This window comes from Hemisphaericaspora subhashii (assembly GCF_019202705.1).
Source record: "Hemisphaericaspora subhashii strain CBS 10753 chromosome Unknown scaffold87, whole genome shotgun sequence".
Taxonomy (NCBI): Eukaryota; Fungi; Ascomycota; class Pichiomycetes; order Serinales; family Debaryomycetaceae; genus Hemisphaericaspora; species Hemisphaericaspora subhashii.
In genome coordinates this window covers 1-59014 of record NW_026057220.1, presented here as the reverse complement: position 1 = coordinate 59014, position 59014 = coordinate 1, and the positions used below count along the sequence as shown (strand labels likewise).

General features: G+C 34.5%; 25 protein-coding genes across 25 annotated transcripts; 9 read left to right on the top strand and 16 right to left on the bottom strand. All coding sequences in view use genetic code 12, as the record gives it.

Annotated features, from left to right (window-relative positions):
* Positions 1–1147: 1147 nt before the first annotated feature.
* Positions 1148–2560, bottom strand: J8A68_001540 (mRNA splicing protein; the record flags this gene model as incomplete). The annotated part of the gene is made up of 1 exon (XM_049405203.1): positions 1148–2560. The coding sequence occupies one exon, from the start codon at positions 2558–2560 to the stop codon at positions 1148–1150; it is 1413 nt and encodes a 470-aa protein (XP_049265186.1).
* Positions 2561–2719: 159 nt separating this feature from the next.
* On the bottom strand, positions 2720–3394 carry J8A68_001539 (S-adenosylmethionine-dependent methyltransferase; the record flags this gene model as incomplete). The annotated part of the gene is made up of 1 exon (XM_049405202.1): positions 2720–3394. The coding sequence occupies one exon, from the start codon at positions 3392–3394 to the stop codon at positions 2720–2722; it is 675 nt and encodes a 224-aa protein (XP_049265185.1).
* Positions 3395–3569: 175 nt separating this feature from the next.
* Positions 3570–3803, top strand: RUB1 (NEDD8 family protein; the record flags this gene model as incomplete). Its single annotated transcript, XM_049405201.1, has 1 exon — positions 3570–3803. The coding sequence occupies one exon, from the start codon at positions 3570–3572 to the stop codon at positions 3801–3803; it is 234 nt and encodes a 77-aa protein (XP_049265184.1).
* A 163-nt stretch (positions 3804–3966) lies between these two features.
* Positions 3967–6093, bottom strand: J8A68_001537 (uncharacterized protein; the record flags this gene model as incomplete). Its single annotated transcript, XM_049405200.1, has 1 exon — positions 3967–6093. One exon carries the CDS (start codon positions 6091–6093, stop codon positions 3967–3969), a length of 2127 nt encoding a protein of 708 aa, XP_049265183.1.
* A 552-nt stretch (positions 6094–6645) lies between these two features.
* J8A68_001536 (uncharacterized protein) lies at positions 6646–6930 on the bottom strand (the record flags this gene model as incomplete). The annotated part of the gene is made up of 1 exon (XM_049405198.1): positions 6646–6930. One exon carries the CDS (start codon positions 6928–6930, stop codon positions 6646–6648), a length of 285 nt encoding a protein of 94 aa, XP_049265182.1.
* Positions 6931–7211: 281 nt separating this feature from the next.
* J8A68_001535 (cleavage polyadenylation factor subunit) lies at positions 7212–10046 on the bottom strand (the record flags this gene model as incomplete). Its single annotated transcript, XM_049405197.1, has 1 exon — positions 7212–10046. One exon carries the CDS (start codon positions 10044–10046, stop codon positions 7212–7214), a length of 2835 nt encoding a protein of 944 aa, XP_049265181.1.
* Positions 10047–10408: 362 nt separating this feature from the next.
* Positions 10409–14953, bottom strand: J8A68_001534 (uncharacterized protein; the record flags this gene model as incomplete). The annotated part of the gene is made up of 1 exon (XM_049405196.1): positions 10409–14953. The coding sequence occupies one exon, from the start codon at positions 14951–14953 to the stop codon at positions 10409–10411; it is 4545 nt and encodes a 1514-aa protein (XP_049265180.1).
* Positions 14954–16812: 1859 nt separating this feature from the next.
* On the top strand, positions 16813–17346 carry EGD2 (Egd2p; the record flags this gene model as incomplete). Its single annotated transcript, XM_049405195.1, has 1 exon — positions 16813–17346. The coding sequence occupies one exon, from the start codon at positions 16813–16815 to the stop codon at positions 17344–17346; it is 534 nt and encodes a 177-aa protein (XP_049265179.1).
* A 90-nt stretch (positions 17347–17436) lies between these two features.
* J8A68_001532 (uncharacterized protein) lies at positions 17437–18528 on the bottom strand (the record flags this gene model as incomplete). The annotated part of the gene is made up of 1 exon (XM_049405194.1): positions 17437–18528. One exon carries the CDS (start codon positions 18526–18528, stop codon positions 17437–17439), a length of 1092 nt encoding a protein of 363 aa, XP_049265178.1.
* Positions 18529–19245: 717 nt separating this feature from the next.
* Positions 19246–19956, top strand: J8A68_001531 (uncharacterized protein; the record flags this gene model as incomplete). Its single annotated transcript, XM_049405193.1, has 1 exon — positions 19246–19956. One exon carries the CDS (start codon positions 19246–19248, stop codon positions 19954–19956), a length of 711 nt encoding a protein of 236 aa, XP_049265177.1.
* Positions 19957–20514: 558 nt separating this feature from the next.
* On the top strand, positions 20515–23190 carry MBP1 (transcription factor; the record flags this gene model as incomplete). The annotated part of the gene is made up of 1 exon (XM_049405192.1): positions 20515–23190. The coding sequence occupies one exon, from the start codon at positions 20515–20517 to the stop codon at positions 23188–23190; it is 2676 nt and encodes an 891-aa protein (XP_049265176.1).
* A 1948-nt stretch (positions 23191–25138) lies between these two features.
* BMT7 (Bmt7p) lies at positions 25139–27139 on the top strand (the record flags this gene model as incomplete). Its single annotated transcript, XM_049405191.1, has 2 exons — positions 25139–25166; positions 25242–27139. 2 exons carry the CDS (start codon positions 25139–25141, stop codon positions 27137–27139), a joined length of 1926 nt encoding a protein of 641 aa, XP_049265175.1.
* A 608-nt stretch (positions 27140–27747) lies between these two features.
* J8A68_001528 (uncharacterized protein) lies at positions 27748–29670 on the top strand (the record flags this gene model as incomplete). Its single annotated transcript, XM_049405190.1, has 1 exon — positions 27748–29670. One exon carries the CDS (start codon positions 27748–27750, stop codon positions 29668–29670), a length of 1923 nt encoding a protein of 640 aa, XP_049265174.1.
* Positions 29671–29889: 219 nt separating this feature from the next.
* On the top strand, positions 29890–30495 carry J8A68_001527 (ESCRT-I subunit protein; the record flags this gene model as incomplete). Its single annotated transcript, XM_049405189.1, has 1 exon — positions 29890–30495. The coding sequence occupies one exon, from the start codon at positions 29890–29892 to the stop codon at positions 30493–30495; it is 606 nt and encodes a 201-aa protein (XP_049265173.1).
* Positions 30496–31602: 1107 nt separating this feature from the next.
* Positions 31603–33276, top strand: NDE1 (NADH-ubiquinone reductase (H(+)-translocating); the record flags this gene model as incomplete). Its single annotated transcript, XM_049405187.1, has 1 exon — positions 31603–33276. The coding sequence occupies one exon, from the start codon at positions 31603–31605 to the stop codon at positions 33274–33276; it is 1674 nt and encodes a 557-aa protein (XP_049265172.1).
* Positions 33277–33711: 435 nt separating this feature from the next.
* Positions 33712–34633, top strand: J8A68_001525 (uncharacterized protein; the record flags this gene model as incomplete). Its single annotated transcript, XM_049405186.1, has 2 exons — positions 33712–33879; positions 33932–34633. 2 exons carry the CDS (start codon positions 33712–33714, stop codon positions 34631–34633), a joined length of 870 nt encoding a protein of 289 aa, XP_049265171.1.
* A 13-nt stretch (positions 34634–34646) lies between these two features.
* J8A68_001524 (uncharacterized protein) lies at positions 34647–36374 on the bottom strand (the record flags this gene model as incomplete). The annotated part of the gene is made up of 1 exon (XM_049405185.1): positions 34647–36374. One exon carries the CDS (start codon positions 36372–36374, stop codon positions 34647–34649), a length of 1728 nt encoding a protein of 575 aa, XP_049265170.1.
* Positions 36375–36886: 512 nt separating this feature from the next.
* On the bottom strand, positions 36887–41800 carry J8A68_001523 (YBT1; the record flags this gene model as incomplete). The annotated part of the gene is made up of 1 exon (XM_049405184.1): positions 36887–41800. One exon carries the CDS (start codon positions 41798–41800, stop codon positions 36887–36889), a length of 4914 nt encoding a protein of 1637 aa, XP_049265169.1.
* Positions 41801–43287: 1487 nt separating this feature from the next.
* SBP1 (Sbp1p) lies at positions 43288–44321 on the bottom strand (the record flags this gene model as incomplete). Its single annotated transcript, XM_049405183.1, has 2 exons — positions 43288–43978; positions 44203–44321. 2 exons carry the CDS (start codon positions 44319–44321, stop codon positions 43288–43290), a joined length of 810 nt encoding a protein of 269 aa, XP_049265168.1.
* Positions 44322–45500: 1179 nt separating this feature from the next.
* On the bottom strand, positions 45501–45926 carry J8A68_001521 (ubiquinol--cytochrome-c reductase subunit 6; the record flags this gene model as incomplete). The annotated part of the gene is made up of 2 exons (XM_049405182.1): positions 45501–45794; positions 45870–45926. 2 exons carry the CDS (start codon positions 45924–45926, stop codon positions 45501–45503), a joined length of 351 nt encoding a protein of 116 aa, XP_049265167.1.
* A 383-nt stretch (positions 45927–46309) lies between these two features.
* Positions 46310–47095, bottom strand: RPL8B (60S ribosomal protein eL8; the record flags this gene model as incomplete). The annotated part of the gene is made up of 1 exon (XM_049405181.1): positions 46310–47095. One exon carries the CDS (start codon positions 47093–47095, stop codon positions 46310–46312), a length of 786 nt encoding a protein of 261 aa, XP_049265166.1.
* Positions 47096–47636: 541 nt separating this feature from the next.
* Positions 47637–49229, bottom strand: J8A68_001519 (uncharacterized protein; the record flags this gene model as incomplete). The annotated part of the gene is made up of 1 exon (XM_049405180.1): positions 47637–49229. One exon carries the CDS (start codon positions 49227–49229, stop codon positions 47637–47639), a length of 1593 nt encoding a protein of 530 aa, XP_049265165.1.
* Positions 49230–50992: 1763 nt separating this feature from the next.
* On the bottom strand, positions 50993–52804 carry HGT5 (Hgt5p; the record flags this gene model as incomplete). Its single annotated transcript, XM_049405179.1, has 1 exon — positions 50993–52804. One exon carries the CDS (start codon positions 52802–52804, stop codon positions 50993–50995), a length of 1812 nt encoding a protein of 603 aa, XP_049265164.1.
* A 796-nt stretch (positions 52805–53600) lies between these two features.
* On the bottom strand, positions 53601–54659 carry J8A68_001517 (uncharacterized protein; the record flags this gene model as incomplete). The annotated part of the gene is made up of 1 exon (XM_049405178.1): positions 53601–54659. The coding sequence occupies one exon, from the start codon at positions 54657–54659 to the stop codon at positions 53601–53603; it is 1059 nt and encodes a 352-aa protein (XP_049265163.1).
* A 941-nt stretch (positions 54660–55600) lies between these two features.
* J8A68_001516 (uncharacterized protein) lies at positions 55601–58099 on the bottom strand (the record flags this gene model as incomplete). Its single annotated transcript, XM_049405176.1, has 1 exon — positions 55601–58099. One exon carries the CDS (start codon positions 58097–58099, stop codon positions 55601–55603), a length of 2499 nt encoding a protein of 832 aa, XP_049265162.1.
* Between the last annotated feature and the right edge of the window lie 915 nt (positions 58100–59014).

Below are 59014 nucleotides of genomic sequence, written 5' to 3'. Positions count from 1 at the left end.
GCATCATTGCCTAAAACCTTATTTCAGCAGCATCCTATAGATTAAGTGTGTAGGAGTAGTTGTTAAGACTCTTCGATGTGTACGATACCCATTTGCGAATGAATTGGACCGTGAGCTCAACGTTCCGGCCCCCTCCACGTCGAAATTTTTGAAACTTATAAAGGAGGGCGAGGTATCGATTTAGCTGCATTAATTGAAATGGTTGAAGGGAGGAATTGCAAATAAAGAGGCGTAGCCTCCTTGGTAGTGAGCGTGGACGGCAGAGTTGCCAAAGAATCTTAGTGACCCGACACTTTGTGTAGACATGATGGGTGTAATAGCGACCCCAGACATAACGACCACAGAATTCACATTCACGGTCAGAATGATGCGTAAAATGACCCAAATTGAGTCGGTGAACAGCGTCCATACCATCTGGGTAGCAACGTTTGCCATGAGCCAAGATCTTAAAAAATTTTACCCAATCAGCGGGATCCAAATCATAAAGATTAGACCAACCCTCCGGGATAACACATGGCTTTGCTTCAATATTAAATTTCTTTGAACGACTATTGAAAAAGTCCCCCGGTAAATCTGCGAATAGTGGTGGGAGAATAGTAGAAGGGGGTGACCCGAAGAAGTCCCTATATTCATCATGTGAAAAATGACTCGGCTGTGCCGTATATGTTTTGCGAAGTGAACCAATTAAATCAAACCATGCTTCCAAATACACCTTCTCGGTGTTCGTAAAAATATCACTTTGATCAACCATAGTAGAAATATCCCTACCCTGATAATTTAGAGTCAACCCAGTGAGGAACTTGTACCAAGGGATTGCTAGAATAGAGTCTGTAGAAGCTTGATAGGAGTCAGCCAGCTTATTCACAAATTCCTGGAGCTTATAAAAATTGGTCAACACAAGGAACGCGTATAGAGTTCAAATGAGATTAAATCTTTAGAATATAAGTGCAGAAGAAACTTTTAAGAAATAATAATAATTCTTTACAGCAAATATGTAAATCTATTCCCTTTATTCTTAATCATTTAGAACTACTAAATTTAATAATTATATATTAGCTATCCTAACTTTTAACTATACCTCCACTAGGGTTAAAACTTAAGCTCACAGACTTTGATAAAATATTCATTTTCCATCTTCTTTATTACATCAAGCTGGAGGTGGAGGAGGAGGAACACTTGAAGCAGGAGGAGGAGGGGGATGTACTCTGGAAGCAGGTGGCGGTGGTGGAGGAGGATGCACTTTTAAACCCGGAGGAGGAGGAGGTGGAGGTTTAGCCTTCGACAATCCCGGTGGTGGAGGTGGTGGTGCATGAGAAGTAGTCCCAGGAGGAGGAGGTGGAGGAGGAGGAGCATGATTAGACGACCTCGGTATTGGTGGAAGATGTTTTGATTCCACGTGTTGTGAATGAGACGAAGGAATACTTGAAGAAGGCGGAGGAGGATATGAAGGTTGCAGGGATGCGGTCTGCCAAGGTGGTAATTGTGGTTCTGGTCTAGGCTTTTTCCATGGAGGTAAACTCTCTTCTGGTCTTGACTGTGAGTAAGAACTTCTTGGTTCATATGAATCTCCTTGAGTTCTGACATCTCTTCTTCCGAATCCAGTATTTTGTTTACAATCTCTTGCAAAATGTCCAATGTTACCACATATACGACAAACAATGTGGGATATATCATTTGTTTGTCTTTGTCTCCTTTGATAAGCTTCAGGATCAAATGGTTTTGTTTCTCTTAAAGTACCATTTAAAACAGCAAGCTCTTTTAATTGTTCCCTTTTAAGTTCATTCTGCCCTTCTGGTGAAAAGATTAATTTCTCTATAACCTCATTGGCTAACTTAACAGCCTTTGCAATCTTCTGCTGAGAGTCCGAAGTGATCAAAACGTGTAGCTCATCCTCTGTAGTATCAGCACCATGTGAAGCTTTGTCTTCAATGGCTAATGTAGACTTCCCTTCCTTTACAGACCCTTTTCCACGAATCTGCAATCTTGCTCCACTTTCATCTTGTAATCGCTTCAAAGTTCTACCTCTTGGTCCTATCAAGAACCCAACAAAATTGATTTCAGGATAATCTTTAATTGGTATATACAATTTTTCAAAAGTCTTTGCTGGTTTTCGATAATCAGAAGGTGGCATGTAATTCTTAATACTACTAGCAGCCATCTCAACTAACGAATGTCTTTCCTTTTCAAGCAGATCTTTTATTCTTTGGTCCCGGGTATTTGTTCTATTTCCCGCATTGTCATACTTTGGAGGTGGGGATGGATCTCTTCTATATTTCACTCTAGCATCTAATTTATAAGACGGAAGGAAATCAGTGATTGGTGTATGTTGCTGATGAGACAGACGTAAGAAGTGGGAAATTTCTTCAATACGGAAGTATCGTTGGTAGGCATCAAGTTGTTCTTGTGTTAAATGTCCAGTTATAATTGTGTCAAATTTATGTCCACCAATTTCTTTATATCTGGTTGCCTGTCCTGACCATCGAGTACCACTATTGGTGTGGGTATTTTCATTACTCGGTAATGAAGCTCCGATCTGTTTTTCTAGTTCTACAGGTAACATTTAGTTTGGAGTTTATTTAAATAAAGTGATGAACACTAAATTGAAAACTTGAGATGACGATTTTTTTCTTTGCCCCAAATTAACACAGAGCTACCAAATAAATATTTGCACTTACTTAATTGACTATTCTATACTAAAGAGAGTTAACTACTTAAATTGTTAGTGATTTCTTATCTTCATGAATCTTAAAATGCTAAGAACTTCCCAACCTGCCTTTCTATTAATCACTGTATCTACTTGCCAACCTCTTGATCTCATTACATTAGCAACGTGATCTGGTTTATTTCGCGCACAAAATAAGATATAAGCGATGCCATCTGGTTGTGCTAGAATATTGTCTAAATCATTTAAAACCCTCCAAGTAGTTACCATGCCATCTAATCCTCCCAATAATGCCAAATCTAACCAAGTAGGATCTTCGCTATTTTCCGGTATTTCAGGCAATTCGGAAGCCGGAACATAAGGGGGATTAAAGATGAGCAAATCAATAGCTTGTGATTTTATAGCTGTCGTTAGATCCATTTGTGTGGAATCTACAACACTCAATTCTTGATCTATATTAGCTTTGACTGTTTCTAGAACAGTTTGACATGCATGTGGATTGATATCAGTAGTTAGAAATATTGAATTTGGAATTATATTCTTCATGACAAAAGTTGTTACTATTCCTGAACCAGTACCAATTTCAGTAACCAAGGGTAATGTCTTTTGTTTAAACCTATTTCGTATAAAATCTGCTTCTTGTTCAAAACAATCAAGAAATAAGAAAGAATCCTCTGATGGTTCATATACTTTATCATAATCAATATCTTTCGTTATGGGAGTCGGTAACATCGTTTCTAACTCATTCCCATCCATTCCATCTCTTCACCCCCCCGCCAGCTTTCTAAGTGAAAAAAAAATCCACACCAAAAAGTTAAACTAGAGACGGCGAGAGACGGAAACAGAAAAATTTAAGTAAATATTCAATTTGTTGATTTAAGTTAGTACCCGCCATCATCAAATACCAATGCAAGTTAAAGTGAAGACATTGACTGGAAGAGATATCTTAGTTGATATTGAACCAACTGATAAGATTATTAGAATTAAAGAGATGATGGAAGAAAAAGAAGGTATTTCCCCAGCTCAACAACGTTTAATTTTTAATGGTTCACAATTAGATGATGATAAGACTGTTCAAGAATCAGGCATCCTGGCAGGTGCTTCCTTACATTTGGTGTTAACTTTAAGAGGTGGATTTTAGAATAAAAACTACAATTAGATTTATCCCAAAAAATATTCTTACCAAGATTGCCATGCAATATATATCAAATCTCCAGTATATACAAATCCCATATTTATTTCTATAAATAACATACCATTCAATACAATTACAAGAGTTCCAATTTTTAACATATACATTTGATTTAATCCTGAGTTTTGGCCCATTTCCTCGCATTTTCCAAGAATTTATTAAAAGTAGCAGGCGCTTTTGCAATTTCATCTTGTGGAAACACATAATCCATATATTCTTCTTCAATCCCACCAATATTCCGTCTTTTCTTCACTACCGTTGGGAGTTTCTTCATAACCTTTTCAATAGATTCGGAGGTGCCATGAACTTCTTCATATTCTTTCCATGCGTCAAGGACCTCCAAACGTTCTTGTTTAGCGTCTTTATTTTTAAAATAATCTTCTGCTTCTTCAAATATCTTTCTTGTACTTTCAATCTGTACTTGGTCGATTGTAAGTTCAAATTCTTCTGATTCGCTATTTAAATATGCCTCAAGTTGCGATTTTGAAGGAATTGTTGATTCGAATAATGCAAATGAAATCCAATCTGAGGAACTAGGCGATTGCTCCAATAAGTCTCTATACATGTCTCTAATATGATCATACTTCATTTCATCCCTATAGAATTCCACACAAGTTTCAAATAATTCATCGACAGGTTCAAATGATTTTGAAGTAGTTTCATCTCTTGATAAACTTAACGCCAACTGCAATATTGCTTCACAACGATCATATTCTTCCAATGACTGTTCAAATTCAACATATTGCGCAATTATAGGGAGCACTCTTGTTCCGCTTAGTAATGCAAGTTCTATCCATTTCTCAAATAACAGACGTACTCTATCCCATTCCCCTAACCTCTTCTCAAAAGCTATATAGTATTTGAAAATACTGGATTTCGGTCCATTGCCCCCAGTTTGTCCAATTGACCTTCCGAGTATTTTACGAGCCTTTGAAAGACCCTCGTCTCCGCTATTTCTTAGTTCAAATTCAGCATATCCTTTCCATACTTTTCCAAAACTGAACAACTTGTGAGGTATCTTCTTTAGACAATTGCTCCAAATAATTCTAGCAGAGTCTATATCATTATTAGTTAACTCTTCCCATAGGGCATATCTTACCCATAGCATGATATACCTCCTCCACCTAATTGTCTTTGTCCTATCATTTGGTGCATGAGAAATAGAACTCTTAAAGGCTTTCGCAACATCCGATTCCTTAGAATGATTCTGTAGAATGGTGATTAATGCCCACCATGTGTCATAGTCTTGAGGATCATCTTTCAAATCAGACTCATACTTTGCCTTTCGCTTTAAAGTAACACTAGATTGAATAGAGCCTTTGCTCCCATATGTTTTTTCAAATGTACTGAAATGTTTGTATATTGAATCACGAAAGCTCGACGGTATTGCTACTTTTGATTCCGCTTTATCTAGTAATATATCATAAATCTGTCTAGCTCGTTCAATTTCCTCACATGAAACTTCCCAATCAGCCCATTTGGCAATTATATCTGATAATCCAAGGTCATCCATTTCCGTTATTCTTGGAAGTAATTCATCAACTGCTGCTTCAAATACTGCTCGTACGGTAGAAATTTGTTCAGGTGAATTTTCCAATGCGTACTCAATCCATTTATTCCAAGTTTCTCCAGCTGGGAACTCCTGTACATATCTAGTAAATATCTCCACTACATTATTTTCTTCTTCATACCTAGTTTCAAATCCAATGTATGCATCCCAAGCATTTGATTCTGGATGCCAAGTCAACCATTTCTCAAAAACACTCCTTACCATCTGATAATTCTTTAATGTTTCTTCCGTCTGAACATACAAGAACCATAACTTACTAACACGAGGAAGAATAGTTATGGCTCTCTCTAATAAGTTTCTTGCATGATTGATATTCTTGCCTGCTAATTCCATTTGAATATATTGGATCCAAAATGGAATATGTTGGACATTGACGTCTAATGCTCGTTCCATTATAGATCGTGCTCTGGGATAATCATGATTATGTTCGATCTCCCACCTGGCATAACGTAGCCATTGACCAAAGTTCAATCTATTCTTATTTAATTGTTGTTCATATTCTTTTCGTTTCGTTTGTTGATAAGATCGTAATTCTCCTAGATCTTGGATCGTTTGTTGAGGTCGATTGAATCTCGAGTCTTTGGAGGTGAATGCTTCTTGAAGGATCTGCTTGCTTGTTATCTGAGCAGGTGTTGCTTGAGCTTCCTGCTTATCCATCTGCGTATCCATCTTCAATTAATGAAGGTTGTTGTAGGTGAAGGAAATTTGGCAACAGTTTTTCGCACTTACTTAAATAAGATGAGATGGACACCAAACTATTTGGTACGACTTTATAGAAAGGAATATCAAAATCTGAATTGTTTAAGAGAACTGGGAATGCTTAAAGAAATGAACGTATCTGCTTCAAGAATTACAAGGAGACTTCCTCTGATGAGAAATATAAAAAGTACACCAGCTTACTACAAATGATACAACCATCAGCTACAAAGTAAAATGGTCTAAAATCCTACAGGGATACTCCCATTTCGGTAAAGAACCGTTCCAAACAATAAAAATGTGTATATTCGTTAAAACTCGAGTCAAAAAAATCGATATAGTTTACATGAGTTGGTTCCTTGTGGAACATGGGATGACAAAATATAAGTTTGTCTATGAAATGAAAATGGACAATAAAATTGATCAAATAAATACGGAGGAAGCATCAATATTTCAAAACCTCGTTCACAATTGAATGCAATTGGGGACAGTGTATATGTGGTAATGGAAATGCCGAGTTTTGGCTTAATCCTTGGAAATCAAATTTAAAGGTTGATAGACACGACCAGAGCTTTTATATAAGTCAGCAGCAGTGATACCATTTTGGGTTCTTTCATTTTCCTTCAATTGTTGCATCATTAATCTAGCTCTTTCTCTTTCTTTAGTACCATGGAGACATTCCATATAATCTTCATAATTAGGAGTACATTGCTTACTGTTAACGGTGTCAGCTGAAGTGACACAAGCTAAAAAAGTTTGGAACTCATAGAAGCATCTTCTAGTCCCTCCATTTCTTCCCTGTGGATGCATATTGTGTGGTTTTCTTTTATGTCTTTTAAAACGCTTGGAGTAACAACAACAAACACACTCTGTTTTCCAATATGAGAAATATTTCAAGCTTATTTTTTCATTAACCTAATTGGTTCAATGTCAATTTTTTTTTTTTACAACCACCGGAAAAAAAATGAGATTGAATTTGATCACAAATACACGACCAATTGGTATTTGCAACAACTGTCTTGATGATTACCAAAGGATGTTACGAAGATGTCAGTAATATTCTTTATACATTATATAGGCTACAAAAGTCATTATACGTAAGCCAACATTTCTCTAATGCAGGATTTAACTTCATAATACAAGGGCCCAACATTACCATCTATAATAATATCACCTGAATCATCACTTTCAATGGCACCGTAAGCAACTTTTCTAATGGCCAATTGATCATTCACGACTAAAGTCCCTTCACTTTTGAATTCAGCATTTAGATTCTTACTTTGAAGCTTCTTCCTTAGGTCAGGTAATCTGATATTACCAATTGCCAATTTTGGAGCATTCGATACAAGAGATTTCAATTTTGGATCCCTTAAACGTTGGTTGATTAGATGTCTTCTTTTTGCAACATTTGCTTTGTCTACTTTCTTTAACCGGAATAAAGTTTGTGGATTCACATAATCATTTACGGTCTTTGCTTTCTTTTCTACTGGAAGTTGATTCTGTACTTCCAACTCTCCATATAACTTGGCAACACGATAACTTCCATCAATAGTTTGCCATTCCAAGTCTTTGAGAATTGAATCGTCCAAATTAATCTCAAAATTGTTCAAACCTATACCTCCCGATTCCGTCTCCGTACCTATCCTAATGGGCTTATCGGGAGTGATTTCCAACACATTCATCTTAGAATTACTATAGGATAAGGAACCCGAGAGCCCACTTCTGATTGAAGATATCGATAGAAACCTAGAAGATTGAAACAAATTCTTCTTGCTCTGCTCTTGTGCTTGTTCAGATTGCTGCTGCGAAAAGTATTCTTGAACCTCAGTTAATCCACTTACTTCAGAATCTTTACCACATGTATAGTCAGGAAGTAATAACAAATTATACGGCTTAAGTGCTTGAACAATAATCCCCAATGATCTTAAATCCACCAATCCAGAAAGATCCACAAATGATAACCCACACCTAACTTGAATCTTTTCCCCTTGGGACGCATAGGCGGATGCAGCGGTGAGAGGAACTCTCTTTCTTGGTCTGAACAAGGTATCTAGATTTTTCTGAAGTAATTGTTGATTCACTTGTTCTTGCGGAGTCATTTTATTTTGCTGTTTCTTTTGAACCTTTTTAGGTTGATTCTTCCCCTTCGCCTTTTCTTCATTCCATTTTCGCTTTTCATCAAATTTCTTTTTACCTTCCATAATAATCTTTGCATTCGATGCTTCATCAGACTTTTGGAAGTCCTTGACATCTATAATTTGACCGTAATCATCGAATTTCTCTCTATGTGCAGTAATAAAATATGGAAACATCGCATGCCTAGGTCTTAACTTATGCGTGATTCTGAGATCGATTGGTAAATTGTTTTCAATGCTTTGTTTCACATGATCCATAACAAATGCCTCATGGGCAGCAAGTTCATCCACCACACTCTGATTATCAGTCATAATATTCGATGATTGCACGATAGCGTCAACGGCAGCTTTCGTTTCCTTCTCTTCTTCATCTGATGATTCGCCTTCTTCTTCATCTGAGGAGTCCTCAGCATCAATAGTATCGGCATTTAAAAGGTTCTGATTCTTTTTATCTCGAACTTTGGCAAGCAATTTATCTTTTCTTTGCTTTGTTATCTTCTCTTGGAAATCCGTTAATTCAGATCCTTCAAGATCTTCTTCTCGATTCCAATTTTCTATAGAAACTATTTTTTGTAATGGTACTGCTGTTCCATCTTCAACTTTCCCACCTAACTTTTTCTTCGTCAATTTATACCATTCATTATAAAGCATAGAGTTCAAACCGTCATTAGTACTTGTAAATGTAGATTTTTCTGTTAGAATTATTGTAGTATTTTCATTGTTACATAAATATTGAAAGGCATCTCCAGATATATCCCCATTCCTAATATCGATACCAGCACAAAATACAATTTTAGGTCCACTCAATTGAAGCAATTCATTTGGGTCTAATAAAAGGTCAACTTTTGACGGGTTAAACGGGATCTTTTGAGACTGACCACCATCTCCAGAAGATTCTTCCCATTGTTTAATAAAACTACTACTCATCCAGTCAAGTAAATTAGAAGCATAACTCAATACTTTTGTACCAGAGTAAGAAAGGAAGTATACAGGTATAGGTGCACCTTGTAAATGTTCGTCAATTAAATGAAACAATTCTAAAAACCTACCCGAGAGAGAAGTGGGCATTAACACAGCTCCCCCATTTGCTAGCGTAGCATCAACTAGTTGTAAGAATTTCTCGGTTCTCTTCTTATGCGACATTGTAGATCCTAAATCAGTTGCGGTGATGAAAGCAGTTGGACGCAACAACAGAAGTATAGGATTCCCCGTGGATGAAGATATAAATGATGCACTATTTAAGAATGAATCTTTGGAATGATTCCAGGCGGGAGCATATATAACTTTATCTATTCTCTTTGTAATTAACCAAAATGCACCTCCTAATGAATGCCCGGCGTTATAAGGAGTTATTATAACTTTATTATCCATCAAATTTGTTGACTGTTGATATTTCAATAACGTCACTTTATCGAACCAATTATCCACTTCATCAATTTCGAGAATGGACAGGGATAAAGGACCTAGTATTGCATTAGCACGATAATATTCCACCGTAGAAATCCTTCCTAATTGATTGACTGGCATTGTTGAATAAATTGGAATTGTGGACATTAAACTTGGAAACTTTATACATAATAATACAAAACCACTAATGAAATCAGGAGTTGAATGAGAAAGCAATATAGCATTTATTTCCATAAGATGCTTTTCCATAAATAATACACTGTTGGGATCTTTGCCATCCCATGCTGGGTCAGCTAATATTTTGAATTCATTATCAAAGGATAACAATGCTGCCTTGAACGTCAAATCATTTTCTGATGGCGTTAGCAATGAAAATGAAAACATCTGATCTCTATGCACAATTCAATTGCGAGTTTAGCTGTTAATATAATGTTTATTATCTAGGTTGGCTGCTGATATTCAGTGATGATTGGAAATTGAAATTTGTGTTCTTCGCATCATTGAAAATCTCATTCCCAGAATGAGACATTTCCAAACGACATTCAGAGAACGACATTTTTGTTTCCCAGAGAAGTTGCGTTCAGGTCTCCAAGGTAGAAGCAAAGAGATGGATACAAACTACAAGTCACATTGAAATAAAAAGTTTATTATATAACGGCCCAATAAGAAAGGGATACAAAATAACGAAATAATGCAGATTCTAAATACATATCTATGGTACAAAATCGTAAGGACATGGTAATAAATTAACGATTCAAACTGATACTATTTCTGGTATGATAAGACATCAAGGTTTCAGCTTGTGTTAAACCTGGCAATTCATGAGTAGTGTTAATTCTTTCCAAAGACGTTCTTGCAGTCTTATATTCTCCACTTAAAATCATTTGTTGTCTTAACGTTTCAATATCTATAGGTTTATGGAATTGATCATTCAAAGTATTTCTTCTCGATCTCCGGATGGTATTCTTTCTAGATCTAGGGATTTGAGTATGTCTCTTGATAGTTTTAAATGTCTTTGTTAAAGCATTGTCATCATGATGAGATTTAGTTTCATGTTCCAAAGATGACTGTTCTTCTTGTAAGTGGGACAATAAATCTGGGTCTTTTTCCATAATTTCGGTTAATAATCTATGCTTTTCTACATCTTCAGCATCAGTAGGATCAAATCCTTCAGGGTAATCATCATATTCTCCCATACGAGCTCTTTCTCTAACAATATCAATATCTCTAGGTCTGAAATTGGACATCAAGAAATCATAAACAAATCTAGGCAACAAGCAACAAACAATACCAATGAAAATACAACACCAAACTGCCAAAGTACCTAAAGTTTGGGCACCAGCTTTATAAAATTCTAATGCAGCTGTTGCTCTGGCACTCCAAACTCCAGTCCAGAAATAAACCACCAAAACGGATAAAACATCAATTAATAAAGTTAACCAATCCCATCTCTTTTGTTGTAATAAGACATAGAAGTTACAAGCAGTAACCGAAATACAAGCACAAACCACACCGATCCAAAATCTATGATCAATAGTTAAACCTTGAGGATTTTGGAATGAAAGATAGAATAACAAATAAGGGAAAAAGAATGAAATAACGGATTGGAAAATTCCATCCAACATATACCAACCAAATTTGTACTGGGACCATTCTTGACTAAGAATACCACTACGATACAATTCCGGAACCAATAACGAAACGGTATCGGACACATCTTGATCCAACACTGCCAAAACAATGACAGGTAAGGAAGTAAAAGCCAAGTTATAGAACATAAGGAAGGTATATTCGTAAAGGTATGAACCATCAAAATTATTATAGATACCAAACCAGAACAACGTGAAGGTAAATACCACATTCTTATAGAAAAAACATGGAATCATTTCCGATAATCTTTTATATGACCATCTTCCATGCACCAATAATAATCTTGTCAAAAATCTAAATTGTCCAAGTGCATAATCTGATGACATCACTGCTTGTCGACCTTCTTCACCGGCAATACCGACACCAACATTGGCAGCTTGAATCATAGCGACATCATTAGCACCATCACCAATTGCCAAAGTCATAACACCGAGAGAATCTTTCACCATCTTGACAACGTCTGCCTTTTGGGAAGGAGAAACACGACAACAAAGAACAGATTTACATTGTTTTCCTAATAATAAGAATTTTTCTCTAAGCAATCTCACTTCTTCATTAGGATAATCTGATAAATCTTGAAAGACCAAATGTAAAGCTGCACCATCTATAATTACTGCATAATTAGGATTTGGAGCAGAATGGTCCAACTTGGCTTCTTCTATCAATCTATCAACAGTTGTAGCATCACTAACATCCATCTTGAATTCTTCAAGTAAGTATTTAGAAATGAGTGAATCAATATATTCAACATTATGAATATCATTATCCTCAGGTCTAACAACCAACAATTTCATTTCATTTTCTAACAAATTACACGAAAATCCAATATTGATAGCAGTTTCAATTCTATCACCAGTCAAAACCCATAATTTAATACCCGCCTGACCTAAAATTGCAATCGATTGTGGAACACCAGCTTGCAATCTATCTTCAATAGCAGTACCTCCTAATAAGATCAAGTTTTGTTCAATTTCATCATCCAACTGTGCGATAAGTTCATCACGATCGTCATCAATAGATGAATTTGCTTCTTTGTAACGTTCACTCCAATTAAAGTAAAAATCACGATCCAATTCTCTTTCAGCAATACACAAAGTACGTAAACCTTCATTTGCATAATCTTCCAAATGAAGAGCAGTCTTTGAAATAACATCGTTTGAATTGTGAATAGGATCCAATCTTTGGAAAATAACATTATCTGCACCTTTGGTATATAAAATAATTCTTCCATCGGGAGTTTCAATAATACATGACATTCTCTTTCTTGCAGATGTGAATGGGATTATATCAAGAAGTTCATATTTTTCATCCCTACCATACTTTTGTAATATTAATGACTTTCTCAAACGTTCTTTGAAAACAATACCCAAATCTCTAGCAACCGAAACAAGAGCTGCTTCATCAGGAGATTCTGCTTTGAAGTCACGATAACCTGGTTCATCTTCATTTTCTTCAGTGACAACAGTATGACACAATGCCAAAGCATGCATAAATCTTTCATTGGCAACTTTTTGTTGATCTAAGTCATCATCGACAAATAAGGTATCATTAACGTATTCACTTGAAACAAATGTAACACTTTCTTCATGTAGTTGATCATTTATGAAATATTTGGATAAACCATCAATCATTGCCTCTTTATCGTTTGTAATCTTTTTCCTCCAAACATTTGCCAATTCTATAATATCTAGTCCTGCACGTTTATCTAAACCTTGCTTAGCTTCAGTATATGCCAATCCATAAGATTTTCCATTGATTGTACATTTCTTGAATTCCATGACATTTTGAGTTAATGTACCGGTCTTATCACTAAAGATATATTCAATTTGTCCTAAATCATCAGAAATATTCCAAGCTTTCGGTATACATGGGAAATCTAACTTTGGATAATACATCTTGATATCTGAATAAATGAAAAATGCTTGGAAAGATTTAATAATTTCCACCGAGATATATAAGGAAATTGGAACTAAAGATTGATAAATAATTAATGCGACCCAAAATGCGATAACACCATTAATTGCCGGAGTTGAACCATATGGTTTAAATTCAAAATAGACTCTTGAATTGTTATCCTCTGTATAAAATAAACCATTAATCAAACCAGATACAAAACACATAATAAATAACAAAAGGAAATTGATAATGACCGATAAATTTAATTGACTAGAAATACGGGATTTCTTAGTTGGAGTAACACCTGAATTAAGCATAATTTTTGATTCCGCACCAGTATATACAACTAAACCAATAACCCATTTAGTATTTCTTAATGTACACCCTCTTAATAAAATATTATCTGGAGTGATAGGTTCCTTTTCATCTGCATTTACTAGTCTTCCAACAGCATCATAGTTTTCATAATGAATAGTACCTTTGAATGTATACAAATGAGGATTTGGAGCATCACATTCAACCCAGAATTTAACATCTCCTAAATCATCTGAATGCTTTAAATTATTAGTTCCACCACACTTCAAAGCTGTTTTCATCTTTAAATTAGTTTCCCCATCCAAGTTTTTAGTTTCTACATAACAATTACCTTCTGGGTCGGAATCGGAAATGATAATGACATCAGCAGGAACTTCTTCATTTGCTCTAATTCTAATAATATCACCAACATTGACATCTTTCCAACTTCTATTCTTGAATACTGTCCTTTTGGAATCATCCAAGTTTTGATTTTCTTTCTTTAAAACTGGATTCAATAATGAATTCGGTAAAGCTACGGTTGGACGATGGTGACTTCTTCCTGATTGAATTGATTTTCTAAATCTAGCACTAACCCTACTTGTATCATTACTATATCTTGGCTCAGGTTGGGAATTATATGAATATTCGGAAACAACTGTTGAGACTCTTCTCAATGCATATTCATCTTCATTTACTTGTTGACGTATAAGCTCTTGCTTCTTCTTTTTAGTCCCACAAGTACTAATAAAGCATTTCCTAAGTACTTTATAAGTGGAGCGTAAACCTCTTGTACAAGCCTTCTTGAATCTTCTCCAAGAGCTAACATCGTCAACTTCCACATTTGGATTGTGAGTTCCGCATAATAAATGAATTGGTGAATTATTCAACTCGGAATCACTTACAACTCTTCTATAATCTTCTAAAGCATCTTTAACTGCCGTAATTGTTACAATAACAATAAGAGGAACAGCAGCCAAACCTGGAGAAGGAACACCGAATATTTGAAATGCACCTAAAATGACAAGAACAAGGAAATAAAAATTGGCAACATTTGTGAATTGAAATAATAAATTCTTGGGTATGAATGAAATTGGAGTATATTTAGTAGTTCTAATTTTATTACGTGGATATTTAACTATAGCATGACCTTGTGAGGTCGTCATATCACTTGGTAATTCATGATTGAAATATATCTTTCTGGGCATAGTATTATAAATTTCCTGTAAATAATCAGGACGTGCTGCAAGATCTCTATTATAAAAAAATCGTTGTATTCTTGCTCGTAGGTTAGGTGGTGGTGTATGCAATAAATCATGGGCTGTTTTTCTAGATGAAGTACCACTACCACCGTTACCATTAGTATTACTTCCAGATGAAGTTCCAGTGATACTGCTCTCTTGACCAACTTTTAGCTCTGGATCGGACAGTTCGGGTTTAATATCTGACATATTTATAAATAATCAACGTGGGTATAACCAGTTTATAGATCTATAATAGCAAAACTCCTATGAAATTTAACTTTAAAAGTAAAAAGAACTTTTATCAATTGGAATTAAAAAAAGATGAATGATTAGATAAAATTAAAATGAGATGATTAAAATTGACAGAATGACTGATATTTATTTATATAACCGATTTTTTCTTTTTCTTTTTGAGAGCGTAAGGGCTTATTAGGGGGCAGAGTTGGGAATGAGCTATAAAAAAAAAAAGAACAACAAAGCGGTAGAAGAGGAAGAATAGGGCTGGACAAAATATTTTTTTAAACACTTCGGCCGGATCTCCAAGTGTTTTTAAGGAAGGGCAGGAATAGGATTCTTAACCGGGTTTATACATTTCTATTTAGTCGGGGATTACTTAAAAGAGGCAAAGTAGAACTAAAATTTATAGCTAGTGAAAACTATTGTCGATTTATATTTGTAAAAAGGGAACCAGGCATCACCTGAAGAATAGTTAACGGAAGTTTCAGATTAATCTTTTTCCGAAGAAGTTCTTTTCCTTCCGTATTTCTGAATTTTGAACCCTCAATTTTTTTCTTAACTCTGTGGGAACACTTCCAAAAAACCCTGGGGAACTTTCAATAAGGTCTTTTGATGTGTCAAATATTAATAAGCAGTGACGAAATCAATACAATACAAGTTCAATACAATAATACGAATGTAAATCATTGCCACATTTCGGTATAATCGGCAATTTCATATCTATTGTCACATAAAATTTCAAATTTGACAGGGCAACAGAAAATATAAAAATTACTAATAAATTTTAAAGCCGTTTCCGTGCGAAAAAAATAAACATGTGGGCCGACGAATATATAAAGAGTTCAGCCTCACCAGATTGGAGATGGGGCCTTCTGGGCAGGGACCACAAAATGTAACCTCACTAGACGAAACCTTAAAGTTTAAAACATTTTTATACACTCTGACCCATTCTCAAGATGAATCCGTGTAGATTTATAATTTAAAGAAAAATAACAACCATCAAAGCTTATTTATCACCTGACAAATAAAGCCCTGATAATTGTAGTTCATCTTAATCAATCAATCAATGATTGACATAGAAACAACAATATCATCTAATCCGTAATGAAAAGACTTTTTGTTTTGGCCGACCCACAACATAAGGTTTGATAACTATTAATCACAAAATATTCCAAGGAATATATGTAACTTGTCAGACAGCCACTTATACCCACCCAAAACAAAGTCTTCCGAAGAAGCATAATGAAAAGGGTAAAGATCATCGCTCCTTTTAATAACAACAAATTGTCGAAACAAATGTAATAAAAAAGGCAAATATAAAAGTAGATGACCAGATTGCAAAGAATCACAGTCAAGCTAAATTGTATTCTCACTTTGAGGGTATAAGGGTAATCTCACTCATCAACCAAGTTGGATTCAGTGGCTCTTTTGAAGAGTCAAAGAGGGACGTGACCTATAGAAATGATCCTATGAAGTACGTCGACAGAGAAAAGAAAAAAAGAAGGGAAGAAAAATTGAAAAGAAATTATTGGGATCGATCTGATATTTATAGATCACAGAAAACAAAACACAAAACAAATCCGAACTGAAATTTTTTTTGTGCGATGCGATTGAATCCGGGTAACCACCCGAGTTTTTGCTAACTTTAAATTGATAGACCTAATCACATGACCAAAAAATTATATACAGGAAACCCATAATTTGGAAAATTTTTCGTCGTCGTCGACTTTTCATTCAAGGGAATTTTTCAACCTCTCCAATAGAAATTATCTTCTGTTCTATCTATTGCCCCCCCACTTGAATTCCGAATTCCAATACCAACTAAAACAATGTCTATCGAAGAAATCCCACAAGGTGCTGACATCAACGTCATTCCAAAGAACGAAAAGAAAGCTAGAGAATTAATCAAGAAATTAAACTTGAAACAAATCAAGGGTATTTCTCGTGTTACTTTCAAACAAAGAGGTAACTTAATTTACGCCATTGATGCCCCAGATGTATACAGATCTGCTGCTGGTACTTATGTTGTCTTTGGTGAAGCCAAGGTTGATGACATGAACCAAAGAATGGCTGAAGCTCAAGCTCAAGCTGCTCAACAAGAAGCTTTACAGAAGGCTGCTTCTGATGCTGCTACTGCTGACAAGTCTCCAGAATCTATCACTGCTGATTTAGAAAAGGCTTCTTTAGGTGAAAACAAGGCCGATGAAGCTGATGAAGAAGAAGGTGAAGTTGATGAATCTGGTTTAGATGCCAAGGATATTGAAATTGTTGTTGAACAAACTCAAGTTTCTAGAGCTAAGGCTGTTAAGGCTTTAAGAAAGCATGATGGTGATATGGTCAATGCTATCATGGAATTATCTTAGATTGTAAGGTTAGTTTAGTATAATAAACATTTTATTCCGATTCTCTATTCAAAAAAAACTATAAAAATCATTATCTACGTAATCTTTTTCTCATTCACTTTTCTCAACCGTCGTGTTGCTAGTTGAACCTTCTTCCTTATTAATGCTTGGCGAAGGAGATTTAGCACTAGTGCTAGCAGATGGGGATACAATAGTAGGAATAGCCCCGGCAGACTTCACCAGATTACCGGAATCAGTACGAATCATATTCACCGAATCGGGATCTCCCCCCTCAAATAACATTCCTTTTCCATTCATTTTACCACATTTCCAACATTGATATTTAATATTTACTGGATCGTCAGTATTTGGAGGAGCTAATCCATTATGAGCAAAACAATTATAACAAATCAATGCATATCTCTGTTCCACGGATTCACTATTATCAGATCCGATTAAGATATCTAGTAGTCTATCTTGAATTGTTCTATGACTTGGAGTAATTGGTCGCGCGGATACTGGGGAGATAGCCTGTGGTTGTTGTTGTATTTGGGATTGTGGAGCAAAGTTTCCTAGTTGATTTGGTTGTTTGGGAAGGTTCAATTCTCTCAATGCCTTTTGTTTAAGTGCTTCTTGACGGTTATTTATCTGTGGCTGTGCCTGTTGGATATTCTGGGTTGGTTTTTGAAACTGTGGCTGTTGTATTGATTGCTGCTGTGGAGTTCTTGGTCTAGCTGATCTATCATACTTATTAATCAATTCATTCGTTTTATTGAAATTAGTAATCTCTTTCAATTCTTCAATCTTCTTCTTGTGGTTCTTTTCTAAAGTTTTCAAATATTTGCTTCTACTATCAATGAAAAATTGAAACAAGAACCGTGTCAATCTAATTACAAGAACCGAAATAATTGGATATAATACAAGAATCAAAAGATGCCTCTTGGTTTGTCCTTTTAAGAAGCGCATAAGTCTATTACTCGCCTCAACATCTTTAGGAACAGTAGTATAACAATATGCAAAAATCAAAACATAAATAGATACAAGGTATTGAATCAACAATCGTCTCACATGATTATTTCTTGCTCGAAGTTTGACAATTTGTTGTTTTGTACTGGTGATATTTTCAGTTAAGGTAGTTAAATCCTTTTCAAATGCTTTAGGATCAAATCCTCCTTTACTACCAAAGAGTCCGAATACACCCATAGTTTGTTTTCTATTTTGGAACTGGCTAGTAATTGATGATGATGTATAAGTTATGATTTGATGTGATGTGTGTGTGAGAAATGAAATCAAACAAAAAACTACACGTCAGTAGCAAATTTATTTTTTATGCTTGCCCTTTCGTTACCTTCGCCACTTTGACTTAAAACTCTGCCTTTCCTGCAGTACCGGTTTTAAGACGATTTCCAATCGCAATCGAACGAAAATAGAACGAAGCCCTCCCTAAAAAATTTAATACGAGCCGTGGCGGTCGAACGAGCAGCCTAATCATCACCAGGGGAAAAAAAAAGATTTTCTTTTAAAACAAGTAAGAAAAGCTTAAACAATCAACCCTCCTTCCGTTAACGAGCTTATAATAGCGTTCCCTCAATCTATGTATTGAGATACATTTAAAAGAAATCGCTTAGTTAGAAAATACAAAACAATCAAACATATTCATACCGAGGAAAAGGAGGAATTTAACGAAACTGCATGCCATATACGATAGGTCATAGAAGAGTAACACTTGATTCGGTACTCTTGCTGGAATCAGATAAAGAACTAATACTTCGTCATCGAAAAGTATTTCGGTACTGTCTTAACAATGCAGCTTATAGGTTCTTCATCAACCTTAAAAAAATTATACATCTTTACGGAGATATAATAACAATCTATTCTACCTTGTTAAGAAAAGTTCCAAATTATGATGATATTACCAAGATGACAAATAAATGCAAATTAGCATTATTAAGACTAGAAGAAGATTTTAATGCAATATTTGGTGCAGAAACACGGATTGCTGTATCTGGAAGACAATGGCAAGATAAAAGCTATGAAGCTGTTCAAAGAGTAGCCATATTACTCACTAATTCCACCATTAAAGCATTCGAATATGTGATAAAGAATCTAAATTGCATTGAGATATTTTTCAAACATTATAGTAATTTAAAAAAATTGTTAATTCCTTATCTTGGAGAACAAACTGAATCAATTATGAAATCATTACAGAAATCTTCATCATTATTCCATTATGTTACAATAATTGATCAATTACCTGAAATAGATGAATTAACCGAAATAACAATAAAACAATTGAAAAAAATTGAAAAGATAACCAGTGGAGTAGAAAAGGAAACCATAATTCTCGATCGAGCATTCATTGCATTTGATCCTTCATTAAAGCAATATACAAGTATCTTATTAGGAAAAGCCATCTTAAAACAAGATGTAGCTTTGAGTAGTTGTGAGCTAATCAAACGTAGAGAAGTTTGTTTTCAAGCTGCAGAAAATGTCGTTAGCATACCATTGACAGAGGAGCAACAAGCCAGCCCAATAAAGGACTTTAGCGCATATATAATGTATTCGGTTATGTTCTTAATTGTGTTAATTGGTGTCATTATTTATAGATTATTTAAGGTATTATTTGGATAAAATGAAAAAAAAACATGAATAAAATTAATTTCTTCATACCCATTGATTATCTTCTCTAATTCTAAAATTACTGGGGGATTGAGACACCTCAATGCAAAGAGATAAAGGTCGTTTAATTAACCAACTAAAACTCTTTCATTCTAAATCCGTAGTAACCCTTGTTGACAGATTTCTGTGCATAATGTCTAGAGTTCTTGATGATCACATAGTATCACTCTCCTCCCCGCCACAACCATCAGAAATAAAAACATTGAAAACAAAATTTCATAAACAACAATTTTCTTTTTTTCCTTTCCCTTTCTTGTCTGATTTATTTCAATTCAAAAGATAATCAGCCATCGCCTTTAATCCATCGACTGACAACCTACTCCCGGGCCTAGCCATTGCATCTATAACCATCAATCACGCACTGTTCGCGAATCAATCAAAACACGTCCTAAATTCAATTGTACAGGCGTCATATTTACAAACATCTCCTCGAAACAAATAAGGAGGCCAAGAACAACAAGACACAAGTAGGAAACAGCCGCATCCAATTAAAAGAACACATATGGCAGCATGTCGAATAAACAAATATACTCAGCAACCTATTCCAATGTGCCAGTCTTTGAATTCGTCACGTCCGAAGGACCTATTATGCGTCGAAAATCGGATTCATGGATTAATGCAACTCATATACTAAAAATTGCCAAATTTCCAAAAGCAAAAAGAACAAGAATATTAGAAAAAGACGTGCAATCAAACACTCATGAGAAAGTACAAGGTGGGTATGGGAAATATCAAGGTACTTACGTGCCGTTAGAATTAGGTGAACAAATTGCAAAGAATTTTGGAGTATTTGAAATCTTAAAACCAATATTTGAATTTCAATATATTGAAGGGAAATCAGAAACTCCTCCTCCTGCACCAAAACATAATCATGCCCTGGCATTAAATATCGCAAAAAGACAAGCACAACAGAAACAACAACCACAAGCCAGTACTACCAATAAACGAATAAAGATCGCTCCTGTGCCTTCTTCAAGCACGGGAGAAGGAACAACCACAGCACCTTCAAGTGGAGATGAAAAACCAAAGAAACGTGGAAGACCAAAACGAGTGGCATTGAATCGAGCACCGGCGTCATTAAAACATTCAGATACTATTCCTTTAGAACAACCACAACAATACCGACACGCAGCCACCAAAACTTCATTTATCGGAACCATGCCGATGATTCAACGACAAGATACTGAGCAAGATGCACTTCAATTGATGACAACGAATATGAATCTTAAACAAGGAGATCTTCAAGCTGTGGGCAGTGATGAAGACGACGATGATCATAAAGGAGGAGCTGGAGCAGGGGATGATTTTTTCAGATTGAGAGGAAGGCTCGCGTCACAGAATGGAAATGGCGAATTACCTATTGATTCCCAACCTGATGATTTATTGACTAGTAGGGAGTTATTTGGAGTATCTCGAGAATCATTTGAAAAAGTTAGAAATCCGTTCGTGGTCAAGAATGAAGAGAAGTATGGAGGAATACATCAATATCGACAACCAAGTATAGGTAGTCTTCCAAGTACTTCTGTTGATGCTCTGATGTATTCTGAATATTTCAGTAATTTGGTGAATTATTTCCTTGAAGAAGATAATAATACCAACAAGATACGACCCAATTCAATTCCAGAAAAATTATTAAATCCTCCATTACCTTTATCCAAAATACATATCAATCAACCAATAGACAATGATGGAAATACGATATTTCATTGGGCATGTTCAATGGCTAATATACCGATTGTTGAATTTTTGCTAAATACGTTTCTGGATTCAATTAATGCAGAAATGAGGAATAATAATGGGGAAACGGCATTGATGTTTTTAGTTCGTTTTAATAATTCATACCAATTACGGAACTTCCCTTTGGTTTTACAATTATTGTTAGAATCGGTTCTTTTGGTGGATAGTCAAGGAAAAACTGTTCTTCATCATATTGTCCAAATTGATAAAGATCAACATAAAAACACCAAGAAACGGGAAAAGTTTTCACGATATTATATGGAATCATTATTTGATAAGATTATCGAAAGTACTGAAGATGAAGAAGATACTGAACGTGAGGATAAGAAACTGGAATTGATTGCTAAATTTATAAATCATCAAGATTGTGAAGGAAATACTGCATTCCATATCGCGGCATATAATTTGAATTTGAAATGTATTAAAGTGTTTATTAGTTATCATCGATATATTAATTTTGGCTTGCGGAATTTGGTTTCATGTACTGTGGAGGATTATTTGGCGTCGCATAATTATGTACTAAGATTAGACGATGAAGAACAAGAAGGCAAAGGAGGATTAGCTGGCGGAGGAGTGGATGGGGATAAGAATGTGGATATTTTGGTGTCTACCGGAGAAAATGGATTTCAATCACATCAATCATTTGAAACTCAATTGTATAATTCGAAACTTGCATTGAATTTACAGAATACAACGTCAAATTTAATCACCGAGAAAATGACACAATTGGCATATACTATAGATAAAGAATTAAGTGAAAAGGATGAGGTGATATTAACATATTTCAAGATTCTCAAGAAGGTAAATCAAGATAAATTGGCATCACAAAGGAAACTCCTATCATTCTTCAATTTAGATTATTTGATTGATGACTTGGATACGACGAATCGTTCAGAACCAAATAGTCAAGAATCTAATGTTTCCGCGTCACAGACCCAAGACTTATCTATTGATTTTTCAAAAGATAAGATAATCCAAGAGGAAATATATCGATTAATCAATGATTTAACTTATCAATATTTACAAAAAGAAAATGAATTTGATAATCTAATGAAATCTTATAAAGTGACCAATGAGAAAGTAGTTCAAGCGACATTGGCGAAGATTGGTCCTAACATGGATGACGGAGAGATCAAAGAAGATCAATTTACGTTAATGACTCAATTACAAGAACTGATACTCAAGAGAAGAACATTAATGAATAAGATCTATAAATACGAAATGAATGTGCCTACATTAGATGAAGGAAAGGAAAACAAAGCAGAAGACTCGCAAGTGGATCAACAACAGCAGCAGCAACATCAGCTGTTGATTTCCAAATATGGAAGCAATGACAAATTAACGAAGTATTGTAAATTGATTGCATTGTGTTGTGGGATGAGTACTGATGAAGTTGAGAATTCGATAGATTTGATTGAACAATCTTTAGTTGACACTAAAAAGAAATAAAAAACAGGACCATGACAGGAGCGCAGAAACAGAGACAGAGAAAGGCGCAGGATTCTTATTTAAATTGTATTATATTTTGTAGTAGTAATTAGTAACTAGAATTCATACAACGATTGTAATTACACGGAAACCAGGGAATGACGAAATATGGGGTATATGGGGTATGTAGTACTTGTATGCGAAATTAAGTGCCTCTAACCTATCGTGAAGCCAATTAAGGGCTCACAAGGAGTGTACTATAAGAAGACATTACAGTGTAAATTTAGGGTTGTTTCAAATCATGCATTGTTTTGCAGCATGTGCAAATATGTATGTCACAATCTAAGGCGAGCTTTTGGTCGTAAAGTAAACTAGATGTTTGAAACGAACAAAAAAGATCCAAGGTGTTCTTTGCTGACCTTTGCATATGACATATGTACATGTATCTGTATGTAGTTCATTTTAGCAACCAAATCAAGGCTTCAATTTGGCAATAGAAAAGCTGTTCCAAATAATTAGATTATTGGCAAAACATTTAACAGAAAGTACAAATATGCCAGGCAGAAGATACGACTATAGGGGTCCTGGTGGCGGCGATATTTGTATAGTACCGAATACCAACAAAGCCCTCTTTTTACACTCTCGCCTGTCACACGATATTTGGGCAACGCGTATTTTTTAGAAAGCTACACAAAAACGAAGACACAATCCAGTGCCAAGAATTAGCAACCAACATTTCGATGAACAAAATGACTGTATTCGAAGAGAAACACGTAACCAATACAATATCTTTTGAGCATAGACAATATTTGTTCCGCGGAAACAATGGGCACGCGAGAGTATGTTTCCACAAATTACGTGGGATTGGGTACGATTTGTCTTCTCTGTTGTAGTTTGGGTGGGTCGTATTTTAAACAATCAACTTGTTCAATGGCAACGATATCAAGAACAAGAAAGTTTAACCTTTTTGTGACTCCAGCAAATTTCATGAGAGAGTATTTAAATACAGAAATCTTGTGTGAGGTGGTGTTGTTTCGTTCCTCTTCAGACAAGATTGGAAACATAAAATAGCAGAATGAGGTTTGACAGTATTCAAGAATCAATACACCAAGTTATATACTTGGCTCCTGCTTGACATTTTGCACACGCATTGGAGTTACGTCAGATATGCATAGCAATTGTGGTTGACTTGAAAGCGACTGTAACATCTTTTTCACGCGGTGTTCCGCCTGACAAAGATAAATACCTGAGATTTTCCCCTTTCTTTGAAATTAGAATCTGAAAGGAAGAAAATCGAGTACGTTCTCAAGAAAAAAGTTCTCACAATATACATACATACACCCAACATTCAGTTCCCTTGCTAGAGCTAACGCGTATCCACTACTCAATCAAGTTAACTTTTTTCGACTGAACATTCACCACACCACTCTTATATCCTTTTAGTATTTTAACTTATTGAATTGATTTGAGTTACAAAAATAGATTTGAAAATAAAAAAAAAAAAATATTTTTATTAATTAAATTAATTAATTTAAAAAATTGTAACAAAAATAAATTTGAAATTTTACATTTGTACCAAATTCGTTTAGAATAAGAGAGTGGGCTTGGAAAGGATTCTTTTTTTTTTTTGTTGTTTTCCTTTGAATTATAGCTTTTTCAACAAGGGATAATTCAACGTATCTAATACATACTTTAACTAAGTTTAGTTAATTATAAAAGTTGTTCATTACGCACCAAACGACAACAACAAGAACAACAACAACAACGACAACAACAACAGCCCAAAAAAATTTTTTTTTTTCTAGAATTCTTGCATAATTTAGCACCTTCTTTAACTTCCAATCCTTACCTAAAAAAAAGTTTAATTTTCCACAAGTTCTTTTGATCCAGTTTTACCATTCAAATAGATCAAACCAAAAGACAACAACTTAATACGGACCACCACACCCTCAGCCGCTTCTCTACCACTATGAATGTATCAAGCGGTCTTCCTTTGGGTAGGAAATACTCCAAATTAGTACTCCTATGTGCAGGATTTATACTAGGCGTACTTTTCTTTATAAATACACCAGGTCAATTTACAACATTCAACTTTATATCATCATCAGCATCTTCAGCACATAGTAAACATCAACCAAAGTATCAAATAAGTCCGGAATTTCAAGAAAAATTGAAAAATTTAGCATCATTTGATAAAGTAATGTCATTCCCTTTATCAACCCAATCCATGGATGGTGAATATACACCAGTTAGTCTCAAAACTTATACTGATCCATTTTCATACATAAATGATAAACCAAGCGATTATGAATTTAATGAAAATGATATGTGTAGAAATATCAAGTTTGAAGAACGATTTGAAGTCTCAAAACAACTTTATTTAGATGCATCTCATGAATCATTTTTAATCGAATTAAATAAGCATAAAGAATTTGCCGACTTAATCGAGACTGCTAGAAGGAAGTTTAAACCTACCATTCCAGAGGATAAACAATGGTTCAGATTTGGGGGATCTTCTGTATGGTTACCACAATATAATTGTCATTATATGGTTAGTAGAGTCTTGTATACCCCTTCTGGTATTGCCAACAAGGCATTTGCAAGTTTCCTTTATATTCAATTATTTGATCAAGATTGGCGTGAATTACCTCCAAAGACTTTAGATATTCCATATGAAGAAAATGTCGTTAAAAAGGTTTTAAATTCTGACGGAACCTTTGATGAAATTGTCATGGATAAGATCTTGAAGTTTAGACAACAAACATTCCCACAAGTTCTTCCTATTCAATTTGATTATATGATGCATGTGGCTAACGACAAATATTATTATGGACCAGAAGATCCTCGTATCATGTTACGTAGAAATCCTTTAGGTTTCGATGAACCTTTAATTGTGTTTAATATGAAAGATTTACAAATTGTTAAAAGAGTTATGCATTTATATTTACCATTTTCCCATAATTTAAAGATTTTACGTAAGAGATCAGAAAAGTTTGCTAATATAGAAAAAAATTGGACTCCATTTATAAGTAAAGCAAAACCAATAAATCAAATTGATTCAAAAGGGGATGTGAACATAAATTTCATTTATTCAATACTTCCTCTTGAAGTTTTAGTTTGTGATATTGATACTGCCGTTTGTGACTTCTTGCAACGTCCAATAAAAGAAGATTATGATTATATTGGACCGTTAAGAGGTGGATCTCAATTAATTCCACTTCCAATAAGTGATATAATACCAGATACAATAAAAGAAAAATTCACCCTTCCACCAAATCGTCAAATCTATATAGGTTGGGCAAGAGCACATCTTAATGATTGTGGATGTGGTGAATCTATGTATAGACCAAACTTGATTATTCTTGTCGAAGATTATGATCCTACCAATGATAAATTCTACTATAAATTAGGAGATGTTTCCGAATACTTTGATTTTAGAGCTACTGTTCCACCTTGGATTATTCCTAAATTAGATGAGAAAGGTACTCTTATTGAAGAGGCTAAACCAAAACAATGTGAAGGTAGAAATGTCCTCATTCCAAATTCTATTGCTTATTGGGACATTGGATCTATTATTAAAGATGGTACATTATATTATAGACAATATTTCCCAAATATTCCAACAGATGAAGAAATTGCTGATAAGAAGGCAGCCAAAGTTATCAAACAAAAAGCTGGTGGTATTTTCAAAAAACGTGAAACCTCCAAACGATCCAATATTTTCGGAGAAGTTATTTTTAATGATTATATGGGTGTTACCCTTTCAGCTGCCGATAAAGATGTTAGTATTGTTCATGTTAAAGGGTTATTGAACTATATCTTACAATTACCTGCCTTATTTGAAGATAGTTCAGTTATTGATAACCCTTCACTCTTCCAACAACGTGGTTTTGATTTTAACAATAAATGTGCTATGATTGCCAGTTATGGATATTGTCAGGATTATGGTAGGCAACACGGTGCCGCGTAAAGAGAAGGACAGTGATAAGTTTTACCACTACTCCGTTTTCTTATCTCAGAAGTTTATAGATTTTTAAAATTAATTTTAGATTGCTTTCTTACTTTGTATCATTTCTTGTAAAACCAAAAAAAAAATTGCATAATGTTTATTATTACCCATGAATAACCGTAGTCTTTCCTATGGCATTTTTGATACCCGTTGTGGATCTCTTCTCTCTCGGCTTGTGAAATTATTTTGCAATTGTGATCAGTTTCAAACCACATCGATAACCGGACGCTTGTAAATGTCAAGATTTGTATTGATGTATGGATGTAATATTCTTGTCCGTGGATTACCGAGATGCCAAATCAGGAAGAAAAATTTTCCTCGATGTTGCAAAAATATTGTCTCCGAACAAATATTTTTGGTGTCCGTGCGCGTCTAAGCGTCAATTTGACGCCAATAACCGAGATCCATTTCGTATATTGAAAAATTTGATTCAAACCTCCGTGGGTTTGATGCCACACGCTTGGGTCTATATATAGCCAACCGACTTCCCAAACTTCCATGTTAAAAAATTTTCTCTCTCTGTAAAAAATCACTACCTTTTATTCTCTCGTTATTTTAAATTCTTCAAAATGTCAGACAAAGAAAAGGAAGAAGCTCGTGAACAATATTTATCTACTTCGTCTTCAAATGAAACAGACGAAATCTTAACCTTCACCAGGTCTCACTATGAGCAACATATCCAACCACAACTCCAACAAGGACGTCGAGGTTCACATGTATCTACCACCATCAGAAAATCTTTCGAATCAATACGGAAGAACATATCAGGCCAATACTCATCATCCCAAACCGATAATGAAAACAACGACGACTATTCAGTTCATCACATATACGGAGATTTAGATAGTAATGCAATCGCATTACAAAGAACCAACACCCGAGTCACCATTTTAACCGAATTGGCCTCCCGTATTGAACATCCAGCCGATTATATCGATTCCGAAGACATCGAAAAACAATTAGCCAGGGATACTATTCCAGGTATAGTTCATGACGGGGAAGAATTTCATAAGATTGATCCGGAATTAATCACTTGGAATGGGAATCATGATCCAGAAGATCCACGGAATTGGCCAACTAGGACCAAAGTTGTTCTAATTGGGTTCGTGTCTTTGTATGCGTTAGTTGCGCCTATGTCTTCGTCTATATTATCTCCAGCTATGAGTTTTATTTCGGAGGATTTTCATATTGAATCGAGTATAATGAAGGCAATGGTTGTTTCGATCCAGATTTTGGCTTGGGCATTTGGTCCACTTTTGATTGCTCCATTGAGTGAACATGATAATATTGGAAGGAAATTGGTATTGGATGTGAGTTGTTGGATGTCATTTTTGTTTAATATTGGATGTGCATTTTCTCAAAATACGGGACAAATGATGGTGTTTAGATTTATTGGAGGGTTGTTTGGTTGTGTGCCTATGAATGTTTGTGCTGGGGTTATTTCTGATTTATATGATGCAAAGAGTAGAAATGTTGCTTTGGCTAGTTATTCTTTGGTTCCTATCTTAGGTCCAGTTATTGCTCCTGTTATAGCTGGATTTATTGTTGAACATAAACAATGGAGATGGGTATTTTATGTGTTATGTATGTTTAATGGATTTGTTGCTCTTGCTGCTACATTTTTATTCAAAGAAACTTATTCTCCAACCTTGTTGAAACGCAAGGCCAAGAAGCTAAGAAAAGAAACTGGTAATGGTAACTTACACACCATTTATGAGATAGCTGATGGTGATTCAACAGCAACAAAGATGTACTTATGTATGACCAGACCAATTAAATTATTATTTACCCATCCAATGATTGTTGGATTAGGTTCATTTATGGCATTTACTTATGGATTCATGTATCTCATGATTGTCACATTCCCACAAATCTTCGGACAAGTGTACGGTTTTAGTAAAAGTATTACCGGGTTAATGTATATTCCAATGGGTATTGGATTTACTGCCGGGGTTATATTTTGGACATATATGATTGGGAGAGTTTACAACAATTTAACCGAAAAGAATCATGGCATTGGAAAACCAGAGTACCGTTTGCCTTGTCTCATTGCTTGTTCATTATTTATTCCAATTGGACTTATTTGGTTTGGATGGTCAGCTGAAAAACAATTACATTGGATAATGCCAGCTATTGGAAGCGCAATTTTCAGTTTTGGATTAGTCTGTGTATTCCAAACTACCCAAAGTTACTTAATTGATATGAATGTAAGATATGCAGCTAGTTCAGTCGCTGCCGCTGCCTTATTTAGATCTTTGTTTGGATTTAGTTTCCCATTATTTGCTAATTTGATGTATGCTAAATTAGGTTATGGCTGGGCCAATACTATGTGTGCATTTATTGGTATAATTTTGGGAGTTCCATTTCCAATCTTCTGTTATTTGTATGGGGAAAGAATTAGAAATTGGGCTGATAACAGAATTGAAGCTGAACAAATTAGAAGAGATCAAAGAAAGATAGAAAAAGCTGCTAGAAAGAAGCAGATGATTTAATATACCAATATAGATATATATTTATTTAATTTTATAGACTAGAAAGACAATAATAGACTTTAATATTTAATTTGGAACATTTGAACGGGCGCTGTAAATTAACTTGTAGTTTTGTACGGGACTCGTTTGAACTGTGGGGCGAAAAAAAAAGTTGCTGAAGCGAAACTTCTAGGGAGGCAATTTACAAACACAGTTTTACTAGGGACATTCATCATTATAATGACAGACATAACAATCACTCCAACTAAGATTGAGGACATTAATCATCATATCAACAAGCTTAGTATAAACGAACTTAAGCCACTTCCATTACCTAAGAATCTTGAATTATTACCCAATCGTAGTTTTGAAGAATTCGTCAATGACAAGGAGTTAGTTCAAGGTTATGTTAAACAATTAGATACATATAAGAAAGAGCAAGAAGAATTGCTTAAGCAATTGTCTACTATAGATCATTTACTTCTGAATGAAATAAGTCAACTAATAAAAAACTATAAAGAAGTTACTAATAAGATTCTTCAACAAATTCAAAGTATTCAAATTATATATCAAGAATTTTTAAATTTAGAGACTTATCAATATCAAATGTTATCAAGTAATTATAATCAACAAACGTTAAAGAATAAATTCAAGTTATTAATAGAACAAAACAATCAAGAAAGTCTCCAATTGATTAAACAATTAGAAACTTCGTCCAAACCAGAATTGAATGAAAGTGAATTTGCCCAATTTATCGATGATTTCAGATCAAGTAGAAAAGAATATCATTATAGAAAAGAGAAATTAAATAGATGGAATGAAGAAAGAGTCAGTGGATTCTTGTAGGTGATCAAAGAACATGCGATTGGTGTATGATTGGAATTAATTAGCATTTTGCACGGGATAATCCGCGACAATTTATACCCACATTTAGAACCACAATTGCCAGGTTTTCCCGCGAGATTTTTGTACCTTTATTTTTCTTTCTACTTCGGGGACCCGTTTAAAAGTTATTTTACTACGAGAATTTCAAAATGTGTGAGTCAAAAAAATTGACACTCGCCGTTTTTTCTATAGTGGGAAAAGAGGGGAAAATGCGAAAATCAAAAAAAGCCCGCACGATGATTCTGGATTTAAGAGTGTAAATACTGGACGAAGGGAACTGAAAATTTTTATGATAATCACATTCGGAGTAATGGAAGGTATAGCGAGGCGAGTTTAAGGGTTTGCTGCAAAGGGACCAGGTTTAAAGTTTTGTTGGAATACGAGTACGTCAGGTTTAAGGTTTTGCCTGTTAAGGTACGACGAACCGTTTAAGCCATTACGCTCGTTGGTTAATCAAATGTGTGTTTATGATTTGTTTCGATTGGTTCCATTCAAATCAGAAAAAAAAAACGGTTAGATGAATTCCACTCGGAGAAGTTTTTAGTTTTGTGTACTTATGTCCATCGAACCGCTTCTTAACCACAGCATTTTATTGAAAGTAAATTTTCTTCAGTGTAGATTTTTCAAGGAACTTGCGGTCGAGTTAGTTTATGTTTTCAAAATCCGAGGGATTTACTTTTAAAGTTCTTAAACCCCAGAAGATCTTTTAACAGGAACTGTAGGAGGGTATGTGTATAGTGTAAGTATAGAAATTGACACAAATCCAAGGCTAATTAAAAAAAAAGATTTTCGGTGTAACCAACTCCGATCAGATTCAACCTTCTTCTGTGTATCTTTCATTTTAGTGACTGAAAAATTGAAAATTAATTTTCCTTCAACGGTTTAATTTTATTTAGAGTTTTATCAAAAATTTGAAACATTTAAATTGCTATAAAAGACATTGTTAATTCCCTCCCTTTTTTTTTCTTTGAATCTAAAAATTTCATTTAAATTTTGACAGATTTCATTCATCCTTTTCTTTCTTCCTTCAATTGCTTAGTTTTTAAATACTTTATTCTTTTTTAAGCAATGATTGGTAGAATTGGAGCTAAAAGATTCTTGTCTCAATCAAGAAGACTTCTCAATGAAGTTCCAAAAGTAAATCCAATTCCAAAGAAAACTGGATTTTTCAAGAAATTCATTAGATACACAATTGGTGCTACTGCCTTAGCAACTTTTGGTTCTGTTGGTTTTGTTGGTTATAAAATTTATGAAGAATCGGTTCCAGCTAATCAAATTAAACAATCTCCAGTTTTCCCAAATGGTGAAAAGAAAAAGACTTTAGTCATTTTAGGTTCTGGTTGGGGTTCAATTTCATTATTAAAGAATTTAGATACTACCTTATATAATGTTGTTGTCGTTTCTCCAAGAAATTACTTCCTTTTCACTCCATTATTACCTTCTGTCCCAACCGGTACTGTTGAATTAAGATCCATTATTGAACCAGTTAGATCTATTACTAGAAGATTACCTGGTGAAGTTATCTACTTAGAAGCCGAAGCTACTGACATTGATCCAAAGAATAACCAAATTACTATCAAACAATCTACTACTGTCCATTCTGGTCATTCCGGTAAAGATACCTCTTCTTCCAAATCTACTGTTACTGAATATACTGGTGTTGATGAAATTACAACTACCTTAAATTATGATTATCTTGTTGTCGGTGTTGGTGCTCAACCATCCACTTTTGGTATTCCAGGTGTTGCTGAAAACTCTACTTTCTTAAAGGAAGTCTCTGATGCTGCTGCTATCAGAAGAAGATTAATGGATGCTATTGAAGCTGCTAACATCTTACCAAAGGGTGATCCAGAAAGAAAGAGATTATTACACGTTGTTGTCTGTGGTGGTGGTCCAACTGGTGTTGAAGCCGCTGGTGAAATCCAAGATTACATTGACCAAGATTTAAGAAAATGGGTTCCAGAAGTTGTTGATGAATTGAAGGTTACCTTAGTTGAAGCTTTACCAAATGTCTTAAACTCTTTCTCTAAACCATTAGTTGAATATACCAAGCAAGTCTTTAAGGAAACTAACATTAACTTAATGACTAACACTATGGTTAAGAAAGTCGACGGTAAAACCGTTACTGCTACTCACAAGAATGAAGACGGAACCACTGAAAACCTTGAAATTCCCTACGGTATGTTAATTTGGGCCACTGGTAATGCTCCAAGAGATTTCACTCGTGATTTAATGTCTAAGATTGACGAACAAAAGAATGCTAGAAGAGGCTTATTAGTCGATGAAAGATTACATTTAGATGGTTCTGACAATATCTTCGCCCTTGGAGATTGTACTTTCACTAAATATCCACCAACTGCTCAAGTTGCTTTCCAAGAAGGTCAATACTTAGCTGAATACTTGAGTAAATTACATAATGTTGAAGCCCTTAAATACAGAATTTCAAACCCAACTGATAAGGACAATGTTGACAAATTATTTAAGAAATTAGAAAGAGCCGAATCCAAATTGCCAGTCTTTGTTTACAACTACCAAGGTTCCTTAGCTTATATTGGTTCCGAAAAGGCTGTTGCTGATTTAGTATGGGGTGATTGGTCTAACATTACATCCGGTGGTAACTTCACCTTCTTATTCTGGAGATCTGCTTATATCTACATGTGTCTTTCTGTCAGAAACCAATGTTTGGTTATCTTGGATTGGCTTAAGGTTTCCATGTTTGGAAGAGATTGTTCTAAGGAATAGATAACTTTCCAACTAGGAGAGTTTATTTTGTACTTTTATCACATTTCATTTCTTATTTGATTTTCTATTTATTTAGAGATAACTTTAATTGTAATATATTTTGGAATTTTATTTGACTTCCATATTTGTAGTGTGTAGAATCCCGGAGATGACACGAGAATTTCCGGTAAGGTGGACGCGACTTCTTGCGAAGAAGGTGATAACGGTTACAATAATATTTTACTATTGTCTTAATGTGTAAGTCGATTATTCAAAGCATGACCGTTACAAATTCTCCATTGTGTGGTATTAGAGATTTATTTTCTAACGGCTGTGTTTTGGAATCTTCAATCTCTTTTGGCAGCACCAAAATAATTTTCAATACCAAAGAAAAATTGGTTGCAAAAAAACACAAAGTTGGATTTTTACTAAACCTAAATCTAAAGAGTAAACGAAATGTCAAGTAAAGTTCACCACTTCAATATTACCAAGTACTCCATCTACAAGGATAACCAAGCTTGGTTTCATTATCCCCAACGTTCTGAAATTTCAATCAATTTCTTAACATTAGAAGATATCTCAGATGAAGTCAACGTCACCATTTTATGGAGAGGCACCACAATTGTATGAGTTTACCACTTTATACTTACGAAAGAATTTTTACTAACTTTATCAGGATAAATTTAAGCTTTTCATCACAGAAAAGTGTTATACTTCCTTGCTTTCAAAATGTCCTTGTCTTGGAGTCAAACAATGTGATGCTTATGGTAGAATTCTCAAACGATTTCAAATCAGTTTGGAGAATGAACAAGCATTTAAAGAATGTCTTAAACTTCTAGAGAATGAATTTTTATTTAGAAACGGAGCACCAAAGGGAGATTCAGCTCACCCTTTAACAACCTCAGGAAGCCAACAATTATTTTCTAGTCAACAATTGGTTGCAAGCCAACGTCCTGTTGCGAGTCAACAATTGGTTGCAAGTCAACATCCCGTTGCAAACCAACTGCAAATCATTGATTATACAAGCCAGTTAACAGAACCTCAATCCATAATGCATCGAGGATATACAATGTATCCGAATCTTGTTCGAAATTGTCAACCTGTCCATACATTTCCAACCTCCTCAATATATGCAAGTCAACAAGATCTTTCATATCCTTTGGAAACATCAACAGCAAAACCAATTCGCCAACCAATCAACATGTTCCCTTTGGAATATACCAATTTGACCGAGAAAATCGTTCTTCCACCTAAAGACCTAGACGACTTAAAAAAGTTGACCGATAATGAGCTACGTAGACTCATCAGAAGCACATTAGAAGACAAAGAATTTGAAAATTTCATTCATCGATTAGAAAATATTATATCTGGTCTATAAAAGCTACAAAGATCTATAATTGAGAATAATTATACACTTTATTCCACTTTTTAATCATTAACCCATCACTTAATTGATGCTCTTCAGCTATTAACTCATATTTCCCAATCCAGGGGAAGAATCTAAATTTGAAATACCAAAATGAAATACATGCTAAAATACAAATAGTACCCACAACACCATATGAAGGCCAATTTTCAAGTCCCTTTGGGTTTGGACTATGCTTTGATATGAATGGGCCAATGATTAAATAAAGACTAACCAAGAAAACCAAAACTGTGCCAACTACACCGGCTCTAATTGGAGCACGTAAATCTGGATGTCTCTTTCTAACAATAAATATCCCTATAGCTATTAATGCAATTGCAAGTTGTTGGGGATATCCTTCCAAAGCCACCATATAGTTATAAACATCTCCATGGGGGAATAACACTAGAATACTTGTAGTTATGCTAATACTCAACAATAATGTCCGCAAAGGCGCACCAAATGGCCAATTGGATGACATGAATTTCGAGAACGGTAAATATCCCTCACGAAATACTTCTTGAGATACTCTGGAGATAGTGTAGATCACGACAAATATATTTCCACCAGCACATAATGCAACTGAGAAGGTTAATAATTGTTGTCCGATAGCTTTCCCAAAGATCTTCTCGAAAAGAATTGCACCTACAAGGGTATGACTATTAACTAATTCTTCTTCTGGGATTACTATCAAATAGGCCAAGTTGGTGATAAAATAAGTTACTGCCATTATGCCTAATGATACTGGCCCTGCGATTTTGAAAGTACGAACAGGATCCTTGATCTCGTTTGAAACTGTATGAACTGAATTCCAACCACTGAATGCAAACGATGCTTTGATTACCGCACTTGCAAAAGTGGAAACGCTTGCTTGTGTCTTAATTGCGAATAATTTTGAAGTATCAATTTGGTTTTCAAGTCCAGTCATGGACGAGGGAAATACCGCCACATAAATTCCTGTTGCTACCATTATACCCACAAGCACTAGTTTAAGTGCACCTAATATATTTTGCACCCTCACCCCGTGATTCACACTCACTCCATGGATCCCAGCTGCTAGATATAAGAATAAAAGTCCAGTTGTCCTGGTATTGAAATCAGTTGGAGTAATACCAACAGCATGAATACAATATTCACCAAATACCAACACGTTGGATATCGTGAAACCAAACATAACTGAATAAACCGAGAATGCCACAGTAGCCAATAGTTCGGGTGTTGTATATATAAATTCCAAAAATACTTTAGCTCCGCCACTTCTCGGTACTAAAGATCCCATTTCTAAAAATACATAGAGACCACCGAATGATGCAACACATGCAACGAACCATGCAAGAAAGAATAAAAACACTGATCTACCACAATCCTCATATATACCACTTGTAATACTAAAGATCCCACTACCAAGAATACGTGAAACGAATAATATAATCGTGGAAAACAATCCTAAATGTCGTCCTTGAGGGAGATCCTCGAGATCTTGCAAGTGTGAGATCTTTGAGGTGGGTTCGAATGTAATACTGGAGCTTGAATCATCTATTATTGATACTGTGGTTGCTGTATCGGAGATTTTGACATATTCTGATTTATCTATATTCTCCATTTCGATATCTTCCGTTTGACGTTTAGCTGGATCGTCCAATGAAGATGACGAAGGAACAGCTGTTATTGGTGAGTCTAAAGTTGGTGAAGAAATATGTGGCTCGTTGATCATTGCATCTTATTGATTGATTTTTTTGTTGCAATTTATATTTGCTGTGGATATGAGAGGGGGGACAGACAAGGAGGTGGGTAGTACAATTTCTACAAAAGATAGATAAGGAATGAATTTAGTAATTTGTTACACACAAATTGTCATATTACGTATTTGTTTTTCGGCTGTGGCTTTTTTCGGAAGTTTATTTTTTTCTTTTGCATTTGACAAATTGATAACTAATAAACTTGTCATAAGTGACTTGGCTGCAAAAAATACTTACGGATTAGTACCTGTAGATCTCTAGATGCTCAAAGGGCCAGACAACTTAGATTAGTAATAACGAAAACAGAAAAATCTCAGATACTTCACAGTTATTTGTACCAATATATTTAGTTGACATAATTTAGAAAGTGCACATCGCTTAAATTACTCTTCTCAGCCCACCAAGAGGTGATTGCAAATATTTGCTTTGATACAAAAAACAAAAAAAATCTATTAAACTGTTTTAAACAATATATAACTAACTATCTTTATTTCCTAAATTGAGAATTCTTCTTTTTAATAAATGACTCTTTAGCCAATTTTAATAAAGAATCCAATTCACCACTGTTTTCACACATACTATAGAACAACGAATCCTTATTGGTAAGTAAGACAAATGGACTGTCATATTCAACAACTCTACCAGCATCCATAACCAAGATTTTATCATAATCTATAATCGTTCTTAATCTATGAGCAATAGTTAAAATAGTTGCATTACCAAATTCTTCTCTGATTGTTTGTTGAATTAATGCATCAGATTTATAATCAATTGAACTAGTTGCTTCATCTAATAAGATAACCTTTGGATTCTTTAAAAGAGATCTGGCAAGACAAACCAATTGACGTTCACCTTGGGATAAGTTCCCACCACCTTCAGTAATTGGATTGTCAAGATCAAAGAACTTGTTTTGATTTTCATTAGCATCGTTGGATGATGAAGGTTGCTCATTTGGTGAAATTAAATTGACTCTTCTCAAAGCTTCAAACATTTGTACATCAGTGAATTGTTCAAATGGATCTAAATTAGATCTGATCGTACCAACAAACAATGTAGGATCCTGTGGAATAATTGTAATTGCTTGACGTAAATTCTTTAAACCAATAGAGTTAATTTCAACACCATCAATCGTTATACTACCAGTTTCTGGATCTAAGAAACGGAAAAATGCAGTGATAATAGTTGATTTACCAGCACCAGTTCTTCCCACAACACCAACTTTATGACAGGGTTCAACTTCAAATGAAACATTCTTAATAACTCTAGGCAATTCAGGTGCATACCTTAATGAAACATCCTTCACTGAAATCCTACCTTCTTCTGGCCAAGTTGGTCTTGGTTCTGTTTCCTTGATTTCATAAGGTGGTTCTTGTTCAACTTTAAGGAATTCTTGTAATCTTTCCACCGAGTTCATATTCATTTCAACTGTGGCATATAATCTCACAACCCAAAGTGCACTTTCGGAGAATGCAATAGCATAAGATAAAGATAAACCAGCTAACCCGGCATCGATTCTACCGACTGAGACCAATACAAAGATACCCGAGAATAACATAACCATCGAACCAACCGCATCAACTCGGAATGAAAGCCATCTATTAGCAACCCACAAGTAGAAGAATGGACGACTGTTTTGATCAATTGCTTTTAAGTTTTGTTTCATAAATCTAGACTCAATACCGTAAGCACGAATAGTAGCCACACCAGCAAGCGATTCGGAGAAATGTTGATGGATTGGAGATTTTGTGATGGAATCATATCTTTGCAATTCACGGGATAATGACAAATAGAAGAAACCAACAAGATAGTAAAGGAAAGAAATAACGACCGCAAAAACCAAGAACCCTGGAGTAATGAAAGTAATTAATACCAAAGTAGACAAACATTGAATGATACAAATAAAAGCACCTTCTGCAAATGGAGTTAAGTCTTGATCAACAGCTTCCATATCTTTGGAGAACCTATTCATAATACGACCTAATGGAGTCTTGTCAAAGAATCTTAATTTTGCATGTAAAATATTCTGTAACACTTTTTCAAACATTCTATTGGAAGCATTAACACCAGTATTGAAAACAACAAAAACTCTGAAACTTGCAGTGAAAGCATATCCAATACCAATTGCACCATAAATGGTAATGTAATAAAGTGTTGTATGTGTTTCTTTATAAGCAGTAACAGTAGCGACAGAACTAGCAAACAACCTGGTTACACCTGAAAATGTTCTAACAAAGGTTGATTGCTGTAATTGACTAACATCATAGCTTGTTCCAATAGAAGCCATAGCTAATTGGGTTAAATTTTCACTGCTTGTTGACCAAATCTTCAACCACCATGTTTGATACATGTAAACACCCTGAGAAGCAATGAAACAGAATATCAATAAACTCCAAACTGGGAAACCACCGAATAATTTAGCATATCCCAAATAAACTTCAGATCCAACGACACCTTCAGCTTTACCTTCTTCTTCAACAAGCTTACCATCAGTTTTAGCCATCACTTCTTCTTGTTCACCACCCAAAGCTTTCAATTTTGTTTCAATGGCAGCAGCTTTAGCCTTCATCTTCTCATTCTTGTCTTCCAATGATTGTAAATTAACCAGAGATTGATTACGGGAACTAGCAATAGAACTTGCAACCAAGTCATCATCTCCTAAATCACCACTAGCCAATAAATCTTCAGGTAAACCTTGATTCTTAACTCTACCATTTTCTAAAGCAACAACCCAAGCAGCATTCTGAACAGTTAATGCAACATTATGAGAAACCAAAAGACAAGTTCTGCCTTCCATCAAAGGTCCACAAATACAATTTTCATAAATCCATAAAGCAGTATGTGAATCAACAGCAGATAAACAATCATCTAATAATAAATGTTTAGAACTAGAATATAAGGCTCTTGCTAATGAAACTCTTTGTTTTTGACCACCGGATAATGTGATTCCCTTTTCACCAACTTCAGTCTCATCACCTGCACTCAAAATTTGGAAGTCACGAGTTAATCCACATGCATCTACAACTTTGTCATAACGTTCTTGATTGAAATGAGCACCAAAGGTAATATTGTTCTTAATAGTATCATTTAACAACCAAGCCGATTGGGAACAGTAGGCAATAGATTCAGTTAATCCAGTTTCAGGATCAGCAACCAAGTCATCACGAGGAATTGCTCCAGGAAGGAAAATTTTACCACCCAATAATTGCATTTCTCCTAATAAACCCATTAAAAGAGATGTTTTCCCACAACCAGTAGGACCAATAATCACGTTCAATTTTCCAACCTTGAAATCAATACTCATGTCACGCAATTGGAAATCAGTCTTAGATTGAGGATTCCAGGATAAAGTAGCATTCTGGAATCCGATATATGGATCATTTGGACCTGGAGTATTACCTAGTTGATCATATTTGGATGTTTCTGGTTCATCTAAGAAATCGGCAACTCTATCAAGGGAGACTTTAGATTGAATAATTAAGGAAGCCATATCAGCTAATTGATCCAATGGCGCTCTCAATAATGTGAATAATGATAATGCAGTGAAAGCAATTGGCACTTCCAAAGTGTTTCCATCAATAATAGTATAGCAGTAGAACGAAAATAACGTAACTAAAGTAGGAGTGATAAACCAGACAAAAGCAGAAGCACACCAGACAGCGCATCTAAATCTCAAATAATATATTTCTTCTTTTCTGATATCCATAATATTTTCATAAAACTTAGATTCCCATGCAAAGAATTTCACAATTCTAATACTTTGGAAAGTTTCATTTAATTTTTGGATTCTCTTATCAGTGACGCCTAACATTTTCTTTTGTAAATTACCTAACCAACGGGCTAAACTGAAAGAAACTGGCAACAATACAATAATTGTAAAGGAACCAACAAGTGCACTCCAACCAAGAAGACCATACAATAATACAGTACAGATAATGATCATCAAGATTGCACTAACGAAGAAATGCAAATATCCACAAGCTTCAGAAACCTTAAATGCATCAATAGCCATCAAGTTAATAATTGCACCCAATTCTGCAGTCTTTTTTGATTCTTTAACTCCATTGGTTTTAGAACTAGCGTCTGTTTCTTCTCCAGTTTTCTTGTCATCTTCAACATTGCCCTTTTCGGAAGTAGTTTCAGTAACAGTGATTTTTCTTCTCAATGCTTTTGCATAAACTTCACCAATAATGATTGCTTTCATTCTGACGCAAACTCTTCTACCTAAAAATAACGAGCAACCTGACGAAATAGAATCTGACATTTTTACCAAAGGCATCAATAACACAAAAGTCCATGCCAAATTCTTTGGGAAAACTTCAGGATCAGCAACATATTCCAAAACTTTCTTTAATAAAAGCGAAGGTCCAAAAATTAACACCGAGTCCAACATTGCCCAAAATGCTTGTGCTGCAAAAAGTAATTTAAAATGTACAAATAATTTGGAAGTGAATTTCAAAGTAGACTTACTTGCTTCAAATCCTTTAAGGATATAAAGTGAATAATCATCCTCTCTTAGGGCCCAAATATCTACATTCTTCAAAGGAGACTTGTAAGATTTCCAAACCATGCTATTTAACCAACTGTATGAAATGAATGAAGCAATACTTGAAACATTTTCTGGGGAAGGTTCCGCACCTGGAGTAACATACAATTGAGATGGCTTGTCCCCAACGGTGGCAGTCATGTTCAAGTATAATAAGATGGCATTGATGATAAACTCAATAATGTAATATTCACGTACTTGAGCCGAGTAACGGGGATTAACTAAGGCTGACCTAAAGGTAATTGCACTTGGGAAGAAAGTGAAGAAATATAAAGTAGTTGAATGAACCCATAAGTTTGGTAATCTGATTGCCACTCTCTTCAAATTGATGATTCTGAATGTACATATAATGAACAAATATAACCAAAACAACGATTGAACTAAAGGAATCAATGGCTGGTTCTTAAACTCTCGATGTATGGCGTTTAAAACAAAGGGAGACAAATGAAGACCCAACGAGATTATTATTAACCCATATTCCATACAGACACGTAATCGTTCCCAGACATCTTTATATACTGACTTGCGGTAACCATGTGGGGTTCCATCTATATTTGTTTCAGGCAAACGGGCAATATCAAAGTGAAGCCTCTTAAGTTCTTCCTTGGATAAGTTTGAGTAATCAGTTGAACCATATTCATTATTTGCAGATAAGAGAGGTTGTGATTCTGGGGAATCTTCTGGTTGCAACAACAGATAACCTTTCTTAGATCGTTTGGAATATGATATGAAAGACTTTGATAAAAGTACAGCGAATGATATGGAGCCTAGCACGGCTGGAGGATATAACGAAAGGTAATACTTTGCACAGGTAGTGATATCGTCATAATGCCACCAGGCACATTGTTGACTTTCCATGTTGACGAATGTAATTAAAATGCTTTTAATAGTGTGTTAATAAGTTAATAAATAAGTAGCAATTATTTCACGTATAGATAGCCGGTTGTAAAAAAGTACCAAAAACGTGTAGAAAGCTCTAAATTAGTTCAAAATTGAAAATTGAAAATTCTGGGCTACTCAAGAGTTTATATATAGAATATATCTGTAAGTATCGACTCCTTTCAATACCAGATTTGTGTTTTGATTTCAACAATGACTCTTTTCTTTCTATTGTCATAAACAATCCTTGTTGAATCCAAAGAGATGAGAATAATCTGAATAAAAAAAATATTATTTTAAATTTAGATTTTTTTCGATCGGGGGGATGCGGCCAGACAAAAAAAGGATTAATTACGAGAGTGGCATAGGATCAATCATACGTCATTATGCACATCGGTTGGTCATGCCTTCCGTATTGAATCTATAAAGGTACTAGACCATTGCAATTCTACAAGCCTTCTCAATATAAGTATATCAAATGTCGCTAAGATAATGTTGGAAGTGTATCCCTCCACCGATCATTTTCAGTTGGTCAAACGGCATGAAAAATTTCATGAACTAAAATTTCACAAAATAGTACTGCAGGCTAACCAAATTTTACTTTGTTCCATTAAAAACGGAATTAGTCACCAATGTTTATGTTTATCCTTTCTTTTCTAAGCTCGTTTATACTTGTGCTTACTCGGCGTATACTGTGGGTGGGGCATGAAATTCATTCGTTGCCAAATCCACTTTGACGCCTTTTGACCATAACTTTGAATGCAGCTTGCTTAATGCACAGGATGTGATCTGATAAGAGATTATGATTCGTTTAAAATGCCATGAATCCGAAATAATCATCCCTACCCAATAAACGTTCAACTCTCATTTCATTTCACCATATTTTGTTCAGATCCAATTGATTGCAAATTATGTCAAAAAAAGAAAAATCTCAAAGAAAGATGCTTGGCAGCTGGCAGAGGACACAAGAACCGAAACGTCTTGGGGGGATCTCAATCATACGGAAATGTAAGGAACCAATGTTTTAACTTCCTTGGGTGTTTGATAAATGGGTATAATACCGATATACGTGTTTTTCAGCAAAGCAATTTGTAAAATTTTTGGGTGCAAAATTGCACAAAAAAATAGAGTTTCATACAAACTAATAAAATTTTTATATTCTAGTCATCAAGAAAGAACAATTCAATTAAGAACTCCTTTCTTGGAATAACTTCTTCTACACAAATACTATATAGTAAAAAAATAATATTCAAAACATAATTCTTCAAGTGTAAAAAGTAATGAAGACAGCATTATGAGGACAAAGATGTCTGAAATGAACTCATAAAGGGTAAAAACAAAAATCAATAAAAAGTAAAACAATACTCATAAACACGGTGAATGGAAGCTACACAGATCTCATTCATGTAGCAAAATAGAACTAAAGACCTGCCAAAAATTTCCACTTGCTTCTCTTCCGGCATTCTCTATTCCTCTTGAGCTTCTTCACCACTACCTTCTTCGTCATGGTGTTCTTCATCTTCACCTTCCTTTGGAACTCTGGCATCAATAGCAATATCAACAATAATATTTCTACCATTGAGTTCAGTACCATTGAATTGTTCAACAGCCTTCTTTTGAGTTTCTTCATCAATGAATTTAACAAAAGCAATTCCCTTATTGAAAGGATGTCTTCTAGCACCACCACGGTTTAAGAGATGTCTAGCAACTCTTCTAGTTGGAACATGAATCCATTTTGGTTTCAAATCTTTAAAGAGTTCACTTAAGGTCTTAACATTGACACGATAATCTAAGTTAGTAATGAAAATAGTGTCCTTTGAAGGAGTTCCTTCTGGGGTCTTTTCTCCATCTTCACCAGCAGCAATTCTTTCTTCTCTTCTCTTTTGAGCTTCTTTTCTCTTTTCTTCACGTTCCTTCAAATATTCTTCACGTTTAATCTTAAAAGCTTCAGCTCTTTCTTTCTTTTCTTCTTCAGTTGGAGGTGGAACGGCCTTCTTGATGAAGATGTTACGTCTTTGGAATTTCTTGCCATTGTAGTCTTCAATTGCCTTATCAGCATCTTCTTTACTTTCAAATTGAACAAAAGCAAACCCTAAATGTCTCTTGAAAGTATTTTCACCACGGACAGTTTCTTTAAAAGGAATTTCAACTTCGGTGCTATAGTAATTGGATGTTAGTATCAAATGTATTGTTAAATTTCAAAATTTTGCGCTTTTTTGTGCACATGGTAGCACTATTATTATAATGGCGCAATCTTTGCAAAAAAAGCCTGCTTTCTCTTCCAATCATCAAATGGCAAAGTCACAAGATGACTCACCCCATTGACTAGGAGACCATAACTCAAATAAAGCGACAATCATCAAGGTAAGAAGTATACATACACACTTAAGCCCTCGAATAATTCCTTCAATTCATCTTCAGTAGCTTTAAAATCGACATTACCGACATAAATTCTGTCTTCAATGACTGGTTTGGATTGAGTTTCGTTTTCGTCTGTCATTTTCTAATTTAACTTGGTTTCTTGTATTTTCAATTGATTGATTCAAATTCAAGTATTTATCTTTTAATCTCGAGGATTGTTTGTTTACTTTGTATATTCTTGTATTTATTTTATTTCAAATTATTTGACACTTTTCTCCTTTTCTTTAAGTAAGTTCACGTATCAATTTCTTCAATCTATAGTTTGTTGTTGTTTTCAAAAAGGGATATTTTATTCTCTTCTCCTTTGATTTGATAAATTCAATTAGTTTTTAATTCTCTTTCTTAGTTTCAAAAAGTAAAAAGGTGGTAAAAAAGTGAATGTGGATTTTTTTGATTTTTAAAAAGGGGGTGAGCGAAAAAAAATTCAAAATCAAAAATAATTTCAGGCAAGCGAGGTAGAACTTTCCAGGCCCCTTCGACTTACAACAAGGACCCACACCAGAAAAAATAATATTCTGGTACCCTGATATGGATCTCCATTTACTTGACAAATTCTTTTACTGACAAATTTCCGTAGCATCTTCTTAAGTGTTCTGGAAATTTCTAAAAACTGACCATTTGAGAATCTCACATCAAACCGACCTCAATTGCATCCCCAATGGTTCGTCTGGGACCACTATAAACTTTCTACCACGCATCTCGCTTGTCGCGATTATTAGAAGAAGAATCGAAATATGGCAAGTGATAAAGTATCAGAACTACACGCATATGAAAACTCGTTACGCTCAAAAGGTCATGACAGTAGAATTGCCAGCCTTCCGATCATTGCAAGAGATGAAATCAGTTTCTGATAGAAATATCGAGATCTCTTATTAAGTGCTTTTATGGTTTGAAAATTCTGTAAATATATAGATACAAGAAGGCATACACGATTTGACTCTACATCACGATCACAAAACAAATCATGTACCGTATCTGCCACTTCTCTACTTCCCTCTCATGTTTTTAAAAATCTGTCAAAATGCTATAATAGTTTTTTATTTTTCTTCTATTTGATGACAAGAATATATAATTCCCTTTCCAACAAATATAAATAACCTAAAAAAAAATCAAACGAAATATGATGATGCCTTATATTTATTGTCAAAAAGATCATTTTCTCCTAATTAACCAAAATAAAGAAAAACGGGGCGAATACTTGTGTACATGATATGAAATAAATGTGTATTTATAATAACTTAAACAAAAATCAATCTGCTTATTTCAACTTGTGGAATAATCTTGGAGCAACACAATCATTAATACAATGTTCCAAGTGGAAGAATTCTTCAACACAATCTTCCTTATAATCCTTGGAGTGGTAATCATCTTCTTCTTGTTGTTTAAGGACTTTTTCAACACAATGTTGGAAATGATGGTCGAATGGATGACAAGCTGGAGTGTTCTTACATTCTTCTCTTAAAGCATCCATAGGATCAGCTTGTTCTTCTTCTTCTTCATCTTCGTCTTCTTCTTCTTCTTCAGCAGCAACTGAGTCTTCAACATCTTCTGCCTATTAAAAAAAATAATTTTAGTTAGTATTTTATTGCATTTAAAACCTTCGATTGAGATCGGAAATTTGACATACTTCTTCAGCGTGAGCAGTTGGAACAACGGCTTCTATTAAATCTCTTAAGAATTGCATTTCGCTGTGTAATGATTGTATGATCTGCTTATTAATTTGGAGTAGTTTGTAAGGCACAATTTTTTTTTTCAATAATTTATTTAAATTTTTCGAACTTTCCAGTTTGCAATCTTACTTAAACCGAAAAGTAAATTGTTTTATTGGTTGGAAAAGAAAAGTAAAAAAATATTCAAGTCACGTGCGCAAGGTCATGTGATTTACGTGCGGCTTGTAAATCAATTTTGCAGTCTATCACCTCAAGGGCCATAAATTATTGTCTACAAAGTTAGAACCGTTTACGAATAAATACTTTACTTTTTCCATGATTTTATATATTAAAATGACATCAAACTAAACTTACAAACGTACAAATATACTTTACAAAATGTGCAAATTTATAAAACTTAGTTAACGGAACCAGCAGCAGCGGCAGCCTTAGCTCTCTTGGCGATCTTGTCGTTAGCCTTAGAACCCATGATACCACCACCCCAGTGTCTTCTGTTATCTTCGTATTTTTCAATGAAGTTAGCGTTGATGGTAGAAACTAACTTAGATAATTCAGCTTCATCAGCAGAGTTAACTTCAGTTAAAGCAGCAACGGCAGAGTTCTTCTTGTGGACTAAAGTACCTAATCTAGCCTTACCCTTTACAATAGCGTATGGGACACCCATCTTCTTACATAAAGCTGGTAAGAAAACAACTAATTCAATTGGGTCAACATCGTTGGCAATTAAAACTAACTTAGCCTTCTTGTTTTCAACTAAAGAGACAACGTGGTTTAAACCGTACTTGATGACAACTGGCTTTGGAGAGACATCCTTAGCGGTCTTACCTTCAGCAATAGCAGCGGCTTCCTTGGTTAATCTTTCCTTCTTTTCAGCAACAGTTTCTGGTCTGTACTTGTTGAATAATTTGAAAGCTTGAGCAGCAGTGTTCTTGTCTAAAGTGTTAGAGAATTGAGCAATGGTTGGAGGAACCTTTAATCTTAAAGACAAGATTTTCTTTTGTCTTTGTAATCTAACGTATTCTGGCCATTTGACGAATCTAGATAAGTTTCTCTTTGGTTGGATGGCTTGACCAATACCGAAGTTCTTTGGGGTAGAGTCCAATAATGGGTTCTTAGCAGCAGTGGTCTTGGTAGACTTGGTGGCTAATGGAGCTGGGGCAACTTTCTTTCCTTTTGGGGCCATTTTTAGATGTTGGAACAGGTGTTAACGAAGAAGGACAATAACAGTAATAATAACTCTTCTTGAAAAAAATTTCTAGTGATACAGTAAGAGAGTGAGAAAGCGCACTGTTTCTTAGAAAAATTTTCCATGTCGTGAATAATGTCGTTGTGAATGAGAATACCGACATTATTTCTAGACCTAAACCTGGTCACGTGAATTTGTGACTGCTTTTTTTTTTCTCACTGTGTGCAAAATTCTGCGATTGAACTACTTTTCAAAGGGTTATACACAGAACTCTACCAATAATATGAAAAATAAAATAAATACTGTACATTTTCAACGTACTACTTCCAACCCCTCCTATATAGCTAACTAAAAGAACACCCAAAATATAAAATAAAAAAGTAATATACATACAAAGAAATAAAAAGATAATAAACTAGCATCAAAAATAAGCAAACGTGTAATCATCGTGCTGAAAGCAACCTAAAACTTGTACTTTTCATAGAATTTGCAGCAATTAAAAAAACAACATAAAAATAAAAAACTTAATAAAAACTTTCTAAGATGAATCAACCCATCTTGGATTACACCAACCCTTAACCGTAAACTGTGTTCTCGTAACTCCAGAATTTGGAGCTTCACCATTAAATTCACATTTCCCATGAGGTAATATTCCTGCGGGTCTTATACTTGATTTCGTCATATTTGAATCCCAAGGTAAATATTTCCCCAGTCTTCTAATAAGTGAATAAGATTCTTTCTCCGGAATATTAGAATCTTGTTTCGATTTATCATCTCCCAGATCTTCATCTGATGTGTCTGATGATGCATATATATAACAACTTCCGTCAATGCCCAAACTTGGAGTTTCATCACTTCTTGGTGGTAAAATAACATTAGTCCATAATTTATCTCTTGACATATTTGAAACTCTATACATATTGTATTGATAATGGAATTGTCTCAAGGATGGAGTTGAATGTATCAAACGGACCAATTCTTCTTGAGTTGGATTGGCAGGTAATGTATTGGTCTTAACTCTTGCATTATAATCATGGGCATACATTCTCAAGAATTCTGAATTTATTCTTTGGTCACGATTCTTGAATGTTGGTTTACAATGAGGTTCTAACCAGGTTGGAACATTTGGATCTATTGAATTGTCATTAAATGTAACTAATTCTTGAGATGGCAATATATTTGCATCGTTTGGAGAAGGATAATCATGCTTATGGTGGATTTCACGGGGCATGAGTGTTACTGGTAATTTATCATCGGTTAATCTTGGAGATTCCATGAATATTCTAACGAAATTATCCTTGTTGTGAGAGAACTTAGTTTTCCAATTCTTGATAGATGAGGTCAAATTGGAGTATAAGGATGGTTTGTTCTTCGATGGACTAGACTTCTTTAGTATCTGCTGTAAACAATCAGTTGATGTAGATTTCGAAAGGGGTGCTGAAATACATGTTGGTAATTGTTCATTAGTAACAGGTGAACAAGATGGAGACGATGGAATAACACAACACACACTAGATTGTCTTGTGGTTGCTAGCGTTGGGAGGGTTGATAAGCTATCAAGTGTGCTTGTAGATGATAAAGTAGATAATGAGCTTGATCTATTGGATGGTATACTTATCACAGAGCTGGATCTGGGGGACATATATGAATAGTGATCATTGTTGAATGAATGATATGAGAAGATATCATTTGAAGTATTACATGGTTGCTTTCTTTCATAAGCACTTAGTATTTCATTTGGCGAGTTGAGTGATGAATTTGAAGATTGTGATACAAAGGATAAGTCGTCAGAACAAGAATCAAATGTATATTCATCAATGTTGTCATCGTCATCGATATCGGAATCTTGGTCTTCTATTTGATTGAGATTTAATGGATGTGATGTTTGGTTATGTTTGCCTGATTTTATTGAATGGATATTGAATGACTTCTTAACATTAAGTTGTTTCTTTGAAGTAGTACGTGTGAGCACTGGTTTAATACATTGTTTGAGATTATGCAAATGTATGGGTTTTTTGCTGTGGCCACTTGAGTTTTTGTTGTTGTTATTGTTGTTGCTTGGTATTACTATTGGATTGATAAAGTTTATCGTACTATTGTACGAAGGAGGATGCGCTATGTTTACAGCCATTCTTAATTATGTATATATATGGTTCTTGATAAGATGAATAAGTGGTACTCAATTATTTTGACATAATAAAACGTGTAACTTTCAATCAATCAGTAATGGTTGTTCGTGCTGTAGATTAAAGTATTCTTACAATAAGAAAAAATCTAGTACTGCGCGATGGTTTAAATCCCCTTTGTGATACAATTGGGTTAAAATGGACTTTGGTTAACCTGTAATATGATGCAATAATTGACGAATGTATCTTCACTGAAATAAACTCCAATGTAAAAACCAGTAAACAGAAAGCAAAAGAAAACAAGCTGTAAAAACTAAAGGGAGAGAGAGAGAGAGAGAGAGAAGAGGGAAAACTTTAAATAAATAAAATTTTGACTCGAAAGTGAAAGGGAGTGAAATAAATATAATTGGAGCAAAAAAGCAAAGAAAATTTAAATAAATTAAAAATTAAAATAAAAAAAAAATTGACAGAACATTTAAAAAAAAAATAAAAACTAAAAAGAAGGAAAAAGACTAAAAACACACACACAAAAACAGAATTGTCATCGTTTCGTATAAATGGATTATTTTTTAATTTGTTAATCCTCAAAATCCTCCATTGTTTGTAGTTACATTCACTAACGGGGTCTTGCGTTGTAAAGCCTTGGGTTGTATCATTCATTCTACCTTGTAATTATTCATTACCCCAAGAACATACACTGTACTTAATCTGGATGTGCTAATGAAATTTGGGTTATGTAACAAGGATAAACCTTCGAAGGAGAAAAAAAGTCACAACCATTTTTTTTCTTTTTCACCCTAATTTCTCGTGGTACATGAATCTGGATGGAATTTTCTTGGAGAAAAGTTCTTTTATACAAATTAAGGCAAAACGACACAACTGTGGATTACGGGATTTTGTTTGCCGTGGCAATTTTAGAAGAATCTGGTGACTAAATACAACAAGATGGTACATCCCCAAAGTAAAGACGTGACGATCTCTTGGTAAGATCACCCCGCGTCTTGTGGTGGCACAAAACTTTTTTAAAACCTAAATGACATGTAAGTCGCGCTAAATTATTTTATGTTCCATGGAGATGTCAGTCACCATGTAAAGATGCACCCCGGAAACCAATATTATATACTGATTGAATTTTCTTGTAAAATTTAAATGACATGTAATTACTTACTATGACTTTGTGAGTTGAATTTCCCAACAATTTCAAAAGAAAAGGTTGGTGAAGGCAAAGAAAAATAAAACTCCAAATTTACAAAAAAAAACCTCCAAAATAAAATTGCAAAAAAGAAAAAGCCTAATCAATGGGATCGAATAGATCTAGATTGGTCTATTCCCCTAAATTATAAATAATCAGTATATAACAATCCTTCATCGTATTTAAATGGTAATTCATTTCACAAGATGCCTTAACCAATAATAGAACGTTAAATTCAATCGTCTGACCGTTTGTCCCTTTGTTCTATGCGACTCCTAATTATTAATTATTAATTAGACCTCGTGTGCTTAAAATCCCAATTAGCAAATACTCGAAAAATATTAGCAATTTATTTTTGTGCAAGTTGCTGCTGTAAAAAATAACCGATTTATTATTACCGATCCCACCAAAAAAATATATCCAAAAGTACACGACTTATCGAATGATAACGATTATTTTATTTTCTTAGTTGCAGCCGATTCTAGATTTATCAACAGCCGCTAAAAAAGGTAGACAAGAATACTGATACCTATCGTTTTTGATTACTACTATATCCCATTTATAACTATACTACATCTATAACATTCGCCTTGTTTCTTCTTCAATATGATCCAATTCTATTCCTCTCAAATCGCCATCAGTCTCTTCTAATTTATTGTAATCCCCAGCCTTTCGGTTGTTGTAACTTTGATTCCCACCAAAACTTGTCATCATCCTTCGTAAGACATTGGTATCCAGATAGAATTCCTCAAATACAATCTCAATTTCTTCTAATTCAATTCCTTTTGTTTCGGGATAAAACATCATCACCACAAAAATACTAATAATACAGGAAACTGCCGGATATAAATACATTTTCCAACCAATATCCTCTTTCAAAATCGGTGCCAATAACCCAACAACGAAATTACTTAACCAATTGGTGGAAACTGCAAGCGATACGCCTTTTGCACGTACTGATAAGGGATAAACTTCAGGTGGAATAAGGAATCCAATTGGTCCCCAACTATATCCAAACCCTGCGTTGTAGGTAATGACAAGAATTGCCACGAGAGATGGGGTGTATGATTGATCTAAATACATGACAGTTGCAATTAAGAATAAACATACACCCATTGCTGCACCTCCAGTTATCAATATCGGCTTTCGACCCCATCTGTCAACTAGGAACCAAGGTATGAGTGTGGATAATAAATAGACAATTGCGTTTATACCAGTCATCAATAGGGCATTGGCATTATTGAATCCCGCTTGTTCAAATACCAAGGGAGCATAATATGAAATGATATTAATTCCATTGAATTGGGCAAAAAATAACGCTGAGCATCCAATACCAACACGAACAATATAATTCTTAAATAAATGTTTCCAAGATCTCTGTGATTTCGGAGTGGTTTTACGTTCAAGTAATATTGAATTCTTAATAACAAAGAATTCCAGCTGGGGTTTATTACTATTTGGATGCGAGTCATATAACAAGGCAAGGACATGAAACCCTTGTTGATCCATATCATTATCCAATAACCATCTAGGAGATTCAACAACAAAAAACCCTCCAAGGAATAACACAAATGCTAGAGCGACTTGAATAAATAACGGCAATCTCCAACTCAATTGAGCAAAGAAAGAATGCGGCTCAGTTCTCGCATCTCCAATATCTTGAATGAAATAACAGAAATAATCAGTCCAAACACTCAAAACATACCCAGCTACATTTCCAGTAAATTCCCCACAAACCAATTTCCCTCTTTCTTCACTCGGACTAATCTCGCATTGATATGAAGGCACGATTGTTGACAAAATCCCAACACCAATCCCAGAAAACACTCTCCCAATAGCAAACACTACAATATTGGGACAGAATGACTGCAAAGTCCCACCAAATATAAAAATCGCCGTTCCGATCAATATAGTTCTCTTCCTACCCCAAGAATCCAGAATTTTGGCAACTAGTAATGAACTTATCATTGCACCGATTTCCAACACGGAAATCAAAACTCCAATAGCAGTAGCACTAGGATTGTTGAAATATCCATTAAATGTATCATATGTGAGTATGCCTGAGCATACTCCTTGTTCATATCCAAATAAACTGACGAATAAACTAACGAATGCCGATGTGAAATACACTAATCTGGTTCCTTTGAATTTGAGTTTGGAGGTGTATAGTTTATTATTGAAGTCGATATGGGTGTAGGAGTTTCCAAAATCATCTATGTATGAATCTTCCAGTTGTAATAAGGAGGACGGGGTTTCTTGTTTGCTGCGGAAAGGTAAGTCTTTGGGGTCTATAAATGGATCATCGTAATCTCGGTTTTCTGGCTCTATGAAGGTAGGTATTGAAGAAGATGACATCCAAGGTTCCTCTTGAGTTCGTTTAGATGACATTTCGTTTGACATAATAGTTATTTAGTGCATTTGGGTTAATGTTTCTGAATGGTGGATATGTATCAAATAATTTAATGTTTCCGATAGAATGTGGTGTTTTCCAATTTTTCTGTTGGAAAAAGCTATGACGTAATCTCCCATTGTTTTATTGTAGGCAAGTTTAAAGTCGTGCAAGTTTCAGTAAAATATGGTTTATCGCCTCGTATTGGTTGCATGTGCATCTTGCTTTGTAGTGAGTAATAAGATTGTACACTAAGTTGGACCAAATATGGCACGAGTTGGAAAAAGAGTAATGAAAACGCCAATGAATTTAATTGATTCAATAAAATGTATATTATCTCCTCTTATCCACGTTGAATAGATCCAACCTCCAACTATGATGACATTCAAAGAGGTTCTATGTCTAGGTATCAATAAATTGTACAAAGTCTGAAAGGCAGGGAAATTGCAGAGTACATTTTGTGATTTGCAATCAATTTACGGTTCTAAAATTAGATTTAAAATGTCAAAAAAATATTTTGCAGCAAAAAACCTTAGAGAACCAAGCAAAATGGATTAAACTCAGGACTTTTTAGATCAACCGATTGCCAATATAAAATTATATTTCAAGCACTCCAGTTACAGTAATGGATTACAGTAGAGGAATAAAAAATGAGTCTTCTTTGTGTGACTTATCTCTCTAACCTACGTGGTCAGGCGATATCAATTTGCTGACATCAAAATGTAATCTAGTCTAAAGATCATATATTTCTATATACAATATTAATTACAAAACTATACACTTTCAACTCACTCTCTATTGTTTATTTCTTTTTAAATAACTTTCAATGTAGAAAGCAGCAAATAAGGCAGTCAATGGAGCCAAATATGCAACATTTAAAATGACAGGCAATGCTTGATCAGGAGTGCTGACACAATTAACCAAAGTCAAGCTGTCAGATGGACCCATACTAGTATCAATAATGTAAACGAATGAGTGCAAGACAGCAAATGAACCACCAACAATGAATTGAGTAATTTGTAAAGAAGTCAATATTCTCTTAAAGATAATTGGGACTCTAATACGTAAACAACTCAAGGAGAAATAAAAGTACATCAAAGAATGAATGAAGGAATTGAAAACAACAAAGATCCAAATTGGTGGAGATTGGAATCTAATACCTGCCCACATACACATCATTGCACCAGCATGATGATAACTTTGTAATAATGATGATGGTCTACCTTTCAACAAAATAACGATAGTGTCGAGAACTTCATAAAATTTAGAAATGTAAAACCAGTATCCAAAGAGTTCTAAATTAGGGCGACCTTCCTTAGTAATGATACTGGAGAAGATACCTTTATTTGAATCACAAATGGTGTGGAAAAAGATATCTCTTTTCTTGACAGTGTAATTTTCGAGGTTCAAGGCTTCATAAAATGATGGTAAAATGTCTCCCTTAAATAAATCCATGGTAGAAAAAATTGAAGAAGTCATACCCACAAAGGTCCAAACTGAGTAAACACATAAAAAGACATTGTGTAATAATACAAGGGCCTTGAAAATGGAAGTTGTAGCAATAGCATAAGGAGCAGCTGGCAATTTCTTCAATTCCTTTTCAGTAAGCTTCTTGTCTTTTGCTTCAGGATTCTTTTCACGATACTTACGTAATTGTCTTTGTCTAATAATTGGATTAAGATAATGGACAGTAGTGAAATAAACAATAGCAATAGTCAAAGGAGTGGACACCTTCATAGTAAGATTGAACATTTGAGTAAGGAACTCATTTTCAAATGGAGATTCGGGAACAGGGGTGTCTAATGTAGGTAATGTCCATACACCTGATTGTGGAAATCCAAACTTAATTAACATCTTGATAAGGTACCTAGAAACTGTAAGCGATTACTGAAGAAGGAAGAAAGGAAGAAAGGAAAAAGATAAAAAAAGGGAGACTAAAAAAACATCTCCATGAAATTTGATTTCATTGTAGTGGCTGATGTGGACCCCCCGACGATTCCTACCGTATTGTTCTCGAAAATTTATTTAACGGAAAAATAAAATTGCTTTTTGAAAACTTCCATTTAAAAAAGAAATTTGTCCCCAAAACTTTTTTTTTTGGGTCCATCAACCCGTACAATTTCACCCCTCGACCTAAAGTTGCTACGGAAAGATCGACCTAACGGTTTTGTTCTTATCTCTAGAAGGGATCTAAACGGTCAGGTACCATCTTTTTTTTAAGACAATATACCCATCTAGAATTTAGAGTTTCATTTCAATTGTAATGTAAGACATCGTGCCCGATTCGGACATTTCCCTCATCTCGAAACAGGTTCGGCAGTATTTATCCTGTTTTTGTTACGCATATGGCCGCATCTGCTAAAATCCGGCTCATTTACTTCAATCTTTGTGCTGCCAGGAAGCCTTTCAATACCTCTATTCGTGTGATTTCAAGACTAGATCATTGGCATAAGGGCTTCAACATTGGCTCCAGCATCTGGTTATGAGAAATGGCAGATCTAAGTTCAAAAAGTGGTTATGTAGAATGTTTTGAATCTCAGTTGCAAAATTTTATTTTTTATAGTTGCATAATTATTTTTTTAGTATGTTTCGTTTAACCGCGGTCTAAAAAATTCCAGATAATTTTTACAAAAAGAGAAATTGTACAGATTTGGCGAGTAATAATTTATTGGTTGCTAAAAATCAAATTGAACTCGTCTAATTGATTTGTTTACAAAACATCGTTTGATATTTTAACTGTCTTTTACAATTTTATATATAAATGTTATTGTCTTTTACAATTTTATATATAAATGTTATACAGAAGTATGCACAAATGTTGCTGAATTAGTACTCATACTTTTTTGATGACCAACGTATTGTTTCTTATTTGGCAACCAAGTTTTTTGTTGGGATGTCTTGGCAGGTAGTTTCCCATTTGTCGTTGCAAAATTATTTGTAACTGATCTTAATGGATTGGTGGAGATGTTGACTTCTTGTATTGGAGGTGAATTGACAACAGGTGTTTCAGTGAGCAATGGATCAAACTCCATCTCTTTTTTATCAGAAATTAAGAACCCCTTTTCCCGTAAGAATGTGGTTAACGAACTGATTGCCTGTGTCAAGTTGGTCTTGTTGTTATCGAAATAACATAAAATAATTTGATGATCTCCTTCAACTTGCCTGTGGAGTTGTGTTTTGTTGGTAGTGATGGATGCTTCATTTACTAACACTTCAATTCCTAACAATATTTTAAATGGAATCAGAATTTTATCTTCAAATTCTTGTTTGTTGATATTGAATACTTCGTCGAATTTTCCAGGACTATAAGTAAGTCTAAATTCATAATTATTAGGTAAAATAGTTTTCAATTGCTTCCAACAAGCGTTAACCTTAGATTCAGCTCCTTTGATATCAACAATTAATTCATTAGAATCCTTGAAATCTCCTATGGAAACTGGAAAATCAATAAAGCAGCTATAATCCGATTCCATTTTATTCACTTGCCCTATTTTGTTACTATTGATTATCATGAGATAATGACTTCTCCATAATTGGAATTTTAGTGTGTGATAGACGGTAGTGTTTCTTGTAGTATATGGAATGTTATTCATGCAACAATTTTCAACCATTTGATCAATTCCATCTTTTGCCAAGCTAATATTCCTGGCATTCTTCCGAGGACATTTGATCAAAACATTATTTGTTCGTTTAAGTGAATAAGCATTGCTTGCATTTTTATTTGAGAATGAAAACTTTATAAAGACATTATATTTCTTCATAATTGATTGAATGATTGATCCGCCATTTCCAATAATTGATTTATGAAACACTTCTGGTACGTTGAAAGTCAATTCAGCTGGTAATTCCAACTCGATCAAATCAAGTGTTTTGTTCAAAATAGGAACATTTGAACCATTTGATACTTCAACATCAAGATAAAAGTTATATTCATTATAAGCTGAGAATTTTACCAGTGGGATTTTGTTTAACTCGTTAATTATCTTGAGTAGTTTTCCATTCTTTTTCCCACTGATAAAATCACGTTGGCCGTTGCTCAATTCCAATCTTAATTTAATACTAGTCAGTTGTGCTTGAGGTGGTAATTGTTTCATGATATGTCTGATTTCTTCACAAGATCCACTGATTTCCAAACCATGTGCGTTGGTGGTTGCAACACATGTTTTCTTCAACTGGACTAATTGTAATATAGAAAATTCATCCATAACCTCACTACCTGTGATCTCAAGACGATAGTAATTGGAAGGAATCAAATTAATTTCATTGATGCATTCATTGAGTGTTTCTAATGAATTACCCTGAACTGAAATGATATAATTTTCCTCTTCTCCTAAACCGGGCAAAAGTATAAAAGTGCCATATTTGAACATTATGTTTAAAACATCATGTTGATTATATAACACCATTGAATCAAGTTTATCCTTAGTCATATGAATTTCCTTGGTGATTAATTCCCGTTGTTGTCCGCTTTCGATCAAGTTACTTAAAATAGATTTACCTAGCACTAGCTCACTGACGTTCTTACTTGTGATCCAAATTTTCATATCCTTGTTATTGCCTACCACTTTGGAACTAAACAAATTAGGTAGTAAATCAGGAACATAAATGTTACAATTGGTCTGTTTTGCAATTTGATTGAAGTTAAATAAATCGAATCCGCCAACAATTGGAATCATGGATAATTCAATATCTATTGATTCAGCAACATAATTGTTCAAAATTGTATCAATTAAGATACGTAAGGATGCCTCACAAATAGTGATATTATCCAGTTGACCCACAATATGAAATACATAGCCCTGTTCTAATGTTTTCCCTGAATTTGAAAATGCATTTTTATTATTGTTGATTATAATCTCCACTTGATATCTGTTACACAACTTAGTCATTTCTTGAGTGAATTGTTCGTCGATGGCCATGAATTCCATTTCATTGATAGTTAAGGATTTATAATTGATATGATTATATTGTTGCAATATGCGAGCTCTAGATACACAGACAAAATCCTGATCCCCATGGAAGAAGACATTGATCAAGGGACTATTTGCCAGGGGACTAATAATAGAAATATGGTTATTCAGGTTTCCTAATTTTCTTTGGAGTACATTGATTTGATTGGCTATTTGGTGGATTGGATATAAGTTGTCAATCATTCTATAAGAAAAGGTTTCGGCATGATATGTCTTCCAAAGACCAGTGTTTGTTTCATAATATGTAATTGTCTCGGGTTGTGAAACTTTCGGATCAATTAGGAAGGAATGTTCCAAGTTAAGTATAACTAAATTATCGATCATAATCAATAGTTGAAATCTGTAAAGGTGTTGAAGAATTGAAGATGGGCTATAATAAAAAACAACAAGCAAGTGTTAGTGGGTATCAATAAAAAACAACTAGTAAGTGTTAGGGGGTATCAATAAAAGCTAGTAGGCTAGTTGGTTGAATAGAAGGAGCAGGATTAGTTTAAATAGTAATCGTGGGGATACATAGATTCTTTTATACGTAATTGATTGTCTATACAACGAACAGAAGTATTGAAGACATAATGAATGTAAAAAATTCAAGTAAACAATGAGATGAGAGATGCACTAAATCGGTCTACATTATTTTCATCTGTATCTAATTAGGAAATCCCGTGCTCAGACTTGGCAGATCAAAGACAGATCTTCGGAAATCGAGTTTCCTAATTGGGACGAATTATAAACATTGGAAGCGCAATTCAATGTTTTCTGTGCAGTTTTTTCGCAGCGTTTTACTTCATGCAAAATAAAGGGTTGCGAACTCCTTACATATGTGGCTGCCCCAGAAGATACAGGTTGCGAGGGGAACTTGCAGCGGGATAGACTATCTGACTCTGTTACTCATATAGTACTCAATTTGTAGGATTGAAGAGGTTGACATTAAGAAGCGGGTGTAAATATTTCCTTGAAAGGAATAATTGTAAATATTGTAAATTTGTTAGAATTTTTCTTAAATATTTCAAAGCTTGAAAAAGTAGTCAACTATACATTGAAGTTTTTCTTATACATTGACTATTCAGTTCTAAATGGGTAAGTAATATCCCAGCTTCCAAACAACCCATCATGTACAAAAGCGTTCATTTCGGTGATCAAAAAGTCGGTAAATTTGAAGATTACACATATTTTATTACTATTCCTTAATTAGAGGCTTTACAATATGATAATTTCAAATAAATAAAAGGTGAATTGTTT